The sequence below is a fragment of the Glossina fuscipes genome, unplaced genomic scaffold (genome assembly GCF_014805625.2).
Source record: "Glossina fuscipes isolate IAEA_lab_2018 unplaced genomic scaffold, Yale_Gfus_2 197, whole genome shotgun sequence".
Lineage (NCBI taxonomy): Eukaryota > Metazoa > Arthropoda > Insecta > Diptera > Glossinidae > Glossina > Glossina fuscipes.
The window spans coordinates 1,176,451-1,247,707 of NW_023998540.1; the positions used below are offsets into that span (position 1 = coordinate 1,176,451).

At 33.6% G+C, this 71,257-nt stretch overlaps 9 protein-coding genes across 13 annotated transcripts; 5 read left to right on the forward strand and 4 right to left on the reverse strand.

Moving 5' to 3' along the window:
* Positions 1–7,509: 7,509 nt before the first annotated feature.
* On the reverse strand, positions 7,510–11,233 carry LOC119641917 (ubiquitin carboxyl-terminal hydrolase 46). The gene has a single exon (XM_038040836.1). The coding sequence runs from the start codon at positions 11,027–11,029 to the stop codon at positions 9,746–9,748; it is 1,284 nt and encodes a 427-aa protein (XP_037896764.1). The 5' UTR covers positions 11,030–11,233; the 3' UTR covers positions 7,510–9,745.
* Positions 11,234–14,892: 3,659 nt separating this feature from the next.
* LOC119641916 (neprilysin-4) lies at positions 14,893–17,581 on the forward strand. The gene has a single exon (XM_038040835.1). It carries the CDS (start codon positions 15,308–15,310, stop codon positions 17,357–17,359), a length of 2,052 nt encoding a protein of 683 aa, XP_037896763.1. The 5' UTR covers positions 14,893–15,307; the 3' UTR covers positions 17,360–17,581.
* A 35-nt stretch (positions 17,582–17,616) lies between these two features.
* On the forward strand, positions 17,617–21,384 carry LOC119641918 (neprilysin-4). Its single transcript, XM_038040837.1, is given in 2 exon segments — positions 17,617–19,376; positions 19,379–21,384. Coding segments are annotated over 2 exon segments (2,133 nt in total). The 5' UTR covers positions 17,617–18,846; the 3' UTR covers positions 20,982–21,384.
* Positions 21,385–22,638: 1,254 nt separating this feature from the next.
* Positions 22,639–26,089, forward strand: LOC119641915 (endothelin-converting enzyme 1). The gene has a single exon (XM_038040834.1). It carries the CDS (start codon positions 23,233–23,235, stop codon positions 25,309–25,311), a length of 2,079 nt encoding a protein of 692 aa, XP_037896762.1. The 5' UTR covers positions 22,639–23,232; the 3' UTR covers positions 25,312–26,089.
* A 24,319-nt stretch (positions 26,090–50,408) lies between these two features.
* LOC119641955 (O-glucosyltransferase rumi-like) lies at positions 50,409–52,661 on the reverse strand. Of its 2 annotated transcripts, none has more exons than XM_038040886.1 (4): positions 52,562–52,661; positions 52,272–52,443; positions 51,827–52,218; positions 50,409–51,383 (listed from the first exon to the last, which is right to left on the reverse strand). In XM_038040886.1, exons 2-4 carry the CDS (start codon positions 52,414–52,416, stop codon positions 50,676–50,678), a joined length of 1,245 nt encoding a protein of 414 aa, XP_037896814.1. In that variant the 5' UTR covers positions 52,417–52,443; positions 52,562–52,661; the 3' UTR covers positions 50,409–50,675. The 2 variants fall into 2 exon arrangements, with proteins under 2 accessions (XP_037896814.1, XP_037896815.1); XM_038040887.1 differs by having other exon boundaries at positions 51,827–52,209; positions 52,562–52,659.
* Positions 52,662–52,735: 74 nt separating this feature from the next.
* On the forward strand, positions 52,736–53,813 carry LOC119641956 (mitochondrial GTPase 1). Of its 2 annotated transcripts, XM_038040890.1 has the most exons (2): positions 52,736–52,785; positions 52,853–53,813. In XM_038040890.1, the coding sequence occupies exon 2, from the start codon at positions 52,858–52,860 to the stop codon at positions 53,740–53,742; it is 885 nt and encodes a 294-aa protein (XP_037896818.1). In that variant the 5' UTR covers positions 52,736–52,785; positions 52,853–52,857; the 3' UTR covers positions 53,743–53,813. The 2 variants fall into 2 exon arrangements, with proteins under 2 accessions (XP_037896818.1, XP_037896817.1); XM_038040889.1 differs by having other exon boundaries at positions 52,740–53,813.
* On the reverse strand, positions 53,736–54,653 carry LOC119641957 (chromobox protein homolog 3). The gene has a single exon (XM_038040891.1). The coding sequence runs from the start codon at positions 54,510–54,512 to the stop codon at positions 53,820–53,822; it is 693 nt and encodes a 230-aa protein (XP_037896819.1). The 5' UTR covers positions 54,513–54,653; the 3' UTR covers positions 53,736–53,819.
* A 479-nt stretch (positions 54,654–55,132) lies between these two features.
* On the forward strand, positions 55,133–61,809 carry LOC119641927 (flocculation protein FLO11). Of its 3 annotated transcripts, none has more exons than XM_038040845.1 (9): positions 55,133–55,863; positions 55,930–56,150; positions 56,346–57,103; positions 57,170–57,221; positions 58,827–60,701; positions 60,764–60,905; positions 60,966–61,124; positions 61,192–61,302; positions 61,383–61,809. In XM_038040845.1, the coding sequence occupies exons 1-9, from the start codon at positions 55,654–55,656 to the stop codon at positions 61,443–61,445; spliced, it is 3,591 nt and encodes a 1,196-aa protein (XP_037896773.1). In that variant the 5' UTR covers positions 55,133–55,653; the 3' UTR covers positions 61,446–61,809. The 3 variants fall into 3 exon arrangements, 2 of the variants coding, with proteins under 2 accessions (XP_037896773.1, XP_037896772.1); XR_005247911.1 differs by having other exon boundaries at positions 55,135–55,863; positions 61,192–61,590; positions 61,694–61,807; XM_038040844.1 differs by having other exon boundaries at positions 55,135–55,863; positions 61,192–61,808.
* Positions 61,810–63,630: 1,821 nt separating this feature from the next.
* On the reverse strand, positions 63,631–66,868 carry LOC119641928 (L-dopachrome tautomerase yellow-f2-like). Its single transcript, XM_038040846.1, has 6 exons — positions 66,626–66,868; positions 65,017–65,282; positions 64,857–64,950; positions 64,565–64,766; positions 63,946–64,396; positions 63,631–63,864 (listed from the first exon to the last, which is right to left on the reverse strand). Exons 1-6 carry the CDS (start codon positions 66,792–66,794, stop codon positions 63,724–63,726), a joined length of 1,323 nt encoding a protein of 440 aa, XP_037896774.1. The 5' UTR covers positions 66,795–66,868; the 3' UTR covers positions 63,631–63,723.
* Positions 66,869–71,257: the final 4,389 nt, after the last annotated feature.

The following is a 71,257-nucleotide window of genomic DNA, read 5'->3' on the forward strand; positions in this document are numbered from 1 at the left end:
CGTTCATCAATGGATGGGAACAATCATCCTTCACTTGGCGTGTCTCACTGCTCCTCAAATGCCAGATTGGATTGCTCATGATTAAGGGAATGTCCTCTCTTCCGACAAGCCATGATCTATTTAACACCTGCACACTTGACGCCACCACTATCATGAAGAACTATTCTGAGCAGTCAGGGTGGAGAAAAACCAAATATATTAGTTTGGGGAAAAAGAAATCCATTATTTTTATATGAACTTCAGGACTTTATTTAACATGCTTCGTATTGTCCGATTTGGGTCAAATATGCACCGTTTTGTTGTACGATTTTTTGCCATTTTAAACTTCAAAATGCCTCTCTCATAGAAGTCCTGGTCTCTATTTGCAAAAAACTCTAGTAGTCGATTTTCACAATCCTCCCTAGATTCCAATTTTTTATCATTAAAGAAATTTTGCAATGCAAGAAAAAGATGATAATCGCTTGTTGCCAAGTCCGGACTGTATGGCGGATGCATTAAAACTTCCCAACCAAGCTCCCGAAGTTTCTGGCGAGTCACTGTAGATGTATGTGGCCTAGCGTTGTCCTGGTGGAACACGACACCTCTCCTGTTGGCCAATTCTGGCGGTTTCTGGTCAATCGCTATCTTCAAACGGTCCAGTTGTTGACAGTAGAGATCAGAATTTATCGTTTGGCCATATGGAAGCAACTCATAATAAATAATCCCCTTCCAGTCCCACCAAATGCATAGCAAAACCTTCCTGGCCGTTAGTCCTGCTTCACCGCTCTTTGACCACGATCGTTTTCGCACAGGGTTATCGTATGTGATCCATTTCTCATCTCCAGTCACCATCCGTTTAAGAAATGGGTCTATCTCATTCCGTTTGGCCAAGGCTTCGCAGATGGAAATTCGATCCATCATGCTTTTTTCTGCTAATTGGTTTGATCGATACTTTACGAGAAATCTATCAGTGCAGCCATCTACCGAAAAAATAATGGATTTCTTTTTCCCCAAACTAATACGACATTATTTTCGCATTCGACATCTGGCATCAGTTGAAGGCATGGATTCGAATCTCCTGGAATGGAGAACTTCCGTCATCGGCATATCTATTTATGGCATTACGCATCCACGGTTGATATCCTTATGAGGATAATCTACGCGTTATTGTCTTTTTGAAAGTAAGTGAAATGAATTGAAGACGATTGACTTTTCTATGCGGGATCAACGAGTATCCGCTTTGCCCGTAACCTTCCATATTCTTTGTTCGATACCATCCCAATGTTCATGTAATCTTTTCTCAAAATAACGTTGTTCGTTGAATGCAGGGCAGTTTACTGGCCTGACATTTGCGTTGGCGAAAAAACTACTGCGTACATCTCCCACAGCAGCTGTAGCAGATGAAAATTTGAGGAGCACGCGTTGCTTGCCGGCCGTATTGATTAAGAAAAAATATTTTTTCAAAGAAAAATTAAAAAAGTATCTGTAATAATTTTACCCCCAGCTCTTATTTATTAATAATTTACGCATGCAGCTTAGCTCGCCTTATACATTTTGTACGTATTTAAATCCTTTAAGTACCATTAAGTGCGGAAAGTACCCGCAAAGAGTTTATTTTCATTAAACATTAAACGTTTAAATAAACAATGACGAATTAGTCATAGTCACTTAACCACGTATATCTCCTGCTGCTCCTTCAATGCAATAGCATCATCATGTCTTGTACAATAATTATATATAGTAAGATATACATAAAATAAGATAAGATAGATAGATAGATGAATGGATGGATGGATGGATGGATATATCTGTGTTTTGTTTATTATTTACATTAGGCAGAAATAAGATAATTTCTTTGAAGGTTTCGAAATGCTCTTTAAATGTATTCAACATTGCCTAAAGTGTTGTTAGTGTTACGGTGTGAGACGCCTTTGTATAGAATTATAATGAATGTTTATACTTAAAACAACGGCGCCCTTCGCAGTAGGTGTATATAATGTATTTCTTGTGCCCGCAGAAACTTCACTTGATTCATATTGTTGATGACAAGTGCTTCTTCTAATCTATTGTATGTTCATAAATTTTTTGTTTATTATTTTCATTTCTTAAACTTTTTTCATTTATTTATCAAAAAAAAAAAAAGAAAAAGAAAAAACTTTTGTTTCGTCCTCTTCCCTTTTAGTAAGTGGTCCCCCACTTTCGCGGTGATAAATACTTGAAGAAAACAAGTCTTTAATAGTGAGTAAATAATAAGAAAACGTGAGACGACAATTATTTATGACATTTTTGTTCATTAAAAAAATGACAGTTTAAAAACTGCTAAACGTCAATTATTCACGGAAACGATGAGAACCTGAACGAAGCGAAAATAAGAAAATTATAGCTACTATCGCCAAGCTATCCTCATAAGTTCAAACAGCATTTACTTCATGGCGTCTCTATTACGTCTTACACTGCGTTCTAAACGTAGTAAAAGTTGCTTACCCCTTAGATTGGGAAACGGCGGCTTTATACGAACGAGCAGCTCTTTCTTTTTCGATTGACAGAACCTTAACAGACATCTGTGTCACATTTCTGGCCAAACGGTTGTTTACATTCGCCAAAGAAAGAGCATTTGTTGTTTTGGGACTTTCGAGTTAAGACAATGTCGATAAAGCCTTTTTTTGAGAATATCCGGAAGTCAAGCAGTGCTAAGTCACCGATGATATGAGTTCAATTTTTGATAAAAATGCTTCGAAGAAGGGATACAGTATGGAAAAGCGCCCAACATCGATTATCTTACACACAAATGCTATTTGCTTGATGTTCGGAAAGTTTTTTTAATATCAATGGGCGACTTTTGAACATCGTGTCCCTGATCTTCTTGATGGGGAGACATCTAAGAGACGCCATTACACGCAGCTTATTCGCTGAACTATTTCACTCATGTTAAAAATCGAATTCATGTCATGCCGGAAAACGCGTTTTTAATATTTTTCAAAATTTATTTACAACTCTGACAAGTGCTAACTAACCTTATATCTCTTTGCATGTTGCGGAATCAAACATAACATTAACCAATAACAGAGAATTCTTATCGTAAAACACTTTCAAAAAACTTGCTTCGTAAACACAACGCATATAGAAGCAATGAAAAAATAACTTGAAAGCAAAAACATTGCAAACATTGCCATCGGACACGACTATTTAGTTATCGTTCTAGAAAAGAGATTGTTTGATATTCATAGCCGCTACTAGAAAATCCAAATGTATCTTTTTTATCGTAATGTTTGTATGAACAACAAACTCTCTCAGCGATATACAGTAAAAGATTATACGTTCGGTTTAAAGCGAAGCGTATCAAGGCACAAACGCTTCGTTTTAAACTAACACTAGACACTGAAACTAAGGATAAGGATGTGTTTGCCAAGTTGAAATTTCACCTTGTTATGTCACTTTTCGCGATTCGGTCACCAATAACCCGCAGATGGATACGTTAAAATTGACGCGCAATCTCGAACATATGTATATTTGCTTATATATACATTTCACAATAAATTATGGCAGCACATAAACTATATTTTGAGGCATTTTTCATAGTATGATTCTTAGCAAGCGCAGACCGGACAAATGATTTAAGTGCAAACTAAACGATATCGATAGGAAAAAAATTAGGTTTTTCTGCTTATTACTCATAAACTATTGTGGATACAAAGATGAATATTTCGGCGTATGTTCCATGATTGATCTGTAAAAATGGAAAAAGTTCAACGCAACCAGACTGCGTTCAAGAGTACCGAAATTTTGAGTTTATGTAGGTATAAGGTAAAGTAATCGATCGCAGGCAAATACATTTCTTTCATTTCTTCTATCATGAGTTTGCCTACCTTTGAAAAAGTTTTCAAATTATTTAGATGACTAATAAAGTTTATGAATCATTAGAAAGAACAGAATTCTATGACGGTAGCAAAATATGATTAATTAGTTTTGAAACTTGAAACTTTGAAACACTTTCCCAACTATAGCTACACAATTAGTCTGTAACATGTCATTCAATCAACTTTTACTCATATAAACTGATGATCGTGACTAACATTTTCTCTATTTCTCTAAGATTTTTTACCTTATCTGATTTTTGAATTTTGAAGAAAGTTTCGTTTGTCGATTGTACGTGCGAATATATGCCCGAATACAACCGTATTCAGTAATAGTTAACCTCTCTTTAGGTAAGTGAAATGTGAATTGAAGAGATGAAGGTGTTGAGAAAATCTCAAGAGAACAACTCCTCAACAAAAGAAAAGAAATCCTCTTTTTGTTATGCGGCGTGTGTGTTTGTGACATAATTGCATAAATCAGCTATTATTGCTTTCTATAGACAGCAAACAATTTAATTTCTTTTTCACTTTCTACTTAACTGCACAAGTGGCGACAAGCGCATTGAGATTATTGTCTGTCTCTGTTCTGAGACTTGATATTTATTCGACGACAACTTTTGCTTCTTCTCTTTTGCTCTAATATAATTTTTGTTTTATTTTTTACATTTTTCGCTTTGCAATGAATTGTAAGTAACTTGAAGAAATGAAGGTTTGATTTTCAATAAGTAACAGCATCTAAAAAAACCAAGTGGGAAAGTAATAATTATGTATATTAAAATACTTGTCTTAGAATCTTCACCAAAATACATTGTGTTTGGTAGAATTTTCAGTAGAAATTCATTTAAACATTTCTTAAATAACGTAGCGTAAGCGATTAGTTAAGAGACCATCGGCAAAGAGTACAAAGAATTGCAAATGATGAAGACGAAGAAAACTGTATTCACTTTAACAAGGAGAATGTTACGCACCCACCTCCTACTAATATACGCCGCGAAATATTTTGCATTAAGTGACCGAGAAGAATCATTTTTGCAGCGACCTTTCTAAAAACATCTATATATCAAATTTTATTTTGCCATCTACTGTGAGGTATTTTTGTTTTTAAATATTCTTTGCAACTTTTTTTCTAAACGGGATTACATTTTCTGCTTTTTGTAAAAGCAAAATAATAACCTGAGTTGCTATTTTTACAAAATGCAATCAAAAAGAAATCTGATTAAAATCCGACCATTTATTATACTCTAGGAGAAAACTTAGGTTTTCCTATTTACCTGTGCGACCGAGTAGGGTAAGAATCTCGACGATCGTGGGTCCAATTTTCAAGTGCTGCAGAGTTTTCAATAAAACCGAAAGCCTTAGATGATGCTAATGCACTAAATCTTCGTCTTTGAATTTATTTCTCTGTTTAAATTGACTGCGATAATAATAAGTTTTCCTTTTAAATCTTTTGCTTATATAAGGTCTTGTTATGAAAGCGAAAGCATCTCTTCTTCTTGGAATTTTTCAATTAAATGAACAACTTAATGTCATGCGACAACTTGAAATAGTCGTACATTCTTCAGAATATTTTCGTATCGTTAAGGCGAAGAAGTCCAAGAAGTGATTAAAATGTGTCCGTACAAATGATGGTTTAAATTTGTTGATTCGACTTCTAGATGTTCGTGTTTATGGCGTAAGTTCGAGAGTCTTCAGCAAATTTCAGAAACACTATCCAAACATGTCGTCTAATGAAAACATCAAAGGTATAGCTCACCGTGGCGCTCCCTTAATGAAGAATTTCGTACATCAGCTCACGACATTACAGAACATTATTTATACGAAAAATACTTACATCTATAAGAAATATCTCCATCTTATTAATAATCTCTGAAAATTTATTCTTTTTCCTCTCTATGCTGTGTCTAATCGCTCGATTAGACTTTTTGTTTCACTCTGTCAGCTGTCATTATGTCAGCGGACAACGTCTATTAGATAACTAGATTTTATAAAACTACAGCGGTATTAGGAAAATTATTATACCCACCGGCAAAGGTTTTACAAGTTGCATGAAAAAGAAATCCTCACCTGACACTGTTGGCAGATTTTCAACAATATGTTTACGTTTCATTATTGCATTCTTCCTTTACTTTGCATGATTATATCATTTACTTGAAAGTTTTTCTATGTTTTCTTGTTTCCTTTGATCGACGTAATGTTGACTAAAGCGAAAAGTTTTACAACAAAAAAAAAAAAAAGGAAAAACAAGAAATTTTCTTATCAAAATTTTAATAGGTTGAGCTGTCATTGCATTCGCAACGTAACGGAAGTAAGACTAAATTAAAATTTTATTTTAAGTATAAATAATAAAACCTAAACTCAACCACAAAATCTCGTTTAATGGAGGATGCATTTCCTATTTATGGTGTGACTAATAACTTTCAATTAATTTATTCATAATTTGTGGCATAATTTAAATTATTTTATTACAATTAGGAAACATTTCATCTTCATTATGTTGTTTATACAAAATCTACTGCAAAACGCACTTTCTTTCATTTTACGTATGTTGTGTACACACCTTGCAATCGCTATTTTTGTATGCATAACAAAAAGTCATACGTAGAGGCAAGCGATTACCAAGCCAAGTAAGCATCCATAGATTACTTACTAAAGTTGTCTCATATCGTACATTAAATATTTGGCGACAAGTTTTACTTGCCCATTTTCTGTTGTCACATTTGTCAACCACCGCAACAAATGTAGCAAAAATATTCATCGTCAACGACTAGACACTAAATCAAACACTTATGGGCATTAACGCGTTTGAATGTTTTTTAATTGAACAACTCTTTGCGTTCGTTTTCCCAACTTGTTTGAAAAGGAAGCATTTATAGGATAACTACAAAAGACATGCGTATGCTTGGTTTATATTCCAGCTCGTAGCACCGTTCGATAGCTGATCAAGGACACTTCTTTAGAAAATGTTAAACCACTCTGAACCACTCTGATTTTTTTAAAGCTTAACACATTACCTCTTTGTTGTTGTCCGTCAAAATATGATACACTGTCTAAAAGGATACATAAGAAAACTATGCTCTTTCAGTTCCGAAACTCGGACTTATCAAGAACATAACTTCTGAGGCACATTTCTTTGACATATATGATGTGCATTCTTGGATTTTACAAGTACAAGAACGAATGTTGCATATTCACACCCCTCAGTTCCCAAACCAGATAAAACTTATTCCCTCAAAAAAAAAAATATAAGATAATCACAATATCGATCTCTAATGCTTTGCTGCTTCAAAAAAAAGAAACCGATCACATCAATAGCTAGCAATAGAGAATTAGCAGTAATTATAAAACATTAGTCGTCGTAGTAGTTACAAAGTAATAGCACCGGTAGTTATACAGTAGTAGTAGTACTAGGACTAGTGCCAACATTAGTAAAGTAGAAATAGCAAAGAGCAGCAGTATTAGTAGTTATAACATAGTAGCAGTAATAGCAACAGTTTTAGTATTTATAAAGTAATGGTAACAGCGACAGTAGTAGCAATAGTTACAAAGTAGCAGCTAAAGCAGTAGTTTTAGTTTAGTATAATCGCGTAGAAGTTATAAAGTAATAGTATTAGTAGTTGCAATAACGGTAATTGGTAAGGGAGCACTGGCAATGACATAGTAGCATTAATTATATAATAGTAGTGACAAAGCAATGGTAATAGTAAAGTGGAAATACTATGTATTTCTATGGGTTTATACTATGTAATCTTAAAAATAGCTGGATCTAGGAAGCGTTTATGAAAGTATTGAATAGATGATCGATAGCAGATGATTAAGTAGATGATTAAGTAAACAAACGTTTATTTTGAATGGATTGGGGTTTTGACCTATTGACGGCTGAATATATTTCCGTTGTCTATTCTTGCATTCAGCGAACTTAATCGCCTTTAACCCTATTTTTGCCTATGTTTCTCTTATGATTGATAGATGGAGGATTGGGTTTGCTCTACCATAAATAGATTTTACACAAGTATTATTATTAATGAAGAGAAAAAAAAAACTTGAAATGTATAAATTTTAGATTATTCACTAGCAACAGATAGCTTATATACGGGCTATATGAAACTCGACCTAGTATCACAAGTAAAAATTTTTATCGAAACTAATATATCTTAATAAACTCGCATTGTTGGTTAGCAGATATGTAAGACTCGCTCGAAGTCAATTAAAAATTTCTTAGTTTTTTTTTTTGCTTATATTTTATCTCTAAAAGCAAGTATTTTAAATTTATTGAAAATACTTAAAGACTTGTCCGAATGCAAATCAATATCGCTGGAAAATACATAAGATTTGAAAAATGCGTGAATATGTAATAAATAATAGTCTCAAGGCTAAAAAGCAACTATTACTTGGGAGTATAAACACATATATGGAAACTTAATTGAAAATGTGCATATTTTATTATTTGTTGGCTCTGGTGTTACGCACGAATGGTCACTTAAATGCATATATCATTTTATTATATTTTATGATATGTAAGTTCATGTTCAAAATCACTAAGCACAAAGTCTTTTCAAATGTTGACAAAAAGCCAAAGAAAAACTTATTAAACCTTTAAGGCAGGACGACCTATGTGAGAGATGTGCGTTCTTGTTGTATTGAATTGTATCAAAAAACGGAAGGAATTAATTTGTACACCTATTATAATAAAATGTAAAAATATTTTATGCAAGAAAGGCAAACTATTAACACTGGCAGCAAAGATGAATTTTCGTAGCTCCAAGCTTCCAAGCTCTACATTTGATGAGAAAAACTGGGTGTTTGTTGTAAACTATAATTAGCCAACAATACAAACACAAGGACGTACTATTAATAATAATTGACGCAACTAAGATCCTTGTTAAAGGCCGAATTACGTCAGCGTGAGAAAAGATACCATGAGTGTATTCTTTGCATAGTAACTCTCGATCAACTGTTTCAAAATTTCCACGGAGTAAGCATTAAACACTCGCATGAGCATCCTCGATGGTTTCACCAGCAATGCTCTCACTATCTTATTATCGCTTATTGCAATCAGCGACCCATCTGAGCAGTACATGCACTCTTTTGAGTAAACGCAGCCACGAATCGGCTTAAATGGCAAATTGCTGTTGTTGTTGAAGGATCATATTTTGAATAAAATATTCGCGGAAATTTTTTTAAATTAACTTTTCATTTTACCAAAAATATGTGGAAAGCTTATTTTTAGGAACCCATTGGAATCCAATACAAGAATTATTTTTTGTTTGATACTTACTTTCTTGAAAATTGATTTCTTATCAAAACTGAACCTCCTGATGCGTCCTAAATCCTATTTGTGCAATCGGTCCATTTACTTGTATACGGGCTGCTGGCATCTCCCTTTTCTACTTTTTACTTTTTTTCTTTCACCCTCGTTCCTCTTTCTCACCGATTCACTCTTCCTACTATAATTGCTTTAGGCTTTAGTCAAACTTCGTTAGTGTAAAAGGCGCCACTATTTATCTTATATAGACAATGTCTACTATTCGAGATCTTTCTACTAAAAGACTGTATACTAGGGCAAGGTTTATTGCCCTTGAACTTTCAATTCATTCAAAATGAAAATTTTGCTATCATCAGCTTAACAAGAATGCCAGCAACCTGTCTCTTTCTATTCCTACTCAAATGATTGCATAGCAGTCATTAAGCTATTCTTTTTTTTCTGCTTTACTTCAATTTGAATGCGATTTTATTTACCCGAAATCAACAAATCGTTAAAAACTCTTAACTCTTAAATTCGGTTATAAAGTATCTTTTAAACAATGACAGTATTTTTGAAATTCATGGACTAAATACTAATTAAACTAAAAGTATGTTAAATTAATAGTTTATTTTATTTTTTTTTTAAAAAAAAACTTCATTTTTTTTTTCTTTTATGTATTGCAATCTCTTGATTGATAAAATAGTATATATCCGGTTTCCGAAGATTTTTGAATATCTGAAGTTAAACCATAAAAGTCTTCTATCGTTGAAGCTTCAATTTTATCAACCATATCATCATCGAATAGCAACCAAAGTCCATGACTTTTAACAATGCTTATGTAATGACCACGATTTGGACCCGAACCGCAATGTATGACGACAGCCATTAAATCATAAAGTCTATCCGGATTGACTGCATCATCGGACGTATTAAATAGTCGAAGTTCTAACGGGAATACTACACGATGTGAGACTTTAATATGACGATTAAATTGCTCCATGTATTTGAAACGTTTCAAATGTAAAGCCAAAATCATGGGTAATTTCTTGACACGCATACGTTTTTGTGCCTCCTGATAACTGCAACAATTGTCGCATTTGAATTTATTATCCGAACATAGGGTTTCCGTATTGCTAAAGCAGCGCAGGCAGTGCGTGATTGATGTATTTTGGTCGACATCGACTTGTAAATCGAAAAAATGCTCATCTTTACTGCTTACAGTCTCACAATTTAGGCAACGGGTCTCTGAGGTTAGAGTGCCTTGAAAGATTTCATGCACCCACGTTGGCTCGGTATTGGCAGAATTATTTTGTGTAGACGTTGAGGTGTCCGCAATTCCTATGCTAACACCTAGACCGTTTAATGAACCCGATGAATTTGTGCATGCCCCGTTACTAGTAGAATTCGAGGCCGAAGTCGATGTAGAGGTAGTCGACGATGATTTAGTTGCTGTTCCTCCTCCACTCCCTCCTCCTCCACCTGCTCCTCCTCCTCCTCCTCCTCCGCCTCCTCCACTTCCCATGACACCTGCAACTCCACTATTCACATTATTTTTCGAGGCATTGCGCTCTGCTAATATGATTTCATTGATGTGATTAATGAGGAAATTAAGAAATTCATGAGCATCCTGTTGCATATAATTATCAAATTCCTCTTTTTCTTTGCGAAGGCGAGCAATAAATTTCTTGGGTGCTATAGAGCCGACTTTTTTCTTTTGTGTAGCTATATTATAGAAAAGATCGGCTAAACACGATAGCAATGTCTCTTTAGGGCGTTTATTTTTCGCTTTATATTCCAAAACTTTTTCACGAAATGGCTTGCAAAAGTACAATGCTTGTAACACCGAGTTGCTGTAGCAAGTGTTGCCGAAGTTAACCAAACCGAAGTAATGTTCATTTGGCGGAAACATATCCGAACCGATTTCTCTTTCTAGTTGAGAAACATTAGCGCCCATTATTAAGAGTAGACTTTAATTGTCTGCTTATTTATTCTTCACTTCACTTCTCCGCTTCGCTTCGCTTACTCTTCTATATGATTTTTACAATAGCTTTATTAGATTAGAGGACAAACTAAAGAACAACAACCACCACCATCACCATTTGTGTATATCAATATTGTTATTAATTTTTAACGGGACATTTTTTTTGTCTCTTTCTTTCTTTCTTTCTTTCTTTCTTAATTAATTTTCATTAATTTCTGTTTTCTGAAAATAAAAAAAAGTTGAAGAGGGGACTTGCGTGAGTTAATTATATTTTGGAGCAATTGATTTTAAAACTAAATGTTATTAAATTTATATAAATTTCATTTTTTTTTTTTTTTTTTTTTATTAAATTAATAAAATATTTTTATAAATATTTGTGAAAATATTTTATTAAAAATAAATTATTTTTATATTTATTATCCCCTCTCCAAACAATTTTTTTGAATTAAAATTTAATTAATTTTTTTTTAAGCTTTTTCAAAAGATTCACTCTTTTTTTAATTCCATTTGTCATTTTTACTCTCTATTATGGAAATATTAAATAAAAATTTAATGAAACAAAAAAAAAAAAAAAAAAAAACATTTAAATAAACATAGAGGAGAAGGAAGAATAAGTACAATTTCCAGTTACTTCTTTGAGCAGTAGTCACATTCAACTTAAACTAAAATTAAAAACATAATTGAATTTACGAAATGTTTGATTGAAAATGAAATTGAATATTGTCTTTGTGCACGAAATGATTATTAAAACTTTTGTCCATCTAATAGTATTGCAAACAAGTAGAGGGCGAAAATTTAACTACTAAACTACAGTACAGTGTATTTTGTACTATTATTTATTCTACTATGGTAGAGTATAGTACATATACGGCATAATGTAATATACTAATATGGTATACTATACTGTACTGTATTGTACTATAGTAGTACTATACTATACTTACACCCATTTTTCGCTAACATACCGAAATTCAAAACATTATTAAAAATAATTCCCGAAAGAAAGGTCTCATTTTTTTTGCTCATTCGACAGGTAGGTTTATATATTATTATTATTATTATTATTAATTTCGCCAGAGAAATAAATTCTAAGACTAAACTCTTAAAAGCACTAGCATCTAAGACTATCGGCTTTAGGTTTATATAGATTCACGTAATATAGGTGAAATACAGGCGACATTTTCTATTTTGGCTGCACTAGAGTCTCAAATTTGTATGTTCTTCCATAGCCATTTTTCGCTAACAAACCAAATTTCAAAAATCGTCAGAAATAGCTTCCATAAGCAGAATTTGAATTTCTTTAGTTTGTTTGGAAAGTATTTTCATATAGGTTCATCAACTGTCCACAAAAATATTTTCTTTTTTTTAAATGGGAGGGGCAAGCTTTCAAATCCAACTGTATCTTAATTGTAATTATTTCACAGAGCTTTGTTAAGTCGTTATCAGAATTTTCTTATTGGAAATGGTAGGTGCCTTTGCTAATTAAATTCGAATTTATCTTCACACCCTTAATTTTTGTTGTCATTGATTGTATAGCAAACGTCTTTTTCTACACAAGAAATGTAAAAAAATTTATCAAAACATATTTGCTACATTTTTGCTTACGAACTCAACCGTTATGTTAATTAATGAACCGAAAAAATAATAAAATCGTAGCATCTATCTTCAAGTTATAACCGTGTTATACCAGGCCTATCATAATTTTTCGACCGAATCCGTCTTACACTCGTGTTGCGGGTAGTTGTTAAAAAACGTCGTGCACGCAAGGGCAGCATCGTGGCCACATCGTGGTGGATGTACACAAAATTGGGTTTTTGAAACTTTACGCTTATGTGCGGAATAGCACAATGGATAAATGATCACCACTGTTTTGCTGGCACATATGCACCCTTTTATCCAAATCTTTCACAACCAGTTTGCGTAGATGTGGCTGAATTTCGTTAGTGCAGGGTTTAATGTCCTCGTTCAAGGCACGGATAGTTCCTTGTGGGCTTATTGGCATAGACCTTTGACTTCAAATAACCTCATAAAAAGAAATCCATTGGCATCGGTTACTCTCTTTACAATTCAATCAATACTTCGACCATTATTTATAGGACTGTGGTCCCCAAAGCTTCATTATCAACCGAATATTGTTCAACAATGAAAACGCGTTCTTCTCTTATGCAATACTGCCTTTTTACTAGCCCTAAATTGTCAACTGTCAATTTGCCTTTTCTATTTTGGGTGGCCAACTTTTTTTCGCACAAATGACGACAAATTCAAATCTTTCGTAAGCATTGGGGCACCATATACATGTGTATATATGTGTCAGTGGTTAGCGTTGTGGAGCGGCCTGCCAAGATCATGCGATGTAACCCCATTAGAGGTTTTCCTCTGCAGTTATGTTAAGCCATTGATTTAATCCAATAAACCACAAAGACCCTAAGACCTTAATATTATTAGTTTCCAACTAGAGATTTCTTATAAAAAAAACAACTACGGCTACGAGGTGGAGAGAAAAATGGGATCGAAAAAACATAAAAGACGGGAGAGAAGAAATAAGCGGCCGTTACAATGTTGAAGTTCACTTTCTTAATGTATTTAGATTTTTTTTTTTAAATTCAACTTTAATATAAAAACTACGTTAAACCGACTTTCCAACTCCTCAGATCTTTTTCAATAACTTGCAAAAAATCGCACGCATATAAGTTGTCTCGTATTCATGAACCAAACTTTTGCAACAAACAACAACAGACTAAAAATAAAGAAACCACAAGATCTTCTTCCAAAAAGCAGAAATTTTACCAGGCAAACAAAATTGAAGAGCAAGGAAACTTTTGTATTCATTTTTAACAACATTTTTGCTTTTACTTGCACTGAGAGTGAAAGTAAATAAATAAATAAATAAACAAACAAATGTTTTCAATCTCTTTTCTTAACAAATCTTTTCATGAATGTACTTCGATGCGAGACAGAGAGAATTGAAAGCAATTGCATTGTGCGTTGCTCGGAGTGATGCAATACACTGGTACTCAAGTGGAACATACAGCTTGCATTGCATAATTGCCAAACAAGAATATTTAGATTTAAAACATTATTGGATATGATTTTAAAATTAATTAGATGCGTCAGAGCATCAGCACAGACAAGTTTAGAGGGAGACGTTGCAGAGCAATACACATATTTTCCAAAAGTTAAGGAAAATGATCACGCATAGGTTAGCAAAAGTTCGAATAATATTCGATAAATCTTAGAACCACAACATATACATACAATCAAAGTACTATCATATATATATCATCTATGTTTATATAAAGTATCGCTTACCGTGTTAAAATGGTGAATTGCTGTCAATAATCGGTATAAAATGAGGTTAATATTTTCAGCGTATGCCTCTAATTCATCTTCAAAGAGTAATAAACAATCGAAACTAATGAATTTCTATCGATTTTGAAACTTTTCATCAAAATTTTAATCAAAGTGAATGATGCAAAATCAAATCAGATGTTCGTCTATGCTGATAGAAATATTAGTTGAGTAGGTTCGCCTGAAACGATATCGAAAAAAGTAGGAAATATTATATTTAAAAATTAAATAAGAAAAATGGAATTTAATTAGTAAAAAAAAAGAAAAAAAATAATAATCCAAGCAATCCCGTTATTTTATTCATTTATTTTTTTTTTTGTTTAAATATTTTTTTCAATTTTTTATTTATTTTTCCTTTCATTTTTTTTTTTTTTTTTTTGTTCTATTTATTGTTTTTTATTTTTATTTATTTCTTTACTTTTACTTATTTTTTATATTTTGTGTTTTTATTAAATTTATTGCTTATTAATTGTTTTTTTTTTTTATCTATAAAAATAAGTGTCCTTCAGCTCAAGAAGAATCTTAAACAGCTGTCTAGTAAAAGAATTATGGGGTATCCCTAATACTCTAATCGAAATTGCTTATAAATATTCATTGCAAGCAATAAATCTTCTTCGGTGAGCGTAAAAATTAGGTCATCTTTCTAATCTTGTAATAAAAAATAATTTTAAAAAAATGCATAGATAGAATCATTAAACAAGAACAATGATGAGTATTAATTTAATTAATTAAAAATTTTTTTTTCAAGTTTTCATAAATGATTGCATCGACAAGATAAGCTACAATTGATTAAACGACATAATTATTACTTGTGAAGACGCTTTAATTTTAATTCAAAAATATTCTGAGAACAGTTTCATTTTGTCTTTGCTCGAACTCGGATATTTTATAAATTTCTTAACAATGATTGTCGAAAATACATTTTTGTTTTTTATTTTTATAACCGTACAATTGCTCGGGAAAATCATGGCAATGCCAGCAGCAGTTAATCAAAACTATACTAGTGATCTGTTGCGCATGGCTAAGGCCGCACAAATGCGAGCTTACATGAATGAGAACAAGGCTCCATGTGAAAATTTTTATAAATTTGCTTGCGGTAACTGGATGAATACAAATCCGGCTAGTCCAAGGCGTAAAACGAGCTATCTCGATCAACTGCAAGATTTGTATTGGCGTAAAAGTGCTGAAATGCTGAAATCGACAAGTCATAGCGATACCACTCTTGATCTGAAATTGAAAGATTTCTATGAATCATGTCTTTCTACCGGCAAGCTCGATCGAGTTGGCTTAGATGTCATCTTGAAAATGGTGAACTTTAAAGGCGGCTGGCCTAAGTTAGAAAGCCCGCAATGGTATGAATATGAGTACGATTGGCTGAAAGTAGTCGCCGAACTTAGACGCAAACTGGGAGTGAATATAATAATCGGTTTAAACATAGTGCCCGATTTTGAAGACAAAGATATGCACCGTATTATGATAGGTGCTCCGGAATTCGATCTTGAACGCGAAGTTTATATGGAGGCAGACGAGGATAAAGAAAATTTGCGTCACGCATACACTTATTCAGTACAGGTACAATTGAATCGTTACTTCCCAGATATGTCTGAGGAGTGGGCCTCGGAAGTAGCTCAGCAGATTCTGCACATGGAGAAGAGTTTAGCAGTTGGTTTACCTCTAAATAAGCATGTCACACCTAATCAAACCACACGATATCGATATACGAATGATTTGAAACAAGCCTATGGCAGTTATGTGGACTTGAATCGCTATTTAAATTTAATTTTTAATCAGACCATTTACTCGCAAGTGTATGAAACACCCGAAGATTATTTTTCTAATTTAGTGGATGTCATCAAAGAGACACCGAAATTAACTTTAGCTAACTATACAATGTGGAAGGTTTTACAGCAATTTGAGTTAAACACAGCTTCACAGTCTAAATCGAATAGATGGTGCGTTAATAAAGTCATGGAATACTTCCCAGACGCTTTAGAGAATATGTTTGCTCGCAATTATCAGACCATACAAATGGTTAATCAATTGCAATCATTATGGGCCGATTTAAAAAAAGCCTTCCGTGACGAATTGTTGAACTCCGATAAATTAGTATGGATCGGCTTAGATACGCGACAAAGAGCTGCCGAAAAATTGGAAGCAATGGACTTGGAATTACCCAGCTCAAATACCGGTTATGTTGAAGAAGTGGCAAAATTGAAGATACGCAAGCTTAACTACTATGAAAATTTGATAAACATACTGCAATGGAAAACTACGCAAGGATTGACTAAACTCGTTCAAAGGCCGTCAGACGAAGCATCGAAACATGACGTGCCCTTTTATGCGTTAGACGCAAATAAAGTGAAAATTCCAGTCACCTTTTTGCAATCCCGTTTCTTTTGGGATTCCAACTATCCTCATGCCTTACTATACAGTTCTTTAGGTTTTCTGCTCGCTCAGCAAATGTTGAAAGGTTTTGATTCGCGAGGCCGTAAATACGATAAGCACGGTCATCTACGTTCTTGGTGGGACACCATATCGGAATATGGCTTTGACGATCGCGCCAATTGTTTCGTTAAACAATATTCGGAATACAAGTTTCCCGGCTGGGTGGTGAAAGACGAAAAAGCTCTACAAAATGATTATATAGCGGATAACGGTGCTTTAGATATAACCTACAAAGCTTATCAGCAATGGTGGACGAATGTGGCTAACACACAACTGGCCGCTCAAGAAACTTTACCATTACTCGAGGAGTATACACAAAATCAGTTATTCTTCTTGGGCTTTGCTCAACTTTGGTGTGCTGATTATGATTTAAATTATCCCGATTATGAGCATGTACCCGAACGTTGGCGTGTCATAGGTGCTTTAGCTAACTTTAACGCGTTTGCTCGCGAATACAAATGTGAAATAGGTGTTAAAATGAATCCCACACAAAAATGTACACTATACTGAGTATGAAATCGGAATATTACATTAAACTAGATTTTGATACTAATGTTTGCCATTTCGTATATAGTGTAAATAAACTAAAGATAACCTTTTGAGTTTTAATTGAGCGAACAATATTTTAACTCATTCACGTTATCAAACGATTTGGCTCGAATAGAGGCCAACCCGTGAAAGGAGGAGAAAATGTATACAAATAAAAATAGTGTTGATAAGGGTTGCCATTTACTAGTTTCTATAAAAAAAAAAAAAAAAAAAAAAAAAAAAAAAAAATCACAAAAGCCACTTCCAAAACAATACACACCACTAACACATTTTAAAAGAAACTTATGTAGAGTTCGAGTGCAGTTTCTTAATGTCTTGGGTTGAACCCAGAAAAAACTTCAATAAATTACTGTGACTACACGCTATCGTAACGCCAATGGCTATGTACAAAATTGACTTGTGAAATATAGCAGAAATCGCACTGATCCCTTAAAAATGTGTTATTATAAATGCACTGATCGATTTAACAAATTATATATCAATCAATCAATCAATATTGAAATGATGGTTATTTGTTTACAAAAATTTTGCGATCAGGTTTGTTGTTGCAATATATGAGCAGGCAAAGAAGTACGGGTTAAATGAAGTCAGTAGCCTCATCTTAAATTTGGCATGAACTTCAAACAGGTAGGTTACAGATGTCATTGCGAGGACTTTTTTTTTGTTAACTACATACGCATGAATAAAGCCGTATTTAATATTGTGATTTAGCTCATCTAACGCTCTGAAAACCGATTTTTGAGCTTCCAGGATAATTTCGCCAAACTTTGTCGGAAATACTGCCGTAGGCTTGACTTTTTTTAATACGACTGCGAACAACATTTATTTTTGAGAGACAATCAAGCGACATGTTTTGTAAGAACGGCTTTTGTGGCCCTTTGTCTGTCAAAATACAATTTTCAAAAGGTCGTCACAAAAATCGCAATCAGTTTGGGGAGGGGAACCTTACCTTGCGCCTTGCCCCAGAAATATGAAGCTTTGCGTGCGGTTTCACTTTCCCCGTATTAACCTCACCCCTGCTGTATATGCACCCACCATTATGAACGTTTACCAAATCCTCAGTAGCGAAAATCCTCATTAAGCAAAAAAACTATTTACGTCCTCATGAACTGCTTACCTCAAATGTACTTTACTTTTAGGTTAGGAAGGAGGACATTTTAATATATACACTCAGAGGAAACAAATTCACAATCCTTTCAAGCAATCATTTGCAGGTGGGTACTCAGTCCTTACTCACAAAAAAAAAAAAATTTCAAACAATGGCAACCCAACTAATAAATTAAGCTATTAAACCTAATGTTATTTTGACAATACTCAAACTTGGGAGACGCTGTTCTCTTGTTTAGAGGGCCAGTTCTCTCCACGAGGAAGAGAACTTTAAAAATCATAAGATCGCTTTAGTTCTAATCAATATTTTAGTTCCTATGTTTAAAACGGGAAAGTGAAGAATGTTAAGTAAAATATTTCGTGTAATACTATTAAATATCATATGCTATTCTTCGGTTGTGACACAACAAAAAAATTCGATCTTTTCATTATACAAGCAAGATGAAGCCATACGTCAAGCTAAGAGTCAAGAGATATGCAAGTATCTAAATATTAACGTGAATCCTTGTGACGATTTCTATGAGTACGCTTGCAGCAACTGGCAAAAGTATCACGGAAAATCCCGTCAGAATGAAACAATTACACCTGACACTATTCTAAAAGAGAAGATTGATAAAGATCTCCAAAATATCTTAAAAGAAAATCTAACTGTTAAAGATAGTACGGCTGGACGTAAAGTGAAAAATTTCTACAAATCATGTTTAGAAGCGAAGCATAACGACATCAATCATCAGGAATTCATAAGTGATTTCATTAAAAGCAATGGCGGCTTTCCGGCAGTTCCCGGATCCAATTGGTTGGTCCGTCATCATAATTATGATTGGCACAAGTGGTTGGCTTATTACGATATCGTTACGGTATGGATATACTTGTCGGCTTGGATATCGATGTAAATTATGAAAATGTTTATGAAAATAGTATTTATTTAACGGAACCTAAGACACTTTTACCCGCGAAATTATGTAACGCTAACTTTAGCCGCTATTTAGACACAAGCGATCCGGCATATCAAGCCACTGAAATTGAGGTAGAGGGAAATTTAAGGTTATGGTTGTCACTAACGAAAAATGAAGCTCAGCGATTATCAGCCGATATAGTAGATTTTGAATATGAACTGTGTAAAAGTATGGGCATTGAGAAAATCGAAAATCGTACTAGTAACCATAGAAATCTTGAAGCGCAACGACAATATTCACGTGAAACTCTTGTGAAATTTAGTAACCTATTGAACAACAGCATTGATTTTAATCGAATAGTTTCCGAGAGTTATGGAGTTCCCATCTACAAACCGGTATTTATGCATGCTCCCGAATATTATGAACAATTAAGCAAGGTCTTGAAGAGACACAGCTCTGCTACTATAGCTAATTATATTATGTATCGAGCATTATCTGAATTAAACTTTCCGCTTAACGATAACGCCGAGAACCGACCATTCTACTGCGTACAAGTGATGAAACGTTATTTCCCCAAAATTCTGGGTGAAATGTACTATCGTGCACATGCTAACGTAATGGAGAAAGAAGAAGTGGAGACCTTATATGAGAAACTTAAAAATAGTTTTGATCTTAGTTTAGAGCAAGAATGGATTGAAGACAGTACTCGACGTTTAGGTAAAAGTAAATTATCGAAACTGAACATTTATTTTCCGACTTATGACAAGGTGCCCAGTTTGCCTAACGAATTCGTTAGCAACAATTTTTGGCATAATTTAAAAATTGCCATGAGCGAGGTGAAAGACTATCAATTAAATCGTATATTTGAAATTGGAACACCTTCACCTAAGGATGAACTGGAATCATATGAAATCAGAACCGTATATAGGCCTTATCATAAACGTATAGAGATTGGTTGGGGTCTGCTTCAGCTGCCGCACTATCATCATCATTTGCCTAATGCGATGCGCTTCGCCACAATCGGACAAAAATTGGCTGAAGCTTTAATCAGCGCTTTCGATGAACGCGGCTGGACGTCTGACTACGCCGGTTATAATAATTGGGATATGGATACTGCTGCCAGATTTTCTGAACGATCTACTTGTTATCGTCAACAAATTGGTAACTATTTGCAGAACGACTTGAACAGCTTTAATGATACTAAAAAGCTAAGAGAATTACTTGGAAAAAGTTCTGCAGTTAGAATTGCTTTCAACTCATACTTGAATTGGTTACATTATAAAAATCCTAATAATGATCATTCGATTCTTAGAAAGGAGACCTTACCTGAATTGAATTTCACCAACACGCAATTGTTTTTTATAACTTTTGCTCAAATGCATTGTAAATCAAAGCGAAAATCGACGGAAAATAAGACGAAAAAATCCGACATCGATCGCATATTAAGCCCATTACAAAGACATTCGTTGGAGCGTTATGAAGTTAATGGGCCATTAAAAAATTTCGAAGAGTTTTCTCGGGAATTTAAATGTCCGAACGGCAGTGAAATGAACGAAGCCGATAAATGTGTTATTTATTAAGTTATTTTAAGTAGAATAAATGTGTGGAGTAAAAAAACACAAGAGAAAAAAAGGTCTTCTAGTATATCACCATAGCATTATAAACGATTTTCATAGTGGACTTCTATAAAAGTAAAAATAAATGAATGCATTAACTGGGTGTTAAAGGAAACCAGGCTTTCCGATCAATATAATGCACTTGCCTCGGGGGGATGGGAACCATGAGCAGAGCGGACGGTAAAATATTTCCTAGCTGTTAAAAATAAAGGTTAGGCACCTTTTTGTGATACAAAACCCCACTTTTTGCGAAGAGTTTTGAAGGCATGCGCGATGTGACCCAAAGTTACTCAAGTAAGTTAATATGTCAAGTAGTAAAAATTAGATTCTGTTGCTATACGAGGATTTATTTTTTATGAGGACTTTTATGCGGGAAGGGTTTAAAAAATTAGTTCCATCCAAATCATCCAAATTTTCTACATTCATCTATTATGCAATATTTCGTCAAGAAGTATGAATTATTGTGCGTACAAATAAGTTTGGAAGATCCTCTGTTGTAACTTTGAAACTTTATTTAGAGAAATTGTACAACGTACTTAGTTCAAAACATTATCCATCGTCAGCTGCGACATTTCCCAATTTTTCGATTTCCAATTCGAAAAACTTCTCGTCTTTTAAGGTTATCGACAAAAGCACCCATGTTTAGGCGTCGCTATAAGAATTGAAGCGCCGCGCGAGCAAACAATAACTTATCCATTAGAAGCCGAGTTAATCGGAAAAAGTAGTGTCTACTGGTAATAGCACGGAGAATAGGTCTAGGTTACAACTACAAACATTTTCTAAGCGAGTTTTGTTATACGGGACCGATTTCCTTCATATGAAAAACTCACGACATCATGACCTTTATTATATTGCGCCCATTGGAGGTAGTGTTTCTTAGGGATGGTTTCATTTGATTGGAATACATCACTCCCAGTTGACCATCTCAAATGGGACCATCAAGTGTATTGAGCCTTATAGCCGGTTTAACTGCATCGCTTCCTCTCTATACCCTACAGTGCTAATGACAATCTCTCTTACCTAACCAATGTGGCAAAATGTTTGTGAAATCATTCTTTGAAAATAGTAAAAATTACCTGCTCGAGGAGTCCTTGGGCCAAAATTTGCAAACATTCCAAAATTTTATCGAATGGTGTCGAAAATCGCAATTTTATATCTCGAACAAAAAATATATAAATATGAATAAGACAAAAAGATATTAACGGAAAGGAAAACTTCAATTTACTTCGAAAATGACTTCGATTCGATCGGTGTAAGGCAGCGTCTCAAGTGTGTGCGGGGATGGCATGTATGTAGGCAAATATAATACGTCGTTAGTGTAGGGTATACAAAGCACATATAAACAAGCCGCAGTTAGCAAACATGATATTTAGTTTCGTGTTCAACCAGCAAAAGTTATGTTTGAATATACGAAATATGAATGATATGTGATGTGATGTGACGTACGGTTTATGAAATGAGTGAGTAAACTTTGGCTAACATCACGGGAGCTGGTGGAGAGAATTAAAAAGTTCGACTTTAGTCGAAGACAAGTTCCCTCTGGTCTTTACTTAATTCCATTGGCTTTTAAATGCAAATCATTTCGATGTTTCCTGCGCTAGCTATGCGAAAAGCCTGGAAAAGCTTTAAAAGCCTTGTAATCAATTCACCAATTCAAATAAAATTCATCCGACCGAAATTGATTGAATATGCCGCATCAAGCTTCCTGCACTCGTGCTGGTGAATTTTCTATGAGACCTACCCTTCTTATCTTTGGTCGTACATGTCACCGCTACATCTCTTCTGTTTGTGAAAAAACAAAAGGGAATTACACTTTAAAAGAGGAGTGCGCTAATGACGAAAAACTTGTACGTCTTACGTACGTTCTTACAGATGATATGCTTTTAAAAAACTTTTCATTTTGAATTATGCGATTTCTTTAAGAGAGAGATTGATGAAAACTGAACAGCTTGAAATATGCTTGAATATGTGCATCGAAGAAAAGAATGAATTCAAACTGATTGCAAAAAATGTTCTCTGTAAAGAGAGCAAATTTTAAAAATTTTGATAAGAATTTTTTTTCAAGTTTATTACGAGAACTTGAACTAATTTGTTCACTTGATTTAGCCAGCAGCAAGCTTATCATCATAAGATCAATGAGGCAAAGGCAAAAACTAATACTTCATTTTAAAATCCATGGAAAGCTTAGTTTTATATATTTATTTCACCCGTGAATATGTTACAAAAGCGCTTACTATTTATATGGCTTTTAAAAGGATTGTTTATCGTTCTTCAATTAAGTCGAATACAATGTGAACGTAGCCCGGCCGTTATGCAAGCTGAAGCGACAAAAGATCGACTTCAAAAGGCTCAAGAAATGTACAAATATATTAATCCATTAATAGATCCGTGCAGTGATTTTTATGAGTATGCTTGCGGTAATTGGCTACAACATCAATATACAACTTTCGCGAAGCAAAATGATTTAATCACTGCTCATCAACAAATGGAACTGAAAGTCAAACAACAAATTCAAGTCTTACTTGAAGAATCGATAACTTCGCGCGATTCAATGAATTTACGCAATATTAAGGACTTCTTTAGATCATGTAAAGCGGCGGAGTCTTCTTCGCCATTACAAAAGAACTTTGTGCAGGAATTTGTGCGAAATAATGGTGGTCTACCGGCGCCATCAACGTTCCGGAATCATTGGCAAGATAATTACAACTGGTTGGAAATTGTTGCTCGTTTACGTCATAAGTACGGCCTTAATATATTGATAAGTTTGGAAATTCAAAAAAATCTTCAAAGAAGATCGCATTCGAATAGCATCTATTTGGGCGAACCCACGACTATCTTATTACCAATGGAACTATGCAGTTCCATAGCTATTCAAGAAGAATTTGAACATAATCAGCAACAATACGAGAGTGTACAAGAAATCGTTAAAGAAAATTTGAAATTGTGGCTCGATCTAAGAAATCCGGAAGCATCACGTTTAGCTGGCGGTATAGTACGCTTTGAATTCGAGCTATGCAAGCATATGAAAGAGGAAACCGAAAATTCTCCAAATCGACCGAAATTAAGAGAAAATCATTTGCACGGCGTCCACCAATACCATACAAAGCCTCCATCAAATCTATTACAATTAAGTCAAATTTATAACTTAACCCTTAAACAATATGTAGACATTTGCTTGGATGATACCTTACAGACACACGCTTTTTTACGTTCGGAAAAGTATTTTCAACATTTAGCTCATATGTCGCGAACGTGGCCAGTGCATTCTTTCGCCTTCTACATTATGTACACGGCCTTAGCAGAGATTAATTTCCCACGCCAAGAGAAACCTAGTCAACGCACCATTTCCTGTATAAATAAAGTGATGAAATATTTTCCAAACTTTGTCGGAGATCTTTATAGAGAAAAGCAATGGCGCAAAGATATTGAAAGCGATATTGAGGAAATGTACCCCCTAATAAAAGGAGCTTTTCAGGCTCGTCTTGAATTCGATTGGATGTATAAATCTGCCAAAGGTTCTATTCACCAAAGATTACATAAAATTCAACCGACACTGTACGTGAAAGAAAACACTGAAAATGCAATGAATCAAGACATACAGAGTCTAAACTATTGGGAAAAGTTGGAAGTCGTAATGGCTCATAGATCCAATCAAACACTAAGAAGTAGTGATAATATTTTAGAACCTTTTGCTGTTGGCATGGGCTTTGATCCGTTAAACGACAAAATACAAATTGGTCTCGGTTTACTCCAGCCAACGTTTTACTCGCAATACTATCCCTTTGCTATGCGTACGGCTCTCGTTGGCCACTATTTGGCAAGAGAATTAGTGAATATTTTACATGATTGGCAAAATGAAAACTTTCACAATCAAAGCGAATGTTTTCGCACGCAATACAGTAACTATTTGTACAATAATCCACAAAGCTTCCATAATTTCACCAGATTTCGAGAAATTGTGGCTGACAGCGGCGCGTTAAATATCGCCTTTCTGACCTATCTAAGATGGCTAGAAAACGTGGACCATAGAAGGAATCCCGATGTTCTTAATTACGAGACTCTAGCTGATCTTAACTTTACAAACACTCAATTATTTTTCATACATTTCGCTCAAACACATTGTGCTGCCAGGTACCAAATGAGACCAACACCAAATTTCTTCCCATTGGATCGACACACTTGGGAGCGCTATCAAGTTAACGGTCCATTAAGTAATAACGAAGAATTTGCTCGAGAATTCAATTGTGAAATTGGTAAAGACATGAATTTAGATGATAAATGTGTTCTATATTAAAGTCGAATTGAAAGGCTAAATATGTTGAGAGAGGAGCGGACGAGTGATAAATGAACAAATAAAAAATCAATATTCCATTTAGATTGCAATATCATAATATTGGGTAGAGATAAAGGAAAGCTTTAATTTTTACTATTAATTATGGACGAATAAGATTATGGGAAATTTAGTTTAGATTCTTGTACGGATATGCGTATGGTAGAACCCCGAGCGTTGAGTTACAATAAAAGAGAAACAGAAAAGGAAGAAGAGAAGGAAGTAGGTTTGATGAAAAGATGAATAAAAATCAAGAGAAACACAAGAGGTCGCTTTTCGACAGATACGACTACAGCGAAAGGGGAGGGAGGAAACGTTGGGAGTCAGAAAGACGAGGATTGGAAAGCAGAATTAGTAGGAAGCAGATGGTGGGCAGATGAACAGGATGCTGAAAGGGAAGCGAAAATTGACGAAAAAGGAGATAGGTCGATAGAAGAACAAGCAAGCAATAGAAAATATTGAGATAAATGAATTGAAGGAAAGAGAAAAGTGTGCACAGACAAAGAGACGCCAAAATGGATAGACGAGAAGGTAGAGGAATGAAAAGAGAAACAAATGACACAACCTAAGAATTGGAGAGCCGACGAACGCAAACAAACAGCAAGACAGAATAACATATACGCTGAACAATGATTTCAAAGAAGAATAGAATGATTGTAGGATTGAAAACCAAAAAGATACTATGAAAAAACATTATAATAGGAAGATGGACGGACCATTTTTTATCTAAAAATTGAATAATAAAAATGTAAAAGATATTTGGACTAAATTGAGAAACTTAAGAAAATAAAAAGTTTGGGGAATTTATGAAAAAAAAATCTTAATAAATTATGACAATATGAGATAAGCGAGCAGTTCACTTGACAGTACATTTAGAATATATCATCTCTGCTTCTCGTCATAAATAAAAAAACAGTGAAAATACTTAGCTGCAGGAAATTCATATTTTACAAAAAAAAAAAAAAGAAAAAACATACATAAACTCTCTAAGGAAATCATGTGCGATGATAAGTTCAAGGTAACTTTTATGATATTTTTTTTATTGCATACACTAACATAATAACTCAAGAAAGATTTGATGTCTTCAAAGAGAACGAAAAGAAAAGAGACAGAGAGACGGAGAGAGGGAGAACAAAATAATATCTTTCAAATTTTTGAAATCCATCAAGCGTGACATGCAGACAATAAAAATTTTAACATTGAAATTTCGATAACACTTAAATGGTCGAATGAGGTTTTCTTTAACATCTATTCAAGTGAAAACATTTAAATACTTGCTTGGTCTTCCACAAAGTTCAGAGTGCGAATGCAAATGTGTGTGTGTGTGTGTGTGCAATGCTAATCCCTAATATACTCGAAGCTTGCTTCAATACGTTAAAGTAAAATATTTGGTAAAACATTACTAAAGGATAGGAGGAAGTGTTAGGTCTATCGGAAAGTTCCGCCCATTCGAATTATAACAAGTTTCCATAAGTATAGGCGTATTTAACCATCTTTTCATCGCTCAATGCATACATACTGGTCTAGCAAATGAGCTAAAACGAAGATAATTCATGTTAGTATTAGGTGAGACATGACCGTACACCCATTTGCGCTACTACTCCAGTTTGCACGAATTCTAAGAGGGAAAAAGTGCTACTATTTTCTTAAAACTACTTAGTGAAGGCGCAATTTCTGTCAGAACATGTAAAAGATGGTTCGAAATATTTCAGATTGGGGTTTCGATCTTTCTGATAAGCCAGGCTCTCGGCTAATATCTTCGATCAACAACGATACTGTCAACATCATTTTGGAGCGAAATCCTTTTTTTCACGCCATATTCAGAAACTACGATTTTCTTTTTATTCTAAAAACAGATAGAACTTTCCACTAGACCTTACATGTTTAAATTTCAGATTCAGATATTTACAGATCGAAAGTGAAAGATAAAGACCTCTTTCTTGTTCTAATGCTTCTCTCACTGATTAATAGAACAAGAAAAGTTAAAATGAGAAAATCTGGGATATTGTTACATACGGGCCGATTAATGGCCGATATAAAAAAAATTATTGATCACTGATCTTGAAGTAATTCTATCTTTTATCCAATATAGCAAACTTGCATAATACCACATAGATGTCTTCCTCTTTATCATAAAACGTGCAGTGTTTGTTCACGTGAAAAGAGGTTAGTTATATATAAATAAATGTTAAATGTATCCCACTAAATATCTAAATAAACAAAATGAATCAATAAAACGTAGTTAAAAATACAAAAATAAAAAAACAACCAAGAAATGATGTTTAAGTCGAATCTTAAGCATAGTATAAGTGATCTCTACGTTTACTTTATGAATGAAGAGAAAACGCATATATAGGGTTTTAAATATGCCGAAAGCTCAATATATTTTAGACTAGCTCAACCTTTTAGTTGCTTAGTCTTGCTATTCGTTCACTCGATGCAAGAGAATAAAAAATGTAACATTTCCAAGGGCAAGCAGAGAACTGCAGATATATTCATAGCCTGCAAATATTATTTAAATAAAAAAAATAAAAAAAGGATTGACATATGTAGTTCACAAAATCATCAAAACAACTTTTATATCTACCACGAATATCTGCATTACAAATCAAATCGAATGACAAGATTAAGATACCTTTCTTCCGACAATGATTATAAAAAGTTGAAGGTTAAAGAAAACAATTAATTGAAAATACAAATGAATTGCATTTAAAATTGTGCACAAACACATACGTAATTGCAATTTTACTCACAATTGAATGATTACACAAGGTGTACACCACATATAAACGCGAAAGTTGCGATAGATTTCAATGAAACACCTACACCTACTAAAGAAAAATGAATGAATAAAGACGAAGAAAATGATTTCATTTTAATCGATAGCAGCAATACACACAGAAGAAGATAACAATGCGTTTTTCTTAAAACTCGAATAAGCATAGTCACGTTGAAAGACATTTGTGTGTTAGATAAAATCGAAGAACTATAAACTTTACAACAATATTATGAAATGAAGACTTGACAATAACTATTGTTTGCTTAAATGAAACTGTTTTCACAAATAATCCAATGCATCGAAATTAATTGGGTAACATTTCAGGTGTCTATTGCCGATAAGTGTATGTATGAGGTAACCGTTGCCTCTGCACACATATAAAGAATTTAGGTATGCAAAGGTGGGACACAAGTATGTGGGAGCGTACAGCAAATCTTTTTTTTTTTTTTTTACTATTTCTGTAATTGATATAAATTTTATTTCATGCGTCATATATATCTGCTTGCAACTTAATTTAACAAACCTATAAACATTTTTATAAACATATATATATATATATATATATATATACTTTTATATCGATTACAAAAGAGCAGAGATATACGTATATTAATAATATGCGACACCACTTGCGATATAAAAGTAGAATTTGAGACGTATTCACCATTTATTGCTAAGCATGTCTGTCCATCTGTCCATCTTCGTCTTTGTACTCAACCTTCTTCTCTTGTGTTCAACCTTCTGTTCGCAATTTTTGAGATACTCTGATGAAAGTTGGTACACCGACGTGTTCTGGCGCAACGACGAACGCTATTGAAAAAGATTCGGACATAACCACTTTTCGACCACGTCCCGGATAACGTCTTATTTTGAGCAAGTGTGTTAAACGAAGTGGATTTAATGATGGGCCCACTATACTGCTTTGATTTGTTTTATTATGCCACTTGTCACACATTTATCACAAATTGGAAATTTTACAATTCTTCTACAATCCTCGGTTGCAACCCTGTGCACACGTATGGTTAGATGTCGACATTTGCAAACTATGCTTTTCGCATTTGTCAATTTAAGCTTGACAACGAAAGATGAGATGAACATCTGAAAAAGTGTCTCGTATCTAAATCTTTCAGACATCAATCGAAGAAAATTTGTTACAAGATAAGCTATGAAAAAGTTTTGATAGACTCTGACAAGTCCATCGAAGCAAAAGGGGTAATTTAATATTCATGTTAAGGTTAATTTCTTTCCTTTCCTTTTTTATTCACTCATTATACTAATCGCCCCCGGCATCGCTCGATGCGTTTCTTACGGTAACACGAGCTGAGATAGAAAATTTTATTTCTCTACATATGATATTTGCTAATGGTTGCAAAACATCTGAGATCCATACTCTTCAGTGTGTTTGTTCAATATGATTCTACCAAGTTGTCGCACTACTTAACGGAATTGCCTAAGTAGGTGTCTCAAGATGAAATTAATGCACTTTCCGAGCTCGACGAAAAATCACCTCATCAATGCGCCAAACGAGCGCAGTATTTAATTTGATTCATTTTTTTCAGCTATTTTTCTTCTTCAATTTCATAATTTCGATTATTTTATGGCCATGCGAGTGGAGATGTGTTCCCTCAAAATAATAGGGAATAGTTCCACCACTTGGTGAACATCTATACACGTTCCTACGTGTCAAGTTAAAAAAACACTTTCATATTCCGACATCATACTTATTAATAGCATTACTTAGGAGAAATTTCTTCTACATACTCTTAGTTGATGCCTGCAGATCGTGTTGGAAGTTGGAAGCCCCCAATCCACTTCCTATGTACTTGTAGTTAACATATACATATGTGAGTGTATTTTTTCAATATAATAACAGATCATATCATTAATTCGCGAAATGAACGAAATATTCGCCTTGATATATCCTTTTTTACTTATATTTTAAATGTAATTGTACATGGAGGGAAATCATAATGTAAATGAAATTCCATTTTGAGAAATTTGATTGAGTTCATCTTCACCACTAAATACAATATATATCGCCATATTTATTAAGAATATTTATCATTTCAAAAAGTTAATCCAACAGGTGTTGTAAACAGCTTAACAAAATCATTGTACTTCTCTTTCTTCTCAGTAGATAAGAAATGTTACGTCATAATTAATAAGTAAAATATCAGACACTATTACGTCTATGTAACAAGATAAGCGCTGCGTTGACATCACAAAACAATTGATGTAAGCCCACCAGCAAACTTTTTTTTTTCTCCTCTGTATTTATTCCATTGCTTGCATACCGTATGAGTCAACAAACGTCGTTCGACACCAGTTTAACGAATTTCTTTGTTTTTCAGCGCACTAGGCAAGCAAAAAAGGAAAACAAAGAAATCTATAGAAATATATATATATATATATATATATATATATATATATGCGTACGTATATACATTAATATACACACAAATATACATGTGTTCCACTAAGGTGAATAAAACGATCAAAATTTATTTGAGTTGTTGCGAAAGGAGAGGAGAGAAATCATATGAATATGTTCATGAATTGTAATGCAAGTAATGCACTTCTCCTCTTCCATAAATGGTTTACATATAAATGAAGACAATAATAAAAAATACTTGATATAATAAGCGAATGCAAATGCATTTTGATTATAATTTCGATAAAAATTTGTTTAAAAATAATTATGCAAATGTATTGTATTTAACAATTAGGCAATTTTGGGTTAATGGCATTCAAAATAAGTAATGTTTGGCAGGCTATTTTTTTTTTTTTTTTTCATGCATTCTATCATTTCGTTCTATTCATGTTTATGATAGACTGTGTTAGTTACGGCAGACTTACAGACGGACAGACAGATGGAATGTTCAGACAATGCATTTATTTTAATCAGTTGACGAAACTAAATTATTTGACAAATCAATTTGTACTTGCATTTTATGGTATTTTCACAAGAAGGGCGGAAGTTGCCAACAATGATGTGCTTTTTTTTTTCTTTTTTTTTTTTTTTTGATGCCAGCATAATGTCATATAATATCTGTGCATTAAAGTACAAAACTTTTTAAATGCATTTCATTTATTCAAATGTATTTCGTGCATTTAGAAAATGATTATCATATTCAGAAAGCGTTGCACCATCATCGAATAAAGGTCAAACAATACAACAAACTTATGCGAAAACGAGACATGCACATATCCATCATAACACTGGATGCATTTGTTAGCTTTCCGATTCATTCTGTTTCTCTCTATGTTCGACCGCAACATTCAACTTTTCCTCTCCTCTTGTTATAAAAAACAGTTAAAATTCATTTTGATATTGTTTTAAACCAAACAAACAAAAAAAAACAAAAACTCCTTTATGTTTTTCTAATCAACTACTACCAAAAACTAGATATTTCTCACACCAATAATTGCCATTTTCCTTTTACAAATAATTTCTTATAAAAAGTAAAAAAAAAAAAATATATATATAATGAGAAATGGCTTTCAATAATTGCAATTTTATTTGTATTTCTTTTCCCACAAAACGAACCCAAAAAAAAAAAAAAAAAGATTGGGGGAAAAAAATAATGCAGGTGCGCTTTTCAATCTTCACCGCATTAATTGAATTTGTTTAACCCACTCTAACCTGATATTACGCGAAAGTATGCAACTGAATTTGCGCATTAGCAATCCAAACAACCAATCAACATACATTTTTATACAATCAATCGTACACTTATTCGCAATGCTACGTAGGTCGGGCGGTCGATCGTTATACCTATGCGATATATACATATATATATATATATACATATATATATACATATATACAGATGTATATATAATGTTTACTTAGGGAAAATGTCTACACACATCATAAGACAACATTAGAGACAAAGCAAAAGCAAAAGTTACCATTTAAAGCTTGTAAATAAAGTAAAAAGAAGTTAAAGACATTACAACAACAACAACAACAACAACAACAAAACTAAATAAATAAATGAGTAAAATCGCGCATAAAATTTCCAGTAAAAGTTTATCTATCAACACATTGCCATAATTGGTCTTGGACTCTAAGTAGAAGAAAACAAAGCATACAAGAAACAAAAAGTGAAAAAAAAAAAAAAGTTCAACAAAATGTTAACATAAAATTTTACTTTTTTTTTCTTTCCAACATATAACGCCTATTAAATCAGCAACAAGTCAGCAAAAGAAATAAAACAAAACTTACAAATTGCACGTTATAGACGTGGGTTTCATAAAAGTCAACCAAGCCATAAAAAAAAAACAAGCAATGATGACTATAATTAGCCTTAAGTGAGTCGTTGTTCAATGCATTCAAGCTTTAAAATAAAAATCTAAGCCGCAACACTAGCATAAACCTTTTGTTCGCCTCAAAGCCGTCTCACCAAAAAAAACAATAAGACGCAAAGGCAAGATTTACACAAGATGTGAACACAAAAGAAAAAAAAAATGCTTCTGAATTTGCTTATAAGAAAACTGGTGGAATGCAGTTAAGCTTAAATCAAATTAATTCGCTTTAAAGCTCTTTCTGGATACCAAAGAGCACCAAGCAGACCAACATTGTTTTGAATTCAATTTTGAAGAGGCCCTTATACGTGTTGGTATCAAATTTCAGAGACAAAAGACACCCGCGTTGTCAAGGTCTTTAAGTTTCTTAGATATATTAGGTACATAGCTACCTAGCTATGTAGCTATGTAGGTTGGCCTGCGGCTTTATGGTGATAATAAAAGTATAAATAAAAATAAATGGAATAAAATCAAATGCGCTTGTAATGAACATCCGTACCAAACAGCAAACAAAGTAAAGGACGTAAACCATTTTAAAAGCGTAGTAAAAGTTGAGGAATCTATGAACATAGAGCTACATGCAGTCCCAATCCTCTGGGCGGGCGAAGATGTGTTTGCACATTTATTATATGAAGAATGAATGGATGATGCATCGAAGGGGCGGGTTTTTGGAGGACCTCGTACAACTATAGACATTGAGAAATTGGGCGAAATTAGGCATAAGGACCGCTAGTTAAACTGTCCAATGAGCAAATTTTCGGTGAAATGGATCTACCCACGGATTACAGATTGATATAGCCATGTGCCGTGTTTCCGAAGTGGCACATCTGTGTTGCGTGAAAAAAGGGATGTTCCTTACCACAACTGCTCATAAATTAAATTTAGAAAAAAACGAAAGTGTACATATGTGACTTAGTTTTACACTAAGAAAAGGAGGGCAAGTGTACTCTTGCTTTTATATGAAAACGGATATACAGTTACAGACAGCTAATCAGGGTAAAACCTATTTATTGAGTTCGAATATTAAAAGTTAATCGAACGAGTCGTTTCTGATCGTTATTTTTTCTCTAAAATAAATAATATTCAAAATAATAATGAATGGAGGTGCGGCAACTCTCAATTTTATTGATAGATACGTAAAGATATTTAAAAATTGTATTTACTCTGCCTACGACAACAGAGGAAACTGTAATTTAGCTTCCGTTCTTAATTGAATACAATTGAATGTCAATTTAAAATTACTCTTCATTTTTGAATGTTTAAACCTTCTTGTGCCATAAGTCCGTTTGTCCTCTTTTCTTCTCTTTAATAAACTATATTTAAATCAAATAAATTTATATATTATAGGGGTGCAAATAAATTCCTCCCGATGAAGATATGGTTGTTTCAAAATACCCTACTCTAAAGGAAGGAAGATTTGATATTTGGTATTGAAGTGCATAAAACACGCTCTGTTTAACGGCCCGCTTTGATTGTTTTTTTGATTTTGCTTCCGGCATCCTATGTGTAATATAGATATCCATTGAAATTGTTTGCTTCATAATATATAACTGGTACGCGTTACAGTTTCCCGAAATATCAGATATATATAAGTTAGATATTGATAGTTGAACTTTATAAGTTTCAATCGTTTACAAGCTTAGCGCTCAGTCTAAACAGATGCAGCGACATTTTTCTGTGGGTTTAACGCAATTAATGTAGAAGAAATGCATCTAAAGCTAGGAAAATGATTATGTTGGCTTGGAACGAAAATGCGCTAAGCTTGTCCGTCCATTTCAAATAAAAGCAACCCAGGAAATAATTTTCAGCTTAGGCTGGGAAGTCTTAACGTATCTCCTTCCTATATCCCCCAGGCCAGTTTTCTTCTGATTAGCAGTTGTTCGCGGCAATAAAATAGTTATAGTATATTAGGAAACTCTACCGCACCTGACATTTGAAATCATAACCGTTGATTTACTTTGCTTTACATTAACAGCTAACTCTAAACAAAAAAGTATTTGTATATTGGAATTTAACCATGATATCAAAATTAACCACTTTCACGATATGCCTCGCAGCCCGACATTCAGAAAATAGCCCCGTATCTTGGATAGAAAGAACGTAATCGAGGACAAAGTTTGCGCAGAACTTACATCGGCAAATAAATTTGTTCTTATCTCTGTGAAAATATGTTTTTTTTTTTGTTTACATTTCTCTGTCGAAAACAAAGAGTGGTATGACGGGCCTGGGTATAATATTTGTTTGGATAAATCAATGAATTTAAGCTGTAAACAAAACGAATGAAATTTTAATTATTTCCACGATTCTCATAAGTGCTTAAAAAGCGTGCAGGGAATGATTCATAAAAAAAACATGATAAGATTACAGTTAAGAGAGATAAGTTAATACATTGACCCGTCTTTAACAGATTTCTGATTTTTTTCGCGACTTTACTTTCTAAACGTTACAAGGTCAATCGTTTTATGATTCCAAAAGTGAACTGATTAAGATTTCTATCAAAATTCATACCCAATATATTATTTGGACCTAGCGATTATTTGTGGAATAAAATACACACATTGTTATGCAGCGTACAACAATACATGTGCGATGCATGAAGCTCATATCTGATCAAATAGAGAACATTGCCAATTTATTGGATGGGAGTTAAAGGTGTACCGATAAATATCACATTACATAATGCTTCCGTGTCATTATTTTTTAATGAAGAGAAAATATTGTCAATTAACAAAATCCATTTTATTGAAATCATTAAAAAAATGCACACTTTATTTGACATAGCCTCTAGTTACTTACATAAGCAAAACTTTTTATGAGGATCTTTACGTCGTACGTTTTCCATAAACTATATGTTTGTTTATAAAAATAAATGGGTAGGAAAATGTAACATAATCTTCCCAGTTAATAAACAAATGTTTTTGTTACACATAAATATATACATACTCACACACATAGATGTGAATCGTTATTAATGGAACTGGTATAAGAGCACTTTTGGCATAAAAATCATTACAATTTAATGATAGAGATAAACTCATCTTACTATTTTTTACTCGTATACACGATTTCTTGAAAAATAACTTAAAAGCTTTTCCACATAAAACCAAATTACTTAAGTAGGGGAAGAGAATATATGAAATCCACTCAGTTGTTCATTAGTTTAATAGCAAAACCGTTCTATCGAAATCAACCATTAATTAATTAGCGCAGCTACTGCACACGGCTTCAGGTAAATATAGTGCACAGTCCACCCTTACACATCTTCAAGAAAGAGGTCAAAAGAAACAGTTCAATGCCAGAAAGTCTTGCACGTAAGCGTTAACGCTGCATTAATATAACTCGGAATCAACTCGGAATTTTCAAGAGTATGATAAAATAATAAAATAAAATTCAAATATGTCATAAAAATAGTTTTCTTGGGAACTTTCTGGACGCCCTTCACATTCCACCACTCCAGATGAATCATATAATCTTTTCGGCCGACCAGCGTTGTTTAAATTAAAAACAAATTACCTGTAAACGTACAAATAATTCCGGCAAGAATGGTATCATTAGTTGAAAGAAAAAATAAGTTAACAAAACCATTATATTAATTTACTTAGTTTTTCAAATGGACAAAAACGCATTAACTTAATTTCAATGCTTATGGAATGAATTGAAAAGAAATAGTGAAAAATATTTTTTTTGAAATTTTTTATGAATTATTTAGCAAATTACACCTCATATACGCTTAATAACGCGCAATTATAAAAGCATTTGAAAATATTCAGGAAACAAATCAAACCCAAAAGACAAGTTAAAGTAATTTTGGTTTACATAACATCGTATTGTTTGAACGTTAACAACTTGAACCAGTTCCTTTCAACAGTAAAATGACAAAGGAAAATATCTCTCCTTGCTATACGAATATCTTTAAGGGTAAATGTACAAACCTTAAAATGACGAAAAATAACGTGGTCACTAGCTAAGGAGGTTGCTGGTGACTACAGATGAACCTTATCATCGTCGCAGTAAATGACGGATTTTTGGACGGTCATTTTAAACGTTTCTATCAAACTTTAATTCTTTGCTACGGCTTGTAAGCTGGTAATAGCAATACAATATTTTTTTTAATATAATATTACCCCCCTTTCCTGATCTATTTCTCACTTACCATATTTATGGGTGAATTATGTCTGTTTTGAAGCGTAAATTTTAAATTTTCCAACTGAGGCAATGGAAAGTAAATTTCATTTCTCTATATGTACGAATTTACCAGCAGTCCCCCATAGTCCGACAAGAGCAGTGATCGGAGTGATGGAATGGATGGACTGACGAGGGAAAGTCGATCCAGAAAGAGTGAACGATTCTGAAGTGGCATCATTATTAATCTCCTTATAAATCGTAAGACGGACGGACGGACGGACAGATGGATCACTGGCACAATTATTTTGACTTTTAGCAGTTTTTTCCGGTGCTAAAAAAACATAATAACATTACTTTATATTCTTACCTGTTACAACTGTCATGATAAGTGTAGTTTGTGCCTCTTTTGTAACGTAACATGACATCTTCCACCCTAAACAATAAGTCAAAGTATATTCTATACCTATTGTCATAAACGTGCACGTGAACGTACACATGTACTGAGGCTATAAAAACATATTGCTCAGTTGTTTTCCATTAAACATTACAAGCAAAGGCAATAAACATAAAGAAGCTTTTCGCAGACTTACTAAGGATTGTTATATATATAAATTATACCAAAAGCATGAAATAAACATTAGGACAAACGAAACACCCTTAGCATAATTAAATACACTTCACTTCATGTCAACCAATTTCAAAATGTTATTAGAAAGGATGACTTTCGCTTAACTTTTGTATCTATCAAAAGGTTACGTTATTAGGCATTTCAATGGTTCTCGGTACTAGGATTTCTATTTAAGAATAACTGCCTCATTATCGTGGATATATTTTCGGATCAATTACGTCAATGGACCACCATAAAGCCAAGTAGTTAAAAAGCGCGACTAGCAAGGCAAGGTAACGACTTCAACCCTGTGCGCGGTAGATCATACTTTAATTACGAGTGGTGCTATAAGGAACGCTCGCTCGGTAAAAACATAACATTTCCTGATCAGGCAGATATGTCCCAGGCTGCAATCACTCCATATCTCAAGATTGTAAAGTAAAAGGGCACAAACCACAAATTCAGTTAATGGCTTAACAGAGCTCTGTTAAACGAAGGCTCGGAAGGATTTAAATCAAGCCATCAAATTAGAGCGTTTCCAGAGGTTTTTCAAAAAATAGTTTCAAAAAAAAACGTCTTTATGTTAATTAGTTAAAATTTGGTATGAAAAAATCTGTACATTCTGTCGAGTAACTACACTGGCCGAACCAAGTGCTGTGAACAAATGAAACTGATATCTAATGAATCGTTGATCATTAACCTTTCCAAAAGCATACAATTTATATTTGGTTTTCCGCGGAAAATAAATTCATTCGTTACTTTGAAAGTGTGTTCTATATAGCTATAATGTTCAGAAACTCACTGTGGTCAAACCAGGTGCTGCGAGCTAATGAAACTAATAAGAAAAATGAAATCTTCTTTATGACCAGCCACTCTGAGGATATCCTCTATAGGTGTGGGCACGTTGATGATCAGGAAGGATTATAGGAAGAGAGTGGTAGAGTTTGGAAATGTTCGCCTTGAAAGTGCGGTAGGAAAGACGACTGTTGATTAGGTGCACGGTATGGTTAAAGGGCGACGAGTCGCGGTAGTGTATTGTGCGGTATGTAAGTAAGTCCAGTACGAGTGGGTGGGAATGCTGAGAAAGCCGTCTAGTCTTGTTAAAGGACTTAATTGATGGACAAATCTATTTTATCTCTGTAGAACACTTACCCACAATATACCTATACATAAGTATAGCACAGCCCACATTGCGCCCATGCTCAAGTATATCAAGGGTTTTCTGACACACTTTCTTAAAATATGCGTACGTACGTTACGTTTTAAATAAAAGTTTGTGGAAATGACTTCCACTTTATTTAGGAAAGATAACGGGTAAGGCGGAGCTCTATTAAATATTTAGAATAAAGGTATAGTTGGACTTAAAGCGTAAACTATTTTTGTGGGCACCTCATGAATTTATGCGAAAATACCTTTCAAGCAAACTAAACAAATTCAAATTCTCCTGTGACGAACTATTTCTAGTTTTTTGACATTTGGTATGTTAGCAAGAAACTAGCTATGGAAAAACAGGTAAATTTGGGACTTGGGTGTCGCCACTTTTTGAATAAAAATTTAAATATAACAACACCGTTTTGGTGAAGGCTATCTTACAATTATGCCTTAACGTCCTTAACCTAACAGAACTGATTGTATTTATAGTACACACTTTTGTGTATTTTGTGACTTTTTGTATATTTTTAGTTCCAGAAAATTTAAGAAAAAAATTATAAACAAAGTAAAGTAGTAGGGATGAACACATTCGTTCTAAACTGTATATAAGTTCTGTCTTGTTTTAATTAATATCTCGTTATTCTTAATTTAAATTCTCAAAGGCATCAAGTGAAGAACCCTTTGCGTTTATGTTACAAACGTCAATGCACTTTGCACATTAAGGAATTTTAAACAAAACCATCGTAAAATTGCCAATTAGCAAATGGATTAGATAGCATCACGAGAAAAATGTGAATTGCAGTTCATAATTAGCGCAGTACACCAAGTATACACATATTGGTAAGGTTAACCTCTCCTCTCAAAAACAATACATTACTTTAACCCTAATTTTTACCTTCCATGAGAAAACAAGGGTAGTTAGGGATAATTGAAGTTTTCTGTCACTTTTTGTCGCGAAATTTCCAAAATACATCTATTAGTGTAATCCTATAAGTTAATCCTTCACATATAGGTCGCCTATGAATAACAGCTGTTACCGCAGCTGAACCACTCCGTTAGCAGTAGCAGTGGTTCATTTCACTTTATCAATTTTTCAATGGATATAAAAGACGTAAAAAGAATTTGTATCTTCGTGAAGGTGACCATACTTTCCGCATACATCACGTGTTCGTATAAATCCTGATAATTACCTCTACATATAATGTATATATATATAGTTTATGATTCTTGATACTTTTTTTAATAGGAATTTCGTTAACAGCATTTTTAATAGTAATTTTATGAACTTTGCAAAATTTACTTTTGTTGCAATTGACATATGACATACTTAGTATATCATCCCATTCATGGTGAATAAAGAAATGTCATAGATAAGTGAACAAAACGATGAGGGAAAAGAATTCTCAACAAAGATTCTCAACAAAAGACGAGCATGTGGAGGCTAACACAAGCACAAGCCCGACATACTCTAGGAAGAGAAGTGGGGTTACAAAAAAACATGTTTCGTACATTTTGCAAGGAGGAAATCGATTTTTCACACCCTCCGTAATTTAAAAACAAATACAGACACGAAAGTCAAATACTATATGCCTAACTGGTTTGCGTGTGTATATATGTCGAATACAATAAAAATATTTCAAATAATAAATACATTTAAGCTAATAAATTTACTTTTGAATGAATAAATAACTTTTTTTACTTAAATCACGATCAAGCCAATCCTTACCAGCCGCCAGCTGCCTTATTAGAACGAAGGTATTTCATTTATTAACATTACACGGTACATAAAGGTATATAATATACATAATAATATACATTTTACAATTAAAATTTAACACTTATACGAAAGCTCTTCGTTTTTTTTTTTGTTTTTTTTTTTTGAGAGCACTTGCAATTACTTTCTTTGCTCATTTACACATAATGACGACACAGTCTTATTATTTTAAATAAAATTTCGAAAAATAATTTACATTTATTAAGGCTTTTTTTAATTACATTCTTTGCCTTTGTATGTATTTATTTATTTAATTTTTTTTTTAATTCTATTACAGAACTAACTTCGACTTAAGAAAACAAAAATTTCTGTATTTATTTCAGGAAAAATTTTGTTACCGATTTTTTCATATGTTCACTCATATGTGCACGCTCGTATAAACACTTGCATGCTTAAGCAAGTATGGAAGGGGCGGTGGTGATTTCAATGTGGTGAATTTTTTTACTTCTACATATGAAAAAAAAAAAAAAAGGAATTTTTTTTTTCTTCTTTTAACACGAAAGCAAAAGAACTCTGTTTAATGAATAAAAACCAAGAAAAAAAAAAAACCCAAAAACTCTTTTTTTTTTTTTTTGGATATCCAATTAAAATTAGTTTTGAACGAATTTATTTTTATAAAAAGCAATATAACAATTAACGAAAAAAGCTGCCGCGTAGATACAGAAATGCCCAACGATTAATAGCAACAAAAATTTCAAAAATAAAAAACAACTTCACACGGCTAACATAACAACAAAAGCGAGATACGTCACACCGAGTGTCAATCGTACGGCATGCACCCAGTTTGGAGAGAGGGAAGAATAAAATAGATATGCAAGCGAACTTACTTAATGCATGCCAATCTGTTGAAGTCTGATATGCTAAGAAGGAGTTACATTAAACAGAAATGAATGTGTTCACACTCACACATACGCATACAAACATTGGAGCGCACATACAACTGTAACTGTCTAGTCGAAGATATTCCCATAGTACAGGCACTGGAGCTATAATAACTCTTCTCTCGTTTAATTCTCTAAATGAAATTTTCCGTAATAGAGAGAAAAAAACTATAAAATGTAAGTTTAGTGCGTTGAGAGCGAGTTTGCGCTTTCTGCCTTTGTAATAATAATAAAAATTGATATGGGTGGTGAATTTAATGCCTACTCTTTGCAAAATAGTACATATCTTCTTACAAGTCTTTTATTATATCTTTTATTTCGTTATTATCTCTTGTAAAAATTATAAATTTAAATATTAAAGTAGACCAGGGCCCACCTATAAGTACCCTACACCACGCAACAGCTCCTCAGATAGCGACTTTCTACAATAAAGCGCAATGTGAGATGTGATCGAAAAAGTGATTCAATGCGAATTGCTTTCAATAACATCCGTCCTTGGCCCAAAATGCATCGATCTAAGAGATTTCTTTAAAATATCTCGAAAATTACGACCGGTACGTTAAACACAAGAAAAAAAGGCAAACAGTTAAGGACAGACAAGGTTATAAACACTCTCTGAATCGATTGATATAATAAAACCTGGATTTATCTCATGTCCCTCGAGGTGTTGCAGACATCTGCACAAATGGCGCATGGGCGTTTTTCGAACGATTAGTATAAACACTTACAGTAGAAATTAAAAGAGCTTTACAATCATTTAGTAATTATATTTTTTTTTTTCTTTTCTAATTCCATGTCCTAATAGCTTTAAGTCTTGAAGCCCAAAAACAAAGATGTAATCACGCAAAATGCGTTTTTTGAGTTATCATAAGGTTATAAGACTAGAAACATATTCTTTTTGTTAAAAGATACTCGGGACTTAATTAATGAGAGATTATTTTTTAATAAGTAATGAATCTATTGCGTATAAATATCCTTCTATATCCCATTAAGGTGAATAAATAAGTAGTTAGTGGTAAATGGCCTCCTGCCGCTTTGCCAAGATTCTGTGAGATTTGCAAATTTTTAGGGGTGTGGTGAACATGTGCTTGTGATGGGTGAGAGAGTTTGAGAAAGATATTCCGCTATTATTACAAGCAGAGTTGCAATTTTTCAAATTTTTATCTTTTTGATAAAAGTTTGCACGTTTTAGTTTATAGAGATGCAAGAATGCATATACAACTAGATAAACATAAATGCCGGAAATTGCAACTCTGCTAATAAAACTGAAAAAAATTCTCAAAAATTCTCTTATATTTTTTAATTTTGATATCTCTTATTGTATTAAGGGTCTCTCCTAAAATTTAAAACCTTTATCAAAGGTAGCTCAATGCAGATATAAGACACCGATCAATAAGCCCCGAGAGGTCATTAAGAATAACATCCTTTTTGCAGTATCCCGTTTTATTTATCGACAAAATCTCCTTCAAGAATGATGCAATCTCTTAACGCTTCTAAACCATTCATTTCTTATAATATGGTTTGCCAATTCCCCCAAGATGCACTTCAATTCCCCCATTCCATTTCCATCATTCCCAGGGAATGATTGGAGCAGCAATTTCAATTTCAACTCATGCAATTTCGCTATTGTAGTGCTCCGGTTTTAATATCGTTTTTTTGTTTTATTGTGACGTAGATGGATATTTGGGAAAGAGTTCTCTGTATCTTTCGATGTCAATTCTCTCCAGCAACCTGATTTTTCGATTATCGAAAATAATTTTCAGGATTTTTTGATGTTTTCTAAAGGGTCCGTGTCTCTCGGGCGTTTACTTACGTTAAGCCACATTGATGCTCTTGCGACGTTGTTTAAAATGGGAACTCCACCGACAAATTCTTGCTTCCAGCAAAAAACAGTGACATTTTTCCCTCGTCATAAAACATTAATCTCATGTTTGTGTGAGACGATATGTAAGTCCCGGGAATTACTGATCGGCTTGAGATAATTCTTTACACTTTCTAGGTATTCTTAAATACATCATCATTTAATTAAAAAAAAAAAAAAAAGAAAACGTAATAAGATTGCTGGAAGAACTACGTACTCTGCCCATTACTGAATTCAAATAGTTTTTATCAATATCTTAAAATCATCAATAAGAAATCAACAAAAATACAACTAATTGTCTTCGACAAATTTCTGTGCTTCTAAAATAACTGAGCAATCAGCAGTGTAGTGGAAAAATAACGAATCCGTTGGATCGCTGGAACGAATATATTTTTCAGATGCAAATAAATCACTTTTCTTATAATACAAAGTAACAAAGCAAACATGCTGAGAAAGACGACAGCTTTGAATTCTCAATCGCGGATGCGAGAAAGCGAGGAAGGAGAGGATGTATGCGATAGTTCAAAAAATTCGTCTTCTTTCTCTTTTCATCAAATTCCATAATTTCGAATTGATGTCTGCTCCACTTTACAAACTTGCAGAAAGGAACTAAGAAAATATATTCAATTCATTTTTTTTTTAAGAAATCTTTTAGCATTTAAAATTGTTATTGTATACGTAGACTTTTAAAAATAATGCGCGCTCGTAAAGCCTATTGGAAGCCTATATTTATGGGATTTTTCCGTAATAATAATAATTTTTTGCTCTCCTAAAATACATAATGATTCCCTTTGATTACTTCAATTGACATCAAAACGTGACTTGATTGTATAAAGTTCTTTAAGATTGCGTGAATTACTCATATATACATATATATATATATATTTATATATATTGGCATACAAAGCATTGAATATATATGCCTGCATAAATATGTGAATTTATCACTCGTTTTGCGTAAACAAAAAGATCGAATTAGATAAAAAACCTTTTATTAACTTTTAACAAGCAATAATAGTATTCACCAATAGGTTGATAGGAGTGGCACACAAACGGTTAAAAAGAATTTGTTTTAGTTTTAATTGACTTCTAATTTTATTGAAATATTTTTGGGACATAAATAAAGTAAAAAAAAATATTTTTGGATCGGTTTGAATACAACACTCTCCTCGCCCTTCTTCTTCGTAAATTTTCGGGACTTTTTGAAGAAACGAAGAATTTATGTGTTACATTAATAAATATGAGCGGATTTTTTAACGAAAACTCGTTTAATACATATTTTCCCTACGAAGATTGTCGCCATCGAATTTTCGAGAAAAAGCTTCAAGATAGCGGCGTAGTTGAAGCTTTGCCTCTTTTTATACTAAAGCTTTTTACAAATTGGATGACCAGCTATTACCGCCAAAAATAGAATTTCTGACGTCCAGTGCTATTCACTTAAAGTTCAGCATAGTGGAAGTTAAGAGTACACTAAATGAAAGCTACGGATATATATACTTTATGAACGAAAGTAAACTTGCTGAAAGTTGACAAGGTTCAGTGAAGTAAGCGAAGAATATTTTCCTAGAAATGGATTTCATAGGAAATGGTTAAACCCACAGTACTCGATATTGTGAATACAGTATTACTTATTGGCGACTAGAATGGAAGCAGCAGTTTTTTATATGTCGCTAGATTCCAAAATGTTATTACAAAAAATTATTACATATAACGCTTTCCCTGGTGAGGCGTAGTCCCTCTAAAACTTCTACTTTTTTTAAAGATATCCGCTTATAATGCAACTTCATATCTAGACAGATAAGTGTTCTTGTTGCGATTTACTTGATTACAGTCGCCGCCATTACGAACCTAGCTGAAAGGCCCCTAATATCGGTACGACATAGCACAAAATGAGTGACATTGTACCTGAAGCAATACCATTGCACCATATTATCCGTGGAGTTATCTGCTTCGTTATAGATCATTCAATCAGTGGGAACGAACTATCAAGATTAAAAGGAAAGCCAATCCTTATAAATAGTCCTCAATTTTTTATGGTTTCTTCTGTAGTCGACAACATGTGCCTATAGGATATGATTTGAAAATTGTAAATAAAAATGGAGTGCAAACCATCCTTCCTGTAAAAATGACGGATATTCGTAAAAGGCCTTCCATTATTTGTTGATATGTTACCCCTCCGATCGTGTCTATTCACGCACCTATATTTTCCATTATTCTGATAAGTATTTATCCAATTCTTCAATCAATACTTACGCCTACATAAGATCAAGTCGTATGTGAACATGTTTTTTGTTGCACCCACTTCACCATCACACATTTATTGCTACATTGCTAATACTAATTAAAGATTTTATGAATCATATTATGGCTCATCCGAATACATGTGCATTTATGAGTTTGTCTTATAAAAACTTTAAATGGAAGAAATTCTTCTTCTTCTGTTATTCAACAAATTAAGAACTGAAAATTTACTGACATGTGTTAAAAAGGCCCAATGTGAACACAGGGCCTTAGTGTAAAGTTGGGGTTAGATTTGGTATATAATATTCTCATTTATTTATTTTAACGATTATTTGATTAAAGTTTTTCTTTTTTGATTTTGCGTGTTATACGTCCGCCACGGTTTTTTTTTAGTTTTTATTAAAATGTGCATATTACTCGTCTGCCCCGTAGGAGAGAACAGAAGAGCGCGGAATAAATTCCGACATGTAAGGTGTAATGTGATATATGAGCATAAAAAGCTATATGCAGGAATTGATGGGTGTAAGGGCAGAAAAGCATAAGAGAGAGTAGGTTCATAAGTTGTCTTGATGACATGATTTAAAAAGAGAAAAGATTGCGACGTAAGCTGTTATATTGCGAGAACTCAAAATGTCAAGAATTCTGTGGTCACGAAGACCACGTATACGCAATTTTCGAAGTGTGGAATGGCGAATAGAAGTGGTAACATTCACTTAGACAAATAGGGCATGATCAGGAGTTTGTAAAACTTCACATGTGTATATTGAGTTGTTTACTATATTAATTTTGAATAGATGTTTATTACATCTTGCCTGTTAATAAGAAAAATAATGTTACGGCCGGGTGCGCAATTGATAAATCATGAGCCTTTATTTACTTGTGGAAATAAAGAGTATAAATGACGACCATAAGGTGAATTATCCCTTCGCTGCTGCCAAGAAAGAAATGATTGCATTTTGTCGATAGTCCTCAGATCTGCAGGAATCACAGCACGATAATGGGCATGAGATGGGCTGCAAGATGCAATTTTTTCTGCAGTGTTATTGCCCAGAATGCCCATGTAACTGGACACCCAGAAAAAGCAAAAACAAAATGTATCAGACTTGAGGCTTTAAAGTAAGAATCTGATTTCTAATATGTAGGGGTGAGTTTTACCTGAGGGAAATGATTGTAAAGCGGATAAGACAAATTACTTTTTTGAAGTTATTGTTTTATTGCTAAAGGGGAAATGCTTTTTAAAAATTTTCAGCCAGAGCTACGTTTTAACAAAATCGTACGAAATGTTTTTTCAAAGTTCACACAATAACATCGGTTGATTTATTTACTAGCAAGTCCTCCTAACTTTGTGGGTAGGCCTTTCAAAATTCATTTTAAACTTTGGTATTTATCAATGTTCACCATATGTTGATATTTTTTTTTTTTTTTTTGTTATTTTAAATGTGTCTGTGTTGCATTAAATGGCCTTATGGTTATAATTCCAACAATAAAAATAAATACCCTTCAGTTTAAAGTTCAATTTGTGATAAAAATAAACCCACGAACGTAGTGTGTGCACTTTAGCTTCTCTTTTTAATCGACAGAAGCTTTAGTGATTCAATCTATTCAAAAATACACCAACGGTTTATCGTAAAAACGATGGAGAGAGTAGATGAAAAAAAATGATCGAAAATAACATTACTAAACTACAGTTTGCTAGGATCCATCTATTGTGGTTTTCGTTAAAGGCTCTGCTTACCTAGGCTGTGCTTTAATAACTTACTACTTGTACCGTATAAGTGGTATTTTGTGCGGAAGAGACTTGTCCTGTCGAAAGTTGCCCACAAAAACAACTACACTTCACTGATTGATACGAAAAAAAAAACAAAAAAAATAGCGCAATGACGACACCAGCGTGATCTGCATATCTGCGTGAAGCAGTTTAAATTTCTCGACCATTCTAATAAACTATTTGCTTTGCAAATAAATCCGTATGTAAACTAACTTTTTATAAAAACTTTCCCCAGAGACTGCAATAAGCCGCTTTATGTGAAATATAATGAGGTGCCAGCGAACTAAAAACGAAACAAGATGTAAACGGCGGAACTTCGCCTTTGAAATACTTCACCATTTGTTAAAGAAGTTTTCTTTTCCTGGAGCCGGGCACAGAATTTATTGCCATCTGTTAGATAAGACTCTCTTTGCTAGGGCTAGCTCTGGTTATTTATAATTCTTTAAAAACTTACAATTTCTAAACAAATGATTTCATATGCTGATACCTTTAACTTAATATTTAAAACTGGTACTTGAAATTTTTATATAAACAAAAAATAATGTATTTTTTTGTACAAGAAACACAAGAAATTTTACTTTTAGAACTGGTTTTCGCCTTAAAGCATTAACTTAATCGTCGATCATTCATTTGCCTTGTAATTATGTTCCGTCCAGAAAGCAGTACACACATTGATTTTGTCATCTCATTGGTTACGTCTAGATATAGGCATTGAATAATGTCATATAAAAACCAAAATATATTTCTTATCAGCCTAGTCGGCATAATCATACACTTTTTCTCGTATTCTATAAACTTCCAAAGAAAAAACAAAAATTGAAACCTTACTCATGTATCTATAGCAAAATTTGAGGCGAACGTGAACTGTAAATGAACGTGATCTATCTAACCTCAAAAAAGATAACTATACTTGAATATCCTATGGTAAGACTTTAAAGAAAGTTTTATTCTATTTAAAGCAACCATTTGTTGTTTAGTTTACAAGTTTACAAGTTTACAAGTCATATAAAGCGTAGTCATACGGTTTTAAAGAATTCCATCATTCAATTTATAGATTAAGAATGAGTGTGAGAATCAGTCATTTATAAAAAAAGTATTAAAGGTTTCAAAAATAAAGAAGTAAGGTTGGCTGCTTTAGTTGGCCATTGAACCACTCATGCAAAACTTTGTTTTTTATAAAGAAATTTAGCTCATAATTACATTCATTTTGTAACACTGTCAAACCTTCAACGTTAGGAACGCTTTAAAAATATTCATTTACATTGCGATATTCATACGCAATTATCTTTAGAATTTCACGCTTGATTGTTCACTTGTAAATATATTTTAAAGGTCCGGAAGTTTTATGAACTTTTTCTTCTTAACATTTATTAAGTGGGAAATAAACACGAAATGCACTTATATTTGATAACGAAACTCACTAGATCTAGAGCTCACAACGGAAGGGATACAGAATATATTAACGAATTGATTTGAACAAAACAGATTTATTTAGTTCTCAAATTTCTTATCAACGTTAATTGCAAATACATGAAAAATAGAAAAATTGATCATTAGAGGCAAGCTGCAATCATATGTATCGACTATGAGATTGACAGATATATCTGAACATTTGATGTGTTAGTATAGTCAGACCTTGACATCTCTTGCATTCTCATAAGTTCTTTTACTTTCAAAAATAGTGATACAATTAGTTGATAGCGAAAAAATTCTATAAAAATATACGCAATTAGAAAGCGGTTCTATAGATAATCATCGATAATTAATTGACAGAGAACAGTAGCTTTTTTAGCGACAAGAGAATCATGAGTATCATCTTACATGCCGAGTATTTAAATGTTATATAATATTTCCAGGAGTCAAAATTTCTTTTGCCTATATATTTCTAAACCTACTTCAGTTTTGTACATGTTACTTGCCCGTACGACTAATGCAAGTGAAAAGACAAAAGCGAAATGAATAAAATTATGATGAATAAAAAAACCATATCTTAATCATGTTTGCATATAAAATAGTTTTGAGAGCAAATCATTTTGCTACCTCATTTAAATGTAAATGTGTTTTAGCAGAAAACCATGCACAAAACCCGTGAATTTTGACTAGACAGTCTAGACTTTTATCGGAAAACTATGAACAGTTGAATATTTTTGTTCTACTCTTCTTCATGACAAAGGTTTAACGCAAACTATCAAGAATGCGTATCATAAGAATAAAGTGAAAGTCTATGAAAGTTTAAGGTTTTTTTAACCTAGAGGCCAAGTAGAACTGTCTTTTGTCATTCCATAAAAACATCATGTTTTGTCTATTATATATTCAGATTCGAATGTTGATTGTGTGGGCTAATATTTTGATATTTGATTTGACATTTAGTGTAAAAGTGGACAGAAATGCGGATATACGTAAATTCAAATATTAACTCTCCGATAATATTTCTAGTAGTTACAAATATTCAGTAAACTTAACATATTCCGGTCATGTTGTGTCTTCTACATTTCTTGTGTGAACTGTTTGTGCTCGTTATACTCGCAGCATTCGACATTAAAGAAAAACTGTGGAAGTACATAAAATGTTAAGCTTTCTAATAATAATAGTAATTATCTTTTTACTTAATCTTCGCCGTTATAGCGAGACGGTAAATTAGTTTTTTGTATTAATGAACCAATTATATCTAAATGGCAAATTTTATTTAAAAAAATGTTGCGAAAAATAAAAATCAATAAGTACGAAGAAGAATAAAGAAGAGAAAAAATGTATAGGATTACATTTTACGTTGCTTTTAATTGTTAACAAAATTTGTTGTATCTATGGTTTTCTTAGTCGCTTACCTTGTCGTTTTTTCTTTCTATTGCGTCCGCCTCGTTACTTGTAGGTATTTATTTATTAAAATCAATTATAATTATTCATTCATTTTATTAAATTCATTGTCTTTTACACACACGTACCCACTTGCACTCTAGTGCAATGCAAGCATTTTCCTCTTTTTTTTATTTCCTCTTTGGTCAATATGATTTATTGTTGTTTTCAATTACAAAATAACGTGCATACATAATTCTTTTATTTAAGAAAGTACCGTTTGCCAATATTTTGTTTTTTTATTTTTGAGCAACTTTTGGCAAATCACTAAATTGCAGTTCGTTTTCATATTTATCGTGAAATTTATTATAAATATTTTTCGGTTAGTAAAGAATGTAAACTTTTTGCTTACATTGAACTATCGAATTGCATGCATTAATAAAACTTCCATCATTTAAAAATATTACTTGAAAATAGTTTTTTTTAAAGATTAACACGGGCTCTTTCGATTTTTTCACGACAATTAAAAAAAGTAAGACCGCAATTCACCCGTCGTTCGTTCGTTCATATGTTGCCATCCCACAATTACTTATTAAAGTACTTTTTAAGAATATGGTAACCTCTAATTGGCCCGGATATATATTATAGGGATTAATCTCCAGTAGGGATAATTGTATTTACTAGACATTATGGAGGAAATCCAAGTGAAAACAATTTTGAATAAAGATATATGTATTTGCAGATAATTTTGGTAATAATCATATTGTTATTAAGATAGTTTTAGCTAAGATTTCAAGAAGAATTGAAACACCTCACCGTATACAAATCAGAAATCAAAGCTGGTTATTATCAAAAAGGCACGATTGACAGGAATATATCATATCTGGTGTTTTCTCCATAGTTTGTTCAATTTTTTATATATTCAAGAACTATAAATTATTCGATAATTTTAATTTCTAAATTAGCTCTAGAAAACCTCGACTATTAGCAAAGGTGCTTCACCTTATTTTATATATTAATTTTTATGTCAATTATTAATCTAATTATTCTTAATTTTTATTTCGATCATACTGTTGTCGAATTCAGTTTTAAATTTTAATAACTTTGCATATTGTTTCAGCAAAATTCTCCAATAACATTCCACATCCTGCATGCGTAGGTGTTTCCAAATGAATTCATAGCCTGCGTCAGCTATTTCTTTAGCCAAATCATCGTTTTTTTTGAAAAATTCCAGCATATCCTCAATGTCTCCTTCGGTTGGATATTTAGGCAAGGGTACATAATGTACCCATGGCTTAAGAGCTAAGTAAAAAAATTCCAACCAATCGTCGCCCACGTGGAAAATCAAGGAATTGCATAAAAATAAATGCTTAAATCGAAAACTAGCTGCTACGCCCCGAAAATTAAAGAGATACTTGTACTGACAGTGATCTTCGAACGACACTTCCTTAGCAGGATCTGCATTCAAAGTATCTTTAAGTGATTTCCACGCTTGATTTTTCGTGTATTGAGCATCGACCAAATGGGATTTTTTTCTCGAAAGCAAAATCAGCGAATCCCTTTCACTGCACGTGCGTGAGCCTCTAAAGAAACCTTTAGGAATTTTTGATTTCCAGGCATATTTCCCAGCAGCTCTTTTTAGATTTTCCCTATGTAAATCCCATCTGCCTATACCCGTCGGATATAAGGATATTGCTGGACCACCAGCCCAAAAAGTCCACGCTGGATACATGATGTCCGCATAATCCTTCGTGAATAAAAACTTTATTTAAACATATCATTTTCACTCTATAAGCAACGCATTCAGGTTGCTTCATATGTTCATATTTTGTGTGATTTTTATATGTTCGCTACAAGCCGTTAGCTGCTTTTTTCCCTTACATCGTATATAAAAATATTTGTTGAGAATGGTGAGAGCATAGAGCTGCTTTTAATAAATATTCTCAGAAATTCTGTTATATGAAAACATCCTCGGAAATTCTGTTAAGTGATAAACATATCCTCGGAACTTGTTTTAAAGTGATAAAAATATCCTCGGAAATTCTATTAAGTGATAAAAATATTCGCGGAAATTCTGTTAAAGTGATAAAAATATACTCGAAAATTCTGTTAAACGGAAATAAACCGACAGTTCTTGAAAAAAACAGCTGTAACGGAATTCTTGAATTGATGGAAATGATAAATGATTACCTTCGTTTTCGAGAAGGAAAATACTGCTTTCGATTCAGCGTTAAAGGTTAATGGCACTTGCGGCCAATCCCTCGTATTAATCACCAAATCCATGTCAGGTAATTCAGGTAACAATTTGAGAATGAAATGTTGAATGCCTTCACATCTTGAAGGAAACATGCAATTTGATTCTCTGTAAAGTCTGTGGTTATAAATTTTATAGCGTGTACCATATTTAGCTGCTTCGTCTAGTGCACTGCGCGTTATGCCATTTTTTTGGAAAATGCCTAAATCGCTATCAATTACATTTCGATGGCAAACGCATTCAACATCTTCCGGATCAGTGGAACAAGGTGAGTGCGACTTGCGGGCTTTCTCAATTTCTTGTATGATTATATTGAAAACTGTAATTTCTGAAGTTGTAGAAGAAATCATTCATTGAAATAATTTTTTAATTTAAACTTGCCTTCTTTATAATTACTGGACTTGCCCATTTGACATTCGTCTTTTGCTATACATACACCGTCATCACTGTCGCTGATATTCTGTAAAGTCCTTAAATTTTTACTTAAAACTAAGAGGAACATTAAAAATAATTGGAATGTTTGCATTATTTGTAAACAAAGTTTATTTCGTATCTAAGAAGGTAAAAATTTTATTAATCTTAAGTGATGTCAACTTAAATCATTTTTTTTATATAAGACGAAAAAGAAAACTTAATATCGTATTTCATTCATAATTGCATTATAAACTCACAAAATTTCATTTTTTCAATTTTTATCCAAGTTAGGAAATTAACTACACCAAGAATTTTCAAAGATATTTTCTTTTCATATTTTTATTTTTTTTTTTTGCTGATTGCTTATAGTATATATTGTTGTGTATTTAGAATTAAAATGATTAGTTAGGTTATCAATTCACAGTGTGTGTAATTTGTTTTAATCCGTTCAATAAGCATTGCGTCTAAAAAATAGTATTTTGTAAGAAAAATGAGTTTTCGTCAGAGTTACAAACTAGTAACCAAACAACCCATACGTTGGTTTCCAGGTCATATGAACAAAGGAATAAGGCAAATGCAACAAAAATTAAAGGCGGTCGACTGCATTATTGAAGTTCATGATGCTAGAATACCATTCTCTGGGCGCAATACTGATTTCCAGCACACATTGATCGGCGAGAACATTAAACCTCACATCTTAGTATTAAATAAAAAGGATTTGATAACGACTAAGGATCAAGCTAACATTAAAGAAATTTTGCAAGAGAGTGAGCGCTTAAAGCATGTTTTGTTTACCAATTGTAAGAATCAACAATGTTCCGGAATCAAACGATTAATGCCCTTAGCCAACGAAATAATCTTAAACTCTGCTCGTTATAATCGTGAGGGAGAAAAGGATTTTTGCGTAATGATAATTGGAGTACCCAACGTTGGGAAAAGTTCCCTAATTAATGTTTTACGAAATCGTAATTTGCATAAGAAGAGCGTAGCCCAAGTTGGTGGCATTGCCGGCATTACGCGTTCGGTAATGGAAAAAATCAAAATTAATGAAAATCCGCTTATGTATATGATAGACACGCCAGGTATATTAGAGCCGAAAATTAAAAATGATGAAATGGGCATGAAACTCGCCCTTGCGGGATGTTTGCCAGACCACTTAGTGGGGGAAGATCTCATAGCCGATTATTTGTTATATTGGTTAAATAAAAACTCCCGTTTTGATTATGTGGCCGCAGTTGGCTTGAAAAAGCCCACGGATAACGTATTAGAATTGCTGGTAACCTACGCTAACAAACTGTCTGTTCGGCGTAAAATGAAACGAAACGATGGTCAAATAGTTATAGTGCCTGATATCTTACATTCAGCTCGAGAATTTATTAAACTATTTAGACAAACCAAGTTTGGCCTTATCAATCTTGAATCGCAATTGCAAACATAAATCTACTCCTTTTTTTAGCTGTTAAAGAAGTTTTATTTAGGTTTAAATACTAAAAGTGAGAACTAAATATACGTTAATTACTGTATGTTTTCATCGGGTTGAAGTGATACATCGATAGCAATATTGCCAACGCCTGGCACAGGAATAGAGTAGGAAACGGCACTGTCTACGCTGCCACTATCATTTACGTCGGCAGTCATTGCCATCACGTCCGGTGGAGCGTTAGGGGGAGGGGCTACAACTGTATCTGTGGCAATATGATTAGAAACCTCAACACCATCAGCATTTAAAATTCTTAATTCATCCGGAACACCCATTAACCGATCATTAATATTGCGTTGATATGTCGATCGTTTTTCGTAGAAATCGATTATAAATTCCGGATTCTTTTCACGTAAGTCTGCACCGGATACTAAATCAAATTCATCACAGAAATGCCACTTTACCAAGTATGAAACATCTCCGGTAGCATCAGTTGCGCCGACAATCTGCTCAATTGTTAAACCGCGTTCATAACCACGAGGCTTTTGAATTTCTTCAAGTTTTGGCTTCTTTTCACCACGCTTCTTTGATTTGGCTCGTGATTCCTCAAATTTTTGTATCATTGCCGGGCAATCGCAGTTTTCTTCTGGCTCCCACGTATTTTCTGAACTAGGATATCCGCGCCACTTTATGAAATATTCCACTTTACCATCAGGTGTTATTCGTTTGTCAACAATTTTTTCCACTACAAAACCAGTTTCTTTGACGGCATTTGAGTTTTTGACCATATTTCGAAACGGTATATTTTTGGATCTAGAGTTTGACTTTATAGCTCTCTAATTTCAACTTACTCCAACGACAATGTTTAATTTGTTTTTTTGTTTTCGATAATGCTTTTACGAATTTGTGACAGTTTAGAGTTGCCTCTAATTAGTATTTATGTCTAAAAAGACACACGTATTATGTTTTCCCATTACTACAGTTTCTGCGCTCAACCGGTACGCTACGTTAGAGATTAGTTTGAACACAATTCAAAACGCATGGAGTTGATATGTATAGAAGCTCCATTTTGATGGATTTTAATGTACACGCTTTCCAAGTGCAATACAGTAGTATTGAGATATTTGGATTTGACCTGTTTTAGGTAGAAGAGCTGAAGAAAGGCCTTTTGTGCCAGAGTTGAATATTGTTTGGTACATTAAAGATAGATGGGTTTAAAATTCAAAGTGAAAACATCTATATATATGCACATTCAACGCTTTCTATTTGGTGAGGGATTTCGTGGCGGTTAGCGCTTTATTACAATTCAGCTCGTATTGTACAAAAAAATAATTATTGGGAAAATCGCTTCATATATTCTTATTTGAATATTACAAATTTATTACAATACCGTTATGGAAGGTATAATTAGTCTGGCAACTTTGTTAAGATGGCGTCGCCAAATTGCTTTGTACGAGTTCTCTGTTGTTTTTTTGCATTTTTCTAGCATATTTCATTCTAAATACCTTCTTTCTTTGCATAAATAAGAATGTAAAATATATACTTTAGTATATTGTTTTTTTTTATTATTAAACTAAGTGAAAAATGTAATCTATGCTAGTATTAGAAAGTGCAATGTGTTCATTTAATCCGATTTTGCGAATTATACAAGGAAAACAAGAATTTCAAGGAATTTGCTGTCAGAAAACTATTAGCCACGGTAACAAAAACAAAATCACCCAGAACAAATAAAATGCGAATGCAGCGGCTTTGGAATAATTATCAAATTTACACACGAAAGCAAAAATAGTTGCAACAACAACTGTTCCTAGAGTATGATATGAAAACAAATTCAAAATAACTATTAATCCAAATGTCAGGCAGAGGTCAAAGATTAGCAAAAAAATTAACCATATTTTTCTACTGGTATTATAATTTGGGGGTTTTGTAATGAGTTCTTCAATGGCTGCCCCTGCAGCGGCTTCAGGTGCTTCAATAATTTCAGCGGCGGCGAGTGGTCTCTTAGGCGGCATGACACGAGCGCCGACGAATAACACGGTTCCAGTAACGCCAATGATAGCACAGTTTCGTGAAATTCATAAAAATACTTGGCTTAAACGCCTAACGACTGATGGAAAAAAAATTACCGTCGGTCCAAAGGTATGTACAAGGCCTTAGTGCACATTTTGAAGCAAATGCTAGATACATTTATATGAAATTTTATAGAAATCTGAAAGAAGTTGGGTGGTATTTTGTGTGCACGATGATACCGAAGCTTTGCTTGAAGGTTACGCGGATCCTCGCCAAGCGCCATCCCATAATCCGGAATGGATTGTTTCTATGCAAGATGCTTTACATATATCGCATGCACTCATTCCGAATTCGCATGAATTTGAGTTTGTTGTCACATTGAGCAGTGAAGTTGTTCGCTTTCACGCGATGTCATGGTAAGTTGAGCACGCACGCTAGTGGCCTACTGTTACCTAAGCTTCGTAGCGTTTATTTGTTTATTTACTTATTTTGCCAAACTATTTGCAGATGTTATAGTATTTATTAATTATTATTTTGCAATGAAAGACTAGCGTTTACGGTTATTGCTTGAAGTTGTATTAATCTTTGTTTTACACTAATCAATATTTCAGGGATATTATGCAAGAGTGGGTCGAAACGCTGCGTTCCAAATTAAGAGAAATGAAAATACTTTCACCTCGAGAGAATTTATATACAAAATTACCAGAAGTTAGAGCACCTTTGCTTCCCACGAGGGATCCGACATCTCCATTACCTGCTCCACCTCCCGTTCCAGCTGCCTTAGTGCCCGGAGTTGAAAGGATTACACCGCAAAGTACTCAAAATCAAGCCAACGCATTATTGCATACCAACAGTAACGAAAATGTAAACATTTCGACACGCAATAGTAATAATGGTGTTCATTCGACGTCTACCAGTGATTTGGCCATAACATCTTTATCCGCGTCAGTAGCAAATGCTGTTACTACTGCAGTTACACTCTGTTCAAATTCCTCTTTGGCATCTCATGTGAACTCAGTGTGCTACACAACTTCTGTTACTGCAACTACTTCGCCCTTTACTTCCATGTCGAATACTCTTACGCAAAATCTTTTAAATATGTTATCAGATCCAATAAGTGCTTATAGCGAGCAGATTAATGAAGCTGTTTCATCTTCGTCTTCATTAGCCGATACTGATGACATTACTTTAGCAATTTCAATGGATAAAGATTTGAAGACCCCTCTAAAAAATATGCAGCTTAGTGAAAGCTCTGGAGATGATGATTCTATCGGTCCTTTATTAAGAAAGCCAACTGAAGGTATAGACAATACCTCTGTTAGTAATAGTGTCAGAGTAGATGTTTTAACAGGACATCGGGCTTCAGCAGGTTTGAAATGCAAAAGTTATAAAAATAATATGTAAATAAACTTCATTATCAATTGTTTTATTTCAGATCAAATAAAAAACTTACAAAATATCTTACAATGCGACCGTCATATACCGAGGTGCGTAAAAAGTATAAAGTAAAAGAAAAAAAAATAAATCTTACAATGAGTAAAGTTTGCAAAACAGAGAAGCACGCATCTAAATGCATTATTGTTCATTTAAAACGCTTTGATATCTTTCTTCTAGAACCGTCAGTATATCCCATATTTCCATACCACCAAATTCGTCATGCGACTTGATGAATATTTGCCTTACTATTGAGAAGCAATGCAACTTTGCCAATTTTAAATCTAACGCGTGAGATATATTTTGCAAGAATATCTTGCGCTCGTATTTATCGCGTATTTTCAATTTGTCTCTTGAGAATTTACTGTTCAGGTGTTGAGCTATCACCGATTTACGTTTATCGAATTCTAACTTAAAATATTTAGCGAATATATTCTGAAAATCGTTATCATATCTCCTTAATATTTCCATAAATTCTTCATCGTCTGCATAATGACGAAAAGTGTCTTCAAAAATATTTAGTTGTGATCTTATGCCCGTTTCTTCCATAGCTAACAATTTCGCCCGTATACCATCTAGGATGGCTTTCTTAATTTTATCTAAATGCATTTCTTTGCGATCTTTTTCAAAGCAATATCTTTCGGCTAGATCTTTTAGTCTGGCGTTCTCTGCGGATTTCTCAGTTATCTCAAACTGTAGCGCTTGTAATTGTGCTTCTAATTGGGTAGTCTTCGCATTTAAATCATTATAATGGCATTCAGCTTCTACATCACAATTTCTATCCTTATAATATATATCAGGTGGTAAAGGGATCATGGAATGCGATTTGAAAGTTTCTAAGCTTTCACTCACATAGGTGCGACTTTGTTCGTCCAGATCTCTCAATATACTTTCGAGACTCCGGCCGCAATTATTCAAATTGGTAAAGGGTTCAGCAAGACAAGCAAGTTCTCTAATTTGATGCGTCATCAACGTGCATAAACAGTTTCGGGCGAATTTATCGGATGTGCATGCCTTGTTAAATCTTCTTAACCATTTGAGGCAGAGGTTAATGTCACTAGGTTCACCATTACGAAATACTAATTCACGCATTTCCGACAATTGCCCTTTATACAATTGATCCAAAGTGTCCGGCCTCAATTCAGAATCGCTCGTTTCATTGTCACCGCTTGGTTTATTCATCGCTCTTTTGTTTACGAAAAAATTACATCAAATATTTTGCTTTTTCTTAAGAGGAAAATTGTTTGGAAAAATGTGATTGAAAGAAAATTCAAATAAAATAAAACCGATAACCTAGAAGTTTTAAAAAGTGTTAACCTGATATGGACATACGTCTAACACAAAAAAATTCTTTCTAACTTGGGCTTTTAATATCTGAAAGAGTATAACTGAAATTAAAATTATTAATTAATTTAATGCTTAATACATTATGCAATAGATGATAAGATGAACAGCTTAAATTACAATTCACGTTTATATGAGAGTTCTTACGTATATTTGGCTTTTCGGTAATTTATGAACGGTATGATTTCTTGGTTTTAATGATTTCAAAGACTAACCTGACCCAAGAGAAATGAGAAAAATTCTTGATTTTTCCACAAAATCGAGCAAGTAAGACACAAAAACGTTATTGATCGATTGTTTCGTATGTTTTCCAGACCTCAAACATCACGCTCTTTGTCTGCGGGCGCAGCTGAGAAATCTAAACGAATTCCGAATAATCAGCCATCGTCTTCTCAAAAAAGTATGTTGGAAACATGCGATCATAATAGTATTCAACCTATATCCAATAATAACAAAGGCAACAACATAACCGAATTGGAAATAAATGCAGATTTTGAAAATCTTGTTTCCTCATTAGTATTAAAGGAACCAACTCCAACTGTCACTGACGCTAAAACGAATATAACAATCATTCAAGTGTCTACACCTGCTGGCAACGTGCGATCCTTGGGCAACCATGAGAGCGTGCAAGATCCTCAAAAATTTTCACATAAAAACGCAGCAGAAGAAATATTTAAATTTCCTGAAAACCTCATCCCAGTAACATTGGCAGCATGTACGACAAAACAGCATGACTATAGAAGTAATGTACAAATAATTCCGTCCAGTATTGGTAGTAATACTAGTACAACAGTTCAAGTAATTGGTGAAGCGCAACATAGTCAAAGCGCATCAACTGCCAATCAATATTCCAATCCAATAAAGAAGCAAACACAAATCATTCCGTCCGCCCCAACGGCAGCTACCATGACAGATGAGCAGAATCAACAGATAACCACGGTGCATGTTTTGGGTAAAGAAACTACATATGGCACTTTGTTTACAACGCCTTCGACTTCTGCATCTTCATCGCATACGTCGACACCGAAATTGTCTAAAAAGATCATTTTGTCAGCCAACGCATCTGGCATAACTAATATAGCGGTTAATAATATCAAAGAAGAAGTGATACTCATTAGAAAACCTTTAAATAACGATGGGTTGGCGGCAGAAGATAGGCCAACTTCCGTTAAAATTAATCCTTTACATTACGATAAAGTTTTCCTATCTTCAAGTGTACCGAGTGGTGGTCAAAAGCCTGCATCTACAGGGTCTGCGCACGGTACTTGTGCGTCACCAAAATGGAATTGCCAAAGGCAATTAACTCCGACAAGCTCTAATGAAGATACTGGTGCAGTAGCTGTCGCGCCACCTTCGCCAATTATTAAAGTTTCGGCTGCCAATGGCGCAGAATTTAAACAGAAATGTAAACCTCAGAGTCCAAAACATGTTAATAGTGCAGATAAAGTTCATAAAAATTCCGCCCAAGCTTCCAATACACAAACGACTTCTGTCGTTCATCCGCTGCCAAGCAGTTCGTTATCGTCACGGCGTAGAATCCCTTCTCCGCAAAATATCCGTTCTGCCGAAACTACCAGTCAGAAACCGTTTTGTAGCAGAACGCCCTTTCTTCTGACTCGAGGTCATACTGAAGCCGTGATTTCCACGCGTCCCAGTCGTAGAGATTTTCATTTGTTTAATAAAGTGGCAGCAAATAAAAAGAAGCCATGCTCACAACAAACCAATGCCAACATCGGCCAAGGTATAAAACAAGGTATAAAATCTTCTAATAATAACGGCGACAATTCCACTGCCATCCCATCATCTTCTGCTTTTGCGCCGACTAGTCGTGTTGCCTCTGAATCTTTAGAGCAGCGTAGACGTAGTTCATCTACGTCAGATGCTCACGCTCAGCAGCAATCTCGGGGCACAAATAACAATGACTTACCTAACCGTTCTAGTGGTCATGGAAATGGACCATTGCGTCAACCTCCACATTCCTTTCGTATTGCCGACAACATAGGTGGTATTTCTAATAGTGCCATCAATCTTCCAACATCAGCTTCACCCAGCAAACGAATGTCTCTTCGCGAGCAACAAGTAATGCAGTTGCGTCGTGAAATAATGCATCCAGGAGGTGTACGCTTGCAATTGCGTCGAAAGGATTGTTTAGGCTCAATAGCTTGGGTGGATGCATTTGGTGCTGTTTGGTAAGGCATTACATAACCTGCTCATGTTAGTAATTTTATGTTTTGAATTTGTAATGAATCAGGGTTGCGGGCTGGAAGCAAAGGGAGCATCCAGTGCTTTACAATGCGTTGCATATCGGCGATCAGCTATTATCGATTGCTGGTGTCACCATTAATTCAGCGGCAGAAGCCAACAAGATCATACGAAACGCTAACACACTTTTTGTATGTTTTGATGACGTTATTGTTGTTGTCATTATATTTACCAATTCAGTATTATCTCAGGTTGAGGTGTTGTTACGGCGCATTCCATTTGGACGTGGTTATGCAATAAGACGAGACAGAGAAGGGCAATGTTTGGGCTTGATACGCGATGGTAATACGGCAACCATTGTAGACGTAGTACCAAATAGTTTAGCTGCTCGCCATGGCTTACCACCCAAGGTAATACAATCATTTTAAAAATTTACTTTGTTGTAATGTAACGTTTTTTTTTTTTTTCCTGCCTAAGGCTCAGTCATTTGACGGCTCCACTTTAACATTTTGGATACTTACTGAAATTAATGGCCGTCCATTAAATCTGTTCTTCAAAGAGAACGAGATACGTGATCGTTTAAATTCGGTAGGTCGTGATATATCGATATTAGTTCAACCATCCGATTTAATAACAAAGCTAAAAAAACAATTGAAATCGCTACGTAGCTACAAAGACTATCTGGTGCAATAACCTTAATTTTTAAGATTAGCGAGACGCGAACAAACTGAATCAAAATAGAATATATATAGAGATAACTGAGATTTTAAATGTAATTTCGGCGAAGAGACTTTAAAAGCGGAATCTCTTCAGTGCAGTTAATTTTAATAACAAAACCTGCTATCGTATAGTCAGTCAATCCTTACAAATGATAAAGTAAGTATATTCGAATCCAGTTTATACTAAGAACGTGCTGTTATTATAAATAAAAAAAATCATATACATATACATAAATATATATATTTTTGCAATTTTTCAGAAAAAGTCACAAATATTACTCTTAATATAATACTAAACATCTTTTCACAAATACTCTTTTTTAGTAAACTTTAATCTTATAAACGCATACATATATATATATATATATATACAGATCCATATATATTAAATTCTCACATGTATTTTATGTAATTTTTAATTAAGTCTTTAAATGATGGCATATTTTATATACAAAGCCAGTTTAAGAGACAACACCTACACCTACACTTAATTTAAAAACTATAATTTTAAGAATAAGAAGTAGACACTATTAGAGCTACGCGCATATTAAATATAGTGGACAACATTTATTTGCTTGCGAGCTTCAAACACGTTTAGGCATAACAAACAGGCAATGATTTTTTTTTTTTTATTGGTTTACAAGTTTTCCAGTCTGTCTCCTCCTATTCCAAGCTAGATGAAGTAACTGCAAGTATGGTTTCTGACTTTGTTATCTAATATCCATTACCGCTTGTAACGAGCCTTTATTATAGAAATATCCATGAAAAACGACAATGCGCACCAGTTGATGCAAATTACTGCGAGGGATAGTTAATATAAAATTTGTCATTATTTTATGATCAACGTCTATCTATCCGTTAAGGGAGTATTGAAAAGTACGAAAAGCTTTGGTTATATTTTTTTGGTTCTTCTTCATTAGTATGCAAATTGAAGCCATCTATTAGGTAATCTAAAAAAAATTATTCAACTTATAGCGGAATTTAAAATTCAAATTTTTATTCTACCTACTTATGCATTATTCTACCTAATATGCATGTAATGAATTAATGCAATATTCATTGTTAGAAGCAGATCTATAATTAGCAAATGATTCGCTTTCTTACTAAGATTAACTCAATCGAATAACGTAATTGAAAGTATTCTATTACTTTTGAAGCTTCGAGACGCGATGAGTTGATTACGAAACTGATTACATTTTCCAGTATTGCAACTGATATCCAGCCCAATACCCCGTAAATTGGTAGTGGTGTGTACTTTGTATAGCAATATTCCTCTATTTGCTCTTTTCTTTATGGTTTGCTTTCCTCTCTCCTTAACTTAATTAGCTTAAAGTCTCGAAAGTATTGTCTTATGTTTATTTATATTTAAAAAACTTGTATTCACCTATTACGAAAACTTTTAATTTACCCCTACAAAGCGGTATTTTTGATTAATTCACATTACTTTACAAGATAAGGCTTACCAAAGTCCGATTTTGAGTTCCATCAAATCAAGAGTTTATACGTTTTTCAATTAGGCTGAGTTCCATACTCAAGCGAGTGTCTCGCTCAGAAACTAAAATTCAAACTTTCGAAGCGAAACCTGGATCATTTCTTCTCTAATACGATCTTATGTAATCCCCGAACGTGTTTTATTTTTATTAAATTACCTTCGGCTAATATACTTATATTTTGTTATGTTTAGAAAAAATGTTTTTATCTTATAATTGTAGAATAAGATTCTTAAGCTTCCGTAGCATGTTACGATTAACAGAAAAATACAAACAAGCAAACAAATGGTGGATATTAAAAGATTCGGTTCAGATCGAACATAATTCTTTTTTTTTTTTTTTGTTTTCGTTTCGTACGTTAAGACTTCTCTACTGTCTGACTGACAAAGAGGGCTGACTACTCATATACTGACCGCTCAATAAAGTGACATTTTTTTAAAGAAGCGATCCTTCAGAGTCTTTTCCTTTTTTTTTTTTTTTTTGTTTCGTCTTTTTGGACATTCCATTTCCGTTTTTTTGTTTTAATAATTTCTTTTCATTATCAAAGTATGCAATATTAGAGTGCCTCATTTTTACTATTATTAAACGAAACGATTTATTTATTTGCGTATTTAGTTGTCTTAACAATGTTTATAAACTTTCCAATGTTAGATTTATGACGTGATATCGTTTTTTTTTTTCATCTTTTTATTTGTAGAATATTCAAATATTTTTTTCGTATTATTGAAATCTACATCTATAGAAAATAAAACTTCTTTTATACAAAAAAAAAAAATTATATGAAAAATTGTCTATTGCTTTCAAGAGCATACTGTATTCTTAATGGCCTCCGATGTCTTCTGCTTCCAAACGCGGAAATTGTAAGTGTTCGTATCTAAAGTTGAATATATAAAAATTGGCATGGAATTGGTCATAACCCACATAACCCCGTCTTCATTAATCTGCAAATGAGAGAAAGAGGGCAAAACCGAGCGTAAATCAGCATTTTTATCTACGAGAAGGGTTTGGAAATAAATTTTTACCGTCAAATCACTGGGATAGATCATGAGTTGCGGATCCTGTGCTACGGTGCCATGATTATCGGGAGAAAAACGCGTTTTTGTATTCCAGCAGCTAACGCCATTACGCTGTATTTCGGCGTAAAAGACTACATTAGTGTGAGGATCGTATTCGTGCATGGTCGATTGTCGGGCATCGCCGCGACTGCCGAGCAATTGAAAGTCCCTATCGTAGTCGTCGTTCTCGGCATGACTTTCATTTTGCAGCACTTTATTCGATACCATAAACTCGTTATGGCTTGCCATCGGATGAAAGAGTACTACACGTGAACCATCATTATCTTTGGGTCCTATTGTAATTGAGAATATTCCATCACTCCAACTGAATGCTTGACCGCCGATATTCAAATCTCCGGCCAGGGGATCGAAATGAAAGTAATTATGTTGAAATGTCCAAATTTTATTTGCTTCCAAGCTAGAAAAACATACAAAAATTAACGGATTTTCCCCGGATTTTTACACACCAAATATCTCAAGAAAAAATATTCAATTTTTAGGTAATCAGAAGTCACGTACGCGTACTTATTTGGAACAAACTAAAGTTGTAATGTTTTTAGTATAAAAGATGACTGTATGTATTTACCTATAAACGTAAAGCTGATTATTAACCAAATCCGGAATATATGCAAAAGTTTTATCGCATCCTTTATCAGTATCGATAGTTATACTGGCCAAACCTTGGCCTTGTTGTACAGTAGATTCTGGTATCTCAAAACGTCGTAATAAACGATCTGTACTTAAATCCATTATCCATATTGCTGGCTTCTGAAGTTGCATTCGATTATCTGAATTTTGGCATTTTCATAGGTATATATATAGAGATATTTTTTTCTATAATGTATATATATATATATATATATATATATATAACTTACCAGGATATTCCAATATACCCGTATCAATGAACCATAAACGTTGACATGAGTCCACACTGGTTCTGTAAACGGAAACTAAATTTCCCGAGTTTGCCTATAACAAAAACCACAACAACTATTCATTAATGATTTCTACATGAAGATGAAACTCGACGCACACCTTGAGCTGATTAGTTTCAAAATCCGGGTAGGCATGTAATTTTGGACTCATTTGGTTACCATCTTTACGTAAATCGACATAATTCAGTGTTGACGGTATTCCAACTCTACGTCTAGGCATAGTTATAAATAGACGTTCATTATAATGCGTTACTCCCATCGGTACATTATTATATGGAATATATGAGGGATTTGTATTATTTTCAATTTGCTCCTGCTGACGTTTACTACGTGCCCCATAATACTGACCGGGAAAATATATAACTCCTGTAAGGGATAAAAAAAGAAAATTATAACAATGACAAATAAGCTACAGTTGTCAGTGAATACCGCAACTGAAACACGATATATATGTAAGTTAATTATCATTGGTTAACGTCAACATCATTTTCAACTAGATAGGAGGTGTGTTAACTGGTATTCAAGCTTCCATTTAAGATATGGCTTTTAGAGACATAAACTCATGGGGAACTTTATCACACGTCCAAAGAATACAATGTTCTTGACAGGTGAAATTTAAAGATTCACACTACACCATGCTGCAGGCACGTGAAACGAGTATTGAAAATTGGCCAAATTGGTCAGAGCAGAAGCCCGCAGTGAAGCGTAAACTGAACGTAACTCCGTACTTGTATCCAAAAATTTGTACCCATTCGCTCACTATTCAGAAATTACAAAAGTTCGAAGACTGATAATTGCCTCATTTACTTTACGAAACCCATTACTTTTTACGAGCAAAAATGGAAAAAATTGGCCATGCCCACACAAACTTACAAGTGGTTGAATATTATTTGTTTCACACTTTTTAGGTTAAATGCTTATTTATCATAACGCAAACAACATAAAATGTTTAAAAGTATTTTGTACATTTCTCAAATGAAGGTAAATTATCTGCCTAAAAATGGATTCATTCCAAAATGAATATGGTGAACACTGCGACCTGGTGGATTAATTTTTTCTTAATAATCTACCGGCGACGTGCTTATCAACTAGAAGAAGTTGTAGAGTAGAATGGAAAAATGATAGTAGTGGGTATGCAAGATCCGATCCCGCCAAACAACATTACTTTCTTTCTCTTATTAATTTAGCCAGAGAAATACAAGCTCAAAAAGTCAAAAGCTAGTGTTTTAAGTCTAGCGACAGTATTGAAAACTCTGCTACACTTGACATTTAAACCTGCAAGCATTGAGTTGTTAGTCACGATCCGGTGCTTACTCGGCCACTCATGGAGATAATCAATCCGGTTCTAATCACAATTCCCCTCTTTAGTTATATTTTTGGTATGGCGCTTAACAATTTGTCTTAAAATATGATATTACGCTGATCTTATTGATAGCATACGATTTTCGCTTTGCTTCGCTTTGTTAGAACATCGTAAGTATGTATTTATTTATACTATGTTTTGTTATATGTCAATAATTTATTAAAAACTTCAATTCAATTTAGTATCGTATGCAAGAAATTCCATTGACAATTGAAATATAACGTTGTCTTTAACATATGCTTGTTTTTCATGCTTGTTAAAATTTAATTGTAAAATTTTTATATCTTCTCTATATGTTTAAACTGGTCTTTAATGTTCGTAATTATAAGAAACACTAATACGTTACCTTTTCGGTTATTATTTGTCTTAGTTGGAGAAGTAAATGTAGATGTGCCTTCACTATTCCCACGATTATAATAATCCATTTGTTTCCATTTAAAAACTTCGATGAGACCATCGCCGTTAATTTGTGGCAAAGTAATTAATGTACTTAGTATACAAAATATTAAGAACATCTTGAAGAGGATATTGCAAGTTGTAACGATGCACTTCCAATCGCTGGTAAAGTGGCACTGAATATTTCTATGATTCAATAGAAATTTCAATAAATTTACGATTGCATTTGCATTATAAAAATGTCTAAAGATTTGTAAACTTCATAATGATGAGCACAGATTTTGTTGTTTTTTTTTTTTTTGTTTTTATTTATATGCTTGTTTTCTTTGATAAGCAAATATTAATAAAACATTTATATATATATTTATATATGTAAACTTGTATAACAATAATAATTTCTTAACCATTGATTTTGTTTGTTTGTTTGTTTGTTATTCTGTTTGTGACCTGATAAAGTATGGACTATTCGTAGAGTATGTAATTCTTTTAATTCTTTTATTTTTATCCCTTTCATAATCTTCCGATGTAAAACACACAACTTCTCGTATATATGGCTTTGTAGAAATAATAATTTGTGTATATAAAACTATATATTTTTATATAACTGATTCACACTCAATTATAAATTGAAAATATTAATCCTGTTTGGGCCTAGTCCATTTCCTCAAGCAGTCTTAATGTTACAAAGCTATATAAATACAAAATTCGAGTCCAATAATTTTCTTCATTGTCTCGTTCCGAATGTGAAATGCGAACACAAGGAGAAAAGAACGACTAAGGAAGTTACATTTTCTTATATGAATATATTGGCCTACCCCTTCCGTAGAAGAGCTTACGGGTAATGATTTTCTGCCGACAAGGCAGTCAGCTTAATGGGGCAACGTTACTGCCAGCAATGAGGCGCTTTATCAGTTGACATTACCAATACAGCTGAAAGTAAAACGAACAGCATTGTGGAACACACCTTAACGCTGGGTCCTAGATTGGCGTAGCTTCTGCTAAATCTTATACATCAGAAATTCATATCACTGGTTGTGTCGCAAGATCGCTTGTCCCTACAGCAATGAAGTCAAGAAATTACTCAAGCCCTATCTAAGCTGGCAGATCAAGTTGGTAATGTTCTGAAATTAGACCCAAAAGTTCAAGAATTGACGAAAACTCCGTACCAGCATAAATCGCCTTTAATAATGGGTCGCGTGGCTATAACTTAGCCACCTGTTTAGGAGATGCTTTGGAAAGTGCGAATATATTTCGAGTTCACGAGTTCTTTCCCTTATCAAATTTTGACAGCAAGTCAAGCAGTTAATTTATATGCACGGGTTTGATTACCGTTGCGTGAAATTTTTCTGTGCTTTTGCAGGAACCCCCACAATACAATAAATAAACATAGCATTAGTTTATCAAAATTTTTAAACCTTATCAAGTAAATTTTCTGTCACATGTTTTGCAAGCATTTCCCGCAGCTTATTTTAACGCAATACACTTGGGAAGGTTGTCTTGTCTTAACTTTACGTAAATGCTTTCATTTGTGAAAGGACTGAAAAAAATAGCAAAATTGATTTGTAGGGTATTCAAAATTCTGTCTGCCCATTCGTACGTTTCGTGGTATTTGTTAAAAATTGTAGAAATTTTTAAACTGTGTAAAACCCGTTTTTCAGATTATAATTACTAGTAATTGTCGACTAGAGGGAAATTGCGTTTAGCTTAGGTCGAAGCTTCTGATTTCTATCTCTTCGGTTATTTACCAAAATAAAAAAAAAAAAAAAAAAAAATAAGCGAATCAAAAATTTTTGTTTATCAAACTTTTATGAAGGGTTTAAAAGAGTTTCGAAGGAAAAAAAAAACATATCCTTTATAATTTCGTGAGGGGATATAGTTTAAGCTAAGTTTTGAAAATTCAGTCGTTGGAGACATCAAAAAGCAAATTATATTCTGTTAAAACGTGACTAAGGTTCATTTTGTAAGGTTAAGTTTGTATCATGTATTGTCTTGTAAAGGGGCAAAGAGAGAAAACAGTTTTGTACAAGCACTAGTCAATCCAACTTTGACAAATTGGGCAAAATTTCAAGGACAGTGGTGCCTCCTCGTTTCCAAGAAATAATGCCGTAGGACTTCAAAAACAGCATCTTGAGGAGCGAGGCTTTAAAGTTTCAGGCAGTTGTAGTAGACAAGGTAGAAACTTAGAATCCCCAAATACTACTACTTAGCTACTATTGTTCACAAATTTTGAAAATTTCAATATTTTTCCATATAATGACTTTTCAAAATATGGCGTTATACGGGTAGTGATCGAAAAAGAGGACAAATTCGAACCATTTTCGATAATGTTCGTCCTTGGATCAAAACGTGTTTCTCAACCAAATTTCATCGAGATATCTCAAAAATTGCGACCTGTAGTTTGAACACAAATTTAGATCAATTCAGGTAATGATTCTGAATCGATCGGTATAATAAAAAGTGAGTCCATCTTAAAACCTGCTGCGTGCTACATACAACCGCACTAATTTAATATACCCTGTACCACAAGTGGTGTAAGGTAAATAACGCAAACTAATTATGGTAAATATTTGGTTTTATAATTTTCCTCTTCTTTACAGACCAAATTTGTTTTATTATTTCAGCGAACACATCTCTATCATTACTTTAGAAGCACGTAGATTATCTACTGATGATGACGTAATTTGCCAGACAATGAGTTGGACTTCTTTGGTGATTTATACAGAGGTTGCTGTTGTTGAATATGTACATAATGGCTTTGACGTGGCGGTAAATCTCTACCAGGAGGTACATTACCCATGGACTCATCAGTGCAATAATATCTTATCCTTAATAACATCATCGTGGCCGATAAACTTATTTTTGATAAGTTCGTTGATTTGATTTTGGCACTGCACCTGGTTATCTTCCGGGGCTGGTATTAACGTAGGACCAAAGTTGATGTCTAAATTATAGGAGTCTATCACATTTTCATCAACGAAAGCGAGCAAATAACGTATGATAATTACTACGCAATTAGATAAATTCTGCAAGAATTGAGATATACCTCTCACTAAGACAACTTTCGTGGGCATATGTGCTTTCAAAATAACATATAACATTTCCTAACCCAATTAGTTCGCGCATTGAACGTATCTGCAGTATCTGCCATAGGATCTTCTCCACGCTCGAAGGTCTCCTTAAAGTTACGTATTTTAACTTGGAATCCAGACACTCGAAATGTGCCTTAATATTAACGCCATTTTATCCTGCTTAATTCCAAATAGTCTCCTAAAGACCCATCTAGGTCGCCTACTTCGATAGTTGCGACCAATTTTTTTACGCTTGTTATTGATTGGATGCTCAAGACATAAAAGTGGCATTATTGTGCGTTAACATGTCCTTTAAATATTTGGCCAAGCGTGCTATCCGCGACGTACCTTGACGGCGTTTGTACTTCAAGCTCCTCTTTCTCAGCTTTAAGGTTGGGATTCGCAGCTATTGCAAAAGCATTCTTCTGTTAAACGTTGTTCTTATGCTCAATGAACGCAAGGCTTACATCAAAGTCTTTATGATTAGAGTGTCCTGACCTCGGCCACTTCTCCAGCTCTCCAAATCGAATGAAGCTAATATGAATACTGAACATAATGTTTCATTTAGCTGAAAATGTACACGTCCGCACCTGATGAATACTTCCGCTACGTTTCGGTTTCGTTTCTATAAAAGATTGCAGATTTTTTGATTGATATTGTAGATAAGTCTATGGCTAATTTTGAAATTTTGCTCATATTTGCCATGCCTTCGTACTTTGCAATAACTTTCACGCTAGAAATGTAATGGCGAAAGATGCATGGACGAATGAAACGAGGAAAGTGTCCGAACTAAAGAGATCTCATTTTTGTATACCTATCAAAATCGTATACAGTTTAAAAATCCTCTAGTGCAAGGTAATTTACAATCGTCACAGCCGATGTAAATCATTTAATATGCATCAATCTTTCACTTCAATGATTTTGAAAAGTTAATGTATGTAATGTATAATATAATTAAAAATTAACTGTCTACTGCATTCACACTTAAAATTCATAAGCAGGTATGTTGCCTCGAGATGAATTTTTTTTGTTTTTTTTTAAATGTTATTTAAAAAAACTCTCTTTTAATTAAAGGAATTTCCATTGTGTTTCTTATTAGGGGCGTGCACGTATTATAATCCTAATAAATGTCGCTATATCTTACAGCACTTGCAATACAGGTTATATTACGTTTGTGCGAATGCATGTCGTGTGGCTTAAGATAGAATCACCTTTCATTATATTGATTGATTCAAAATCATTTCCTGAATCAATTGAGGTATGTCTATCTGTCTGAGATCCGTCCAAGAATTTTTGTATTCGTCATGCAAGTCGTAATTACGGCGATATTCTGATCAATTTTGATACATTGGCTCATTTTGGTCTTTTAAGAGTGGATCTGATCAGGCCACTTCCAATTTCCAAAATTTCGCGATAAAAATCGTTGGACATTAGTATTTTGTCATACTAAGTTAAAGTGAACGGTTTGGATCACATAGGCTAATTATTTACGTGAATCACTACCCAGAGCTTCT

What these genes read in the sequence shown, in the direction of transcription:
- LOC119641917 (XM_038040836.1), bottom strand. Translation starts at nt 11,029, where the DNA reads ATGGGCGCTAATGTTTCTCAACTAGAAAGAGAAATCGGTTCGGATATG.
- LOC119641916 (XM_038040835.1), top strand. Translation starts at nt 15,308, where the DNA reads ATGATTGTCGAAAATACATTTTTGTTTTTTATTTTTATAACCGTACAA.
- LOC119641915 (XM_038040834.1), top strand. Translation starts at nt 23,233, where the DNA reads ATGTTACAAAAGCGCTTACTATTTATATGGCTTTTAAAAGGATTGTTT.
- LOC119641955 (XM_038040886.1), bottom strand. Translation starts at nt 52,416, where the DNA reads ATGCAAACATTCCAATTATTTTTAATGTTCCTCTTAGTTTTAAGTAAA. An exon ending in GTCCAGTAATTATAAAGAAG is followed by an intron (nt 52,219 to 52,271) that starts GCAAGTTTAAAT and finishes CTACAACTTCAG; the next exon opens with AAATTACAGTTTTCAATATA. An exon ending in TTTCCTTCTCGAAAACGAAG is followed by an intron (nt 51,384 to 51,826) that starts GTAATCATTTAT and finishes TTATTCACGAAG; the next exon opens with GATTATGCGGACATCATGTA.
- LOC119641956 (XM_038040889.1), top strand. Translation starts at nt 52,795, where the DNA reads ATGAGTTTTCGTCAGAGTTACAAACTAGTAACCAAACAACCCATACGT.
- LOC119641957 (XM_038040891.1), bottom strand. Translation starts at nt 54,512, where the DNA reads ATGGTCAAAAACTCAAATGCCGTCAAAGAAACTGGTTTTGTAGTGGAA.
- LOC119641927 (XM_038040844.1), top strand. Translation starts at nt 55,654, where the DNA reads ATGAGTTCTTCAATGGCTGCCCCTGCAGCGGCTTCAGGTGCTTCAATA. An exon ending in CGCTTTCACGCGATGTCATG is followed by an intron (nt 56,151 to 56,345) that starts GTAAGTTGAGCA and finishes TCAATATTTCAG; the next exon opens with GGATATTATGCAAGAGTGGG. An exon ending in GCCATGGCTTACCACCCAAG is followed by an intron (nt 61,125 to 61,191) that starts GTAATACAATCA and finishes TTCCTGCCTAAG; the next exon opens with GCTCAGTCATTTGACGGCTC.
- LOC119641928 (XM_038040846.1), bottom strand. Translation starts at nt 66,794, where the DNA reads ATGTTCTTAATATTTTGTATACTAAGTACATTAATTACTTTGCCACAA. An exon ending in TTGAAACTAATCAGCTCAAG is followed by an intron (nt 64,951 to 65,016) that starts GTGTGCGTCGAG and finishes TTTTTGTTATAG; the next exon opens with GCAAACTCGGGAAATTTAGT. An exon ending in AATCAGCTTTACGTTTATAG is followed by an intron (nt 64,397 to 64,564) that starts GTAAATACATAC and finishes ATGTTTTTCTAG; the next exon opens with CTTGGAAGCAAATAAAATTT.